General features: G+C 44.5%; 1 long non-coding RNA gene across 1 annotated transcript; it reads left to right on the top strand.

Moving 5' to 3' along the window:
- The first annotated feature begins 11,500 nt into the window (after positions 1–11,500).
- Positions 11,501–36,479, top strand: LOC122198686. Its single transcript, XR_006193098.1, has 3 exons — positions 11,501–11,645; positions 33,370–33,472; positions 36,426–36,479. It is a non-coding gene; the product is annotated as an uncharacterized LOC122198686 (long non-coding RNA).
- Positions 36,480–72,089: the final 35,610 nt, after the last annotated feature.

Below are 72,089 nucleotides of genomic sequence, written 5' to 3' on the forward strand. Positions count from 1 at the left end.
TGGTCGCCCTCGTTCCCTCTGTTCCTCGCGCACGAGCCACCACAGCACATGGCACCTGCTGGCCCCTCTGCCCGGAGCGTCTTCCTGCAGGCACCAGCCGGTCTCCCTCACTTCATCGGGCCTCTGCTCCAATATCCTATTTTCAGAGAAACCCTCCCGGACCACCCAGTCTCTCGCTCTCTGTCTGCCCTTCCCTACTCTGTTCCCCTTTGCAGCCCCTGTCATCCCTTGACGCTGTATTCCCACACTCCGTTGCTCTTTGTTTCCCGCCTGTGTCCCAGCCTAGAACCTTACTGCCATGATGATAGTTTCTGCTTCTTGTCACTATGTTCTCAGCACCCAGAACAGTGCCCGATTTGAGGCTGATGTCCGAAATTTATTGTCGATGCATGTATATATACAAAGTGCTTTTGTAAGGCAAAGAAAAATCGAAACTAGGGGGTGGGGATACATGCTTGTCCGTATTCCCCCATACCTCCTGGCCGCCCACAGGATGAAGCACGAAGCCTCAGAGAGGCAGGACCGGGACAGGAAGCAGGACCAATATCCTTGGCACAGAGAACAGAGCCAGGGATGTGTCCCGAGGGAACTGAAGAAATAAGGCGTAAAGACGCACGCAGCCATGGGAAAGGACTGGGGGCCCAGGGCGTCAGACGCAACACATTCTTCCAGTCAGCAGCGTGGGGCCCTGTGGTGGTCCAGCTGCTGTGCCCTGCACAGGGACACCGGAGGAAGAAGATGCAAGCCTTCTCAAGTAGACCACAGAATTGATGGGGTAGGGGGGATGGGTGGGCAGAAATAGGCAAGTAAAACCAGGTGTGACTGGTGCTAGAGGCCACACGGTACAGGTTAAGAAGAGGGATCTAGAGCCTGACTGAAGAAACCCAGATTCTGGCTCTGCCGCTTAACTAGCTGAGTGATGGTGAGCAAACTAGATACCCTCGCGCTCTGTTTCCCCATCTATATAATGGGGAGAATAATGACGCCTATTTCATATCTGTGTTGTATGCATACACACCCCTATACATACTACATATATATGCACACATATATACACACACATATAGGCCTTAGAGTGATGGTTCAGAGGAAGTACTATATAAATATTAGCTGTTATTATATTAAGAGACTTGCGTAGGGAGCTGGTGAGGTTATACAGTGAGGAAGGGGCAATGCTATCTGGGGTCAGAAGGAGGCAGAGAAAGCTCACAGAGCTGAAGGCGGGGGGAGGTCTTTGAGCCGAAGCCTGAGAGGTGAGTAAATTGGCTCCCAACGGAGGGCACCGTGTGAGAGGACTCGGGATGGGGGGCTTCCAGAGCACTTGCTCTTACGTGAAACATCAGTTCAGAGGAGACACGGGTATGACAGAATGTCACCGACCAGACCAGAGGGTCTGGACAGAAGCAGAGTGCAGGACTTGACATGGCCTCAGGCCCCCCCCCCCCCCCATTGCGGGGGTCCTGCCTGCCGCTGCCGGCCCATCCAGGGAAGTGGCCACAGGATGGCTCTATGTCTCCAGAATAAGCCAGGGCCATTTGCAGGCCGGTTGTGATTTTTTTTTTAAAGGAAGAAATACAATTTGCTGGTGCTGGAGAAGACATTAATTTTGTTATGTGGGCTGCATGAGTCATCCAGAAACAAAGCAAGAGATGTAAGTACAGTTTCCACAACCTTCTGTGTGTCATTTTGTGCCTGCCCAGGCCTGGTCATTACTTCGGGCAGCTCAGATCTCTCCCCTGGGAAGGTCCAATACTGGAGCCCTTTCTGCTGGAGAACTGGGTTCTAGACCTCCTGGGTTTACACCATACCTCAGTCCATTTTGCAAGCCCAAAAATGGGTGGGGGGAGGAAAAAAACACCCGCCTCCCTCTGCTCTGCAGTGGGATTTGGGAGACAGCTAGGTATGTGCCCCTTCCTTGGCTTTTTCTCATTTGACTTTGGGCATGTCCCAGGATTCCTCGAGTTGTCAGATTTCTCATCTGAAAGTGGGGTGCAGGAGCCCTAATCGGGGCCATTTTGGGGATGACATGTGACAATACCAGACAAATCCCTACGGGAGACGTGCTGGGTGAACCCTCATTCTGCCTCTTCAAGTAAGTGAGAGCAGGAAGACAGGGCTCTTCAGCTGTGCTTTCTTGAAGCCCCTAGGCCAGCTCCTTCCCCTTTTTGAACCCCAGTATGGGATCTGTAGGAAGTTCTTATCTGCCAGCACTTCCAGCCTAAAATTCTGTAACTGGGGCAAGAACAAACTTGCTTGAAGGGAACATAAAGGACATGTGTGTGTGTGTGTGTGTGTGTGTGTGTGTGTGTGTGTGTGCGCGCGCGCGCGCGCGCTCAGCCAGTTACAGAGTTGAACAGGGCCCCCCAGTGGGGGCCACATCAATCTGGGTTGTTGGTTCCAGTGGCCAGGCAGTACTATTTGCATTGACAGTGTGGTTATTTATTTGGGGTCGAGTCACAGGTAGAGGCTGGAGAGAACTCGAAGGGCCCTTCAAGCCATGAGGCTTCCCCAGCCCCTTGTGGGAAGAAGAGGGAGGACATTAGCTGTGTCTCTGAGCAGGACTCGCCTAGAAGGAACGCCCTACCCCCAGGAATAAAGTATCAACCTTCTTTCAGGCCCACGTCAAATTCGGCCTTCTCTAAGAGGTAGGCAGCCTGGCCTCTCAGGAAAAAACATGTGTTTTGAACTTAGGTTGTTGTCCTAGTTCTGCCTCTTACTGGCCATGTAACTTGGGGTAAGTGATTTCACCTTTCGGCCCCTCAGTTTCTCCAGCTGTAAAACGGGCACGGCAACAGTCCCATTCCTCACAGAGTTGTGTAGCTTAAATGAGATAAGGGAAGTACCTTGCACACATTAGATGCCCAACAAATGGCAACCGTAATAAGCCTCTCTAGGCCCCTTGCGGTTGCAAAGTCTGTTCTCCGTATTTATTTCCACAGTAGTTGCTCTGTGCCATTAGAGGCTCAAAACTATTCATGGATCTGCCTTCACCTCCTGGTGAGTTAGAAGCTTCTAGGGAATGAGTACTGCTTCACATCCACGTCTGATCTCCCAGAGTGCCTGGCACAGAGTAGCTGTTCAATTAAAGCATCCTGAATCAAATGGAAGACAAACTCGAAGAGAAGAAATAGCATTTCTTTCTTTGCCAGCCTCCCTCCTACTGGCCAGCCAGGTGCCTGAGAGCATGTGTGACGGCACAGGCCTGGCCCTTAGAACAGAATGTGCCAGGGGACCCAGGTCAGGGAACAAAACTAAGCAGTGGGGGAGAGGCAGGCCAGCTGCAACATGCCCAGGGGCCTATCTTCTGCCTCCGAGGCAGTAAATCACCAAGTGAAGCGTCCCACCCGCCAGACCCTGCTTAGGCCAGATCTGCTGTTCTGCTCGTCATTCGTAACGGAAGCCGCCAGCAGAACATCACAGTTAATTGCAAAGAAGGGTGAGTCACACCAAGCAGCCTGAAAGGAGAGGGTACTTGCTGTAAAAGGACAGAAAGATCAGCCAGAAGGCTGCTGAAGACCAGCTCTGGTGTCTGGGGAGCCACAGGGCTTTTGGGAAGGAAGGGAGTCGTGATCCTGCGTACTCTGCCCCCATTACGTGTCAGGGACTGCACATAGGTGATCTGTCTTATGGAGATTTTTAAAATACAAGAAGAAAGTGCAAACACTAAGTTGGATGTCTGTACCCAGGATTATTTAAACCTCAGGACGATGGGTCAAGCGAGAGACCTCAGCCTTATTTACAGATGTGAAAACAGACCTGTCGATTTTGTGCTTTGCCCACAGTCACAGTGGTAGGAACCCGAGCCCTCTGCCACCTGAGCCCATCTCGCTTTTCTGCAACGTGGTCTGGCTCTGTCTCCACGGACCTCTAGTATCCCCGAAACTCGTCTTGCAGCCCAGGTTCAACCACTTCCAGCAAGGAGATCTCGCCACCTGGAACGCAACCTAGTCCTAGTGAATACCTAGCGCTTAGGTAAGTGTGCGCATGCGTAGGCTCTAGGCCCTTTACAAACGGACTCCTAGCCCTGACAGGAGCCCCAGGAGGGAAGTACCAGGATTTCCTTCACTTTGCAGAGGAGGACAGAGAGGTTCAGAAACTTGCTAAGGTCATACGCCTGTTGATAGAGCGGAGACTTGACCCGGGTGGCTGCAACCCCTCCACCCCCACCCCTACTCCAGGGCACACCCCCAGCCCGCTTTGCCGCTGCGTTACTGTTTAAAAGATTTTCCTTACTCTGATGCAAGTCTGCTCCCCTAGAACGTCTACACGCGGGTTGTAAGTTTTGTCCTCTGGTGCAGGCCAGCCCCTCTTAGACGCAACGTTTTTTGAACCGCCCACTTCGCTCTGCCCCACCATCTGAACCTAATCTCGTTCCTGTTCTGATCTCCCTCCATTTTCTGCTGTCAATGCGCCTCGCTGGTGCTCACCAGAGCTTCTAGAACACCCCTGGGGCCTTGTCTTTTCTGAGCTTCCAGTTGTCCTCGAGGCTCTACACTGGGCGTCCTGACAGCTAATCAGAACAGTGATTCACAGCAGGAACTTGGTGTCCGCCCGGGGCCCAGAAGCAGAAAGGCAGTACAGTCAGCCTCCTGCCCCTGCTGTGGCCCAACACCCGCCCCAGTGGGAGTCCCCCAGAGTCCAAAGTTGTGACAGGCTTTGTGCAGCAACTCCAGGACAGGGTTGTAGTCATTGTCCTTTTAGGGTCCCCGGTGGGGTGGGGGGTGCTATAGAGGAACTACAAAGCCGACGGGGCTAAGTCAAGTGTTCTCTATGCCTACAAGCCTACCACCTCCCCGCCCCCCAGCCCGGAGGCAGAGGAAGCCCCAACAGGAGAGAGAGGGCCTCAATTTTCAGCTGGAGACCCTAGGCAGCTCCAGTTGGACCCATTGTCCCTGGGGGCAGCTCCAGTTGGACCCATTGTCCCTGGGAAGGGGGGGGGGTGTTGGTTATCAAAGGTTCCTGTAGGAGCTGCAATCTGCATTTCATTTTAGGGATTTATAGCTGCTTTGTTCTTTTCCCCTTTGTTTTCCCAGAGTTGCCTTTGGTGTAAATGTTTCTTTTAAAAATTTCTCAATAACGCCAAGGAGAGAAGGCGTCCTCCCCCAGCCCTGTTCTATCCTGATGACTCCTAAGCCGCAGAGACTAGGCAGCCACACCCTCCCCCACCCCAAGCAGAAGGTGAGCTAGAAAGAGCTGCAGGAGAGAAGGGAAGGGGAGGGATTACCAAGCCCCTTTTAAGAGCTAGGTGCTCCCTGTGCATCAGACTTTATTCTCCCCCACGCCCTGCAGGTAAACTTGATTTTTCTCATTTCATTTTTCTGATGAGGAAAGGCTGAGGCTTGGAGGGGTTGAATCACTTAGATGACCCCCAGCTGGCTAAGTGGCAGCATCAAGACTGGAGCTCAGGTTTCACCCCAAAGCCTCTCTCACCTCCACGGTGTGCCTGGGCTCAAAGGGGAGAGGCAGGACCACTCCAGCTCTTTGGCTCAGCGTTGACTCCCCCAGGACCCCTTCTTTTCTCATCCCTTAGAGAACCATGTGTTCTGTGTCTATGGGCTCATCTCCTCCCGGGCGGATATATGAGAAAGCATCCTCAGAAGACATGCCAGTGGGAGAAAGAAAACAAAATGTTGTTTCTGGAGGACCTGGCCCAACTAGTCAGATAGGCCCATTGGCCGGGCTCTTTTCTCAAGACCCCGGGGAAGGGCACACATGATGGGAAGCTGTCAGTGGGCATGAGTGTTAGACTGAACCAGGCACACATCTCCAGGTTCATGTGCAGGAGGGAGTACTGTCTGGGGAGCCCTCTACAGGTGGAGTTAAGTGTGGCCCATGCCCCTAGTCAGTCTGTGTGTGTCTGCTCAGCCAAGCCAATGGGGTCTGAGTGTGTGAGACTCACAGAATGACACCACCGTGAGATGACAGAACTGGGGGGGCCGCTGGGACTATGCCATCCAACCAACCTCCGTATGTAGCAACACATGAGGAAGTGAAGTCACACAGCTGGGCCACCCAACCTGCTCCAGATTCCAAGGGTCTCAGGAGCAGCCTATTCCTTTCCCAGGGGCGTCACAGCTTGAGTGTCAGCCACATCACCTGGTTCTCAATCAGACTATTCCAGAAGAGGCCAGGAATTCACATTTTAGCCGCCTCCCCCAGGCAATTCTAATGCACCTTAGAGTTGAGCCTGGTGGCTAGGCCAGGATTAAACAAACTTCAATTTTTGGGGTGTTTCACTAAGCTGGGCTAAGGGTTTGGACTTAACCTGACTTTATCTACCTTCCTCTGGCCTCACCCACAGGACGTGGAAGGCAGAGGAGGGTGGTCCTGCCTGTGGGTAAGTAGGCTGGATGAGGTACAAAAGGTTGAGAAGTAAGGGTCACCTTTAAAAGGGTCTATACACCCTAGCTCAACACAATCCCCACTAGCCACATCACTCCTTTAGGCCACCTGCCTGGAAATCTAAAGTGTGCCCCTTGGAATAGAGTGGCAAGGATCTTTCCGGACTGTCCACGGAACTGGGCTCTAGGTCCGGCTCTGATACTCACCGTGGAACCCCGAGGAACCAAGAGACATCCCCACATGGGCCTCGTTTTCTCAGGTGTAACGAGAGCTCACACTGATGGTCTCCTGCCCTTTCTTGCTCCCACCTTCCGGAGTCCTGGGACTCATCAGTGGTAGACCTGTCTTAATCGGCTGGCGTCCTCTCATACAGGACCTGGGATGTGGTCCTTAATCGAGGTTTATTATCAGAAGAAATTAATGTGGAGGTTTAAGCAGGAATTGTGGGAATTTGTTTTGGTTGGAGACTGACTCAGGGGCCATAGGCAGAAAAGATGTTCTCCTGGGGGACGTGTTACATGAACAGCTAATTTAAAAGCAGTGTCTCAGAACCTTGTCTTCTCCCAGACACGTGGCCCTGTGCAAGCATGTGCTGAACCAGCCTATGGCAAGGTCTCCCCATTGAGTGTGGGGACCATTCCAGAACTCAAGGCAGACCCTGGTGCATGCAGGATGCTGCTGGGTGCTCACGGGCTAACTCAAGACCACAGAATCTGTAGCTGGCTCCCCAGGTGAAGGAACTCCAGTGGGTTTTATTTAAGACCGAACCACCCCCCAGCTCTGCATCCCTAGCTCTGGGACCCACCAAAGGGGAATCACTAAACGGCTCAACGCTGCAATATGCTCTCCAACTATGCAGTAACATGGGGATTTACTTCCTCTGTATTCTTTTGGGTCTTCTCTGAATTCTCTGCCTTGAAAGTAGAGTTACCTTAGACTCAGAAAATAGTCCATATTTTAAAGAACTTGTTTTCAAATGAGGGAGACCCCACTCAGATAAAGACAGTGGCTTATAACCACCCAATCGTGAAATAGGTCAAGAAAACCACCGTCTTCCTCCTTTCTCACACAGCCATGCTCTACTCCAGCTACTGACTGAAAACTTGACACTGAGAAAATGTGTCAAAATGTGCGGAGAGCTCAGAGTAGGAGATCTTGCTCTCACCCCAGGGCCCAGCCCGTGGGTCAGGCCTATGTCGCAGCTGCACCAGCCGTATCTGGAAGGCAAAGGAAAGACCTCACTGTGCACTGAGTTGGGTGGCTCACATCTAGAGAACCTGGGAGTCAGTGATAGCACATTGCAATCCCCTGGAGCTCACACACACCTGTGAACCGAAATCCTTGGCAAAGCAGAGCTGCGAGGGATACTTGTACATGGCAAAGGAAGATTCTTGGGGCTGTGCCTGCATTAACCCACCAAGGCACCCATGTTGTGCTCTTCTCAAACTAGTAACAAGGCCCCAATATCCAGGACTCTTTGATGAGTTAAAACTCTTATGGTCACAGGGTCAGCCATACTAATAGCTAGCACATTGCACACTTCCACGCTGGTTGATAAATAGCCTACTGGCCCAGCTGCTCAGGACCCTGTCCATAGTTTGGCTGGAGTCCTGTGCACCCTAGCTCTTATGCTAAGGCTAAGGTCCGTTTTCATTGCTGGCATGGATGTCTGTCCTCAGAGTCCCGCTGGACACCACCTTAGCTTCCCCAGGTATCCAGAAGACCAACCTATGTGTTGCTTATTCTTGACCCCCGGGAAACCCCAGGCAGTTACCTCATGGGAGTTACTTTGGTATTCACCAAACTGTTGGCCCATGAGCCAGCCTGCTACAGCTCTCCTCTCTGTATCTCTCCTGGCAGAAATGGGCCCAACCCAGCTGACCCCTGAGTCTGCAGCTGGACATCACCAGCCAGTGTTCTCTGGAGTCCTCCTTAGATGGCAGCCCATTGCACAAAATGCAGCCTCTGAGAGACTCGGGTTCTGGGAGAACTCGGGTTCAGGAAGAGAAAGAGGGAGTTTCCATTCTTACGCTTATATACATGGGAGTTTTGCTAGTGTAAGGAATAGAGGTCCGTTCACACTAGCTCAAATAAAGAGGATTTATGTAGAAGATAAAAGGGACCTTCAAGGAAATCTAGGCACAGGTATCATATTAAGGTCTTGCCTCCATAATTCTCAAGCTTTATTAGGTGACTGTATTCAAGGCAACTCTGGTTTCTGAGAAGCAGTTGTCCAAGGACGTTCCCTCTACCTCGGGAGTTGCAAGCACCAGTACCTACATTTGCCAGGCAGGTAGCATGAGCCTGAGGCTGGCCAGATGGCGCATAGTAGGGCCTGGTGGAGGCTGGTAGATGGGAGAACACGTGGCTCCCATAGACAGGCAGCTGCACCCCGGCTCCAGCTTACTGTAGCTGTGCAAGCCCTGGGTTACAGAGTCTGGCTGTGTTTTTACGTGAACTCTCCCAAATTTTAAAGACTGGTAACAGATTCACAAAAATGTGGATCATGATGTGGTCCTACGCCATGAGTGTCTTCTTCCTGCCAATTGTGCACCTTTCCAACCGCTCTGCCATTGACCTGACTCATCCTTTACCAGCCGGTGAGTTCTTTTTTAGTTGCTACTCAGGATCCTACAAAAAGAAAGCTAACTGGCCTGGCTCAACCTTTTGGATCAGATCAGGCCACACCTTTAGGTCAAGTGCCTACTCCTGCCTCGTCCAACCAGCTGTGGCCAGCCAGCAAGAGGGTATCCGGGGACAAAATGTGGTCTCTCGGCCACGAGGGCTTATGGACAGACCAGTTCCCCTGTACACAGGCTGAAGTTGGGGGTGCCCCACAAACATGTCGAGGACACATGTGTTACCTCAGTCCTCAAACAGTCTGTATTTGTTGGGTTTCTCCAGAGAAAAAGAATACACACACACAGATACACACACACAGACAAATTTATCTTAAGGAACTGGCTCATGCAATTGTGGGGGCTAGCAAGTTCAAAATAGGGTGAGCCGGCAGGCTGGAAACTCAGGCAGAAGTTAATGCTGCGGTCCTTTTTTTTTTTTTTTTTTTTAATGCTTATTTTTGAGAGAGAAGGAGCGCACGGGAGAGAGGGGGACAGAGGATCCAAAGCAGACTCTGTGCTGACAGCAGAGAGCCGCATGTGGAGCTTGCACTCATGAACTCGTGAGGTCACGGCCTGAGCTGAGGTCAGCCGCTCAAGGGACTGAGCCACCCAGGAGCCCCACCGCTATGGTCTTAAGGCAGAATTTCTTCTTCTCCAGAAAACCACTGGTTTCTCCCCGTAAGGCCTTCCACTGATTGGATGAGTCACCTTCTTAACTTAAGGGTAACTGATCACAGGTGTTCACCACATCCACAAATTACCATCATGGCAACACGTGGAGTAGTGTTTGATTACACACGTGGGCGCTGTAAGCTCGCCACGTTAACACTAAAGACCAGTCACGGTCCCATAAGGGGGAGGCTTCTCCCAATTTACAGATGGAACAAGAGAGGCTTCGAGAAGTCAAGTAATATGCCCGTGGGCGGAGGAGTGGTGTGGGTCAGAGTCAAGTTCTGTCCTTGATTCTGTGTAGCTCCAAAGCCCACCCCTTAACTCCCGTAGCCTCTGCCTCTCGGGTCAGAAATCTGAACAAATCGGAGCCGGCTATGCAGACTTTCTACTTTGCAAGAAGGGCTTTGGGGGGAAGTATTTCAGCTTCCTTCTGAGGTAGCGTTTGCTTCTCCTTCTTGCCTTTCTTCCCATGGCTCCTCGGATTGCTCCTAGCCTCCACACCAAACTGGCCAAGTGGTTTCCTTGCCTACTAGTAAAATGATAAAGACAATTTAAACTGCTCTCTTCCTCTCTTGAAAGAGCTTTCTTCCCATCAGTTAGAAGTGGGAGGAAGAACGAACGAAAACAGGTCAGCATTTCTAGCTTTTTAAGCTGCTTTTCAGTAATAAGGGAGAGGCAAAGAAACCCTCAGGGATGGGCATGAATCGCGTGAAAGATATTTCTTCTGGGAGAAAAACCTCTGCTTCTCGTGGCGGGGCGGGGGGGGTGGGGGGGGAGGGGCGGGGCTCATTTATATATTTAATCAGCTTGTTGGAGTACCTTCTCCAGTAAGAGATTTTGAGTTGGAGTGGCCCTGAAGCTGGGGCCTACTGTTTGTTTAGTGGGTGCTGTGCTAATAATGGGGTGATAACAGAGACGACACTTGTACACGTGCATGTTTCAGGACTCAAAAGGCACGGACTCATGCAGTGTAGACATGCCCCCATTTCACTGCAGGGTTTCTCTCGTCCCGGGGTCCTGCGTTCCCAGCAGGCATGCCAAGAGAAATCTCTGGTGCCTTTGGGAGATGGGAGATGCTGCATTCTTGATTCATAAAAATTCCTAGAATGTAGGAGCCAGAAGGATCCTGCACCCAACTCTTTTATTTTATTTTATTTTTTTTACAGATGAGGAAACTGAGGCCCAGGGAGGTGAGTTGCCAACATGTACTGACTGGGAGCTGCACCGCAGGATAGACTGGTCTTCCCTTCCCGTAAAATTCTCCTGTCAGACCTGCTTTGGGCTGGCAGAGAAGAATTTGCACCCTGGGCCTCCAGGGGCAGGCAGCAAGCTCTATAAAAAGGACGATCTGTGTGTTTATTCTGCCTCCTGTTATCTTTGGCGTGGCTTTGCATGCCAATCCTTAACCCTTTACAGAGCCCTGGGCAGAGTCTCCACAGTAAATTAGGATAACAGCAAGGCAAACCCTCAGAAGAGCAGGAACTATGGAAAGTTCTTAAGAGAGTGTATAAAAGGAGGTGAACCAGTGGAGACTGAGGAGGAGTCAGAGGGAGAACTGGGGGGGGGGGGGGGAGGGACAAGAAAGCCATTTTTCAGGGCTCCCCCCCACCCCCCCCCCCCCAGCAGAACAGCATTTCTGACAGATTTTCCTTATTTGTCTCTGAAGGGGATTTCGGATCATTCAAGATGGACTCAAGCGGTTGCCAAGGCAACAGTTTTACAGTCGTCACTGCCATGGAAACCCTTTCTGTGGCATAATATAAATATTTTCCTTTAAGAATGAGACGGGGAGGTGAGTGGGTGACAAGTTATTTTCTAATGCTCACGGGCTGCGGCCAGAGCCTTCGGTGGATGGGAGGAAGGAGAGGACCAAATTAGCTCAGATTCTATATAATTCACAGAACAGCCTGGTGTTATTTGTTTGTTTTTAGATATAAGAGCCAAAGAGATGGAGGTGGGGGGAGCAAAAAATGTCGACAAAAATAGTCCATAGTCCTGAAGTGGAGAGAGGTAAGAATTTCCCCTTCTTTCTTCTTTTTCTCAGGGACAGTCTATAAGGCTAGATCCTCAACAGAAGTGGTGAAGACAATTTAAAGTTTCCAAAGCCTCCTCTTCCACCTCAAACCTTCTCCAACGTAGGATGAAGCCTTAGGGGACGGTACAGGAGGACCAGAGACTTCTAGAGAACAGTGGCTCAGGAAGTGACCCAAGAGAAGGGACATTCTTTGCCCTCCTGTGCTATTTCGGAAGTTAGAGCCACAGAAATGCCGCTTACATTTGCTACCTTGGGCATGTCCCCACACTCACAGGATATTGTGGCCACACGGTCACCACACTCCGGTTTCTCCGAAGAGTCACCTTGGTGGAGAAACGGGACCACATGCTCTCCGAGGTACCTTCCAATGCAAAATTCTAGGAGTCCCTGGTCCTGCCCTTGAGGATTTATGATTGTCGGGGTCATTAGTGCTGTATTCAAAGATGCTCTGATTTTATTATTCTGATTGCCCGTCATTTTAATTGAGTGGCAGAATGAGCCCTGAGAACAGCAGCTGTGGGCCGGCTGGAGCCACCCGTGCTGGTCCCTCTATCTTCCCTTCCTCCTAGAACACGAATGTCAAGGCCTCTGCCTGGCTCTCCTCCAGGTGGTTTCTGTTGTGGGAGATTTACTGGCTTTAGTGGTCAGAGAGCTTATAGTGAACAGGCTCACAGGGCACCATCAGGCTGCAGTGATGCTGGGGCTGAAAGCAGGAAGCACCATGACTCCTTAAAGCTTGCCGGCTGCAAGAGGAGAAGGATAGTAGTGGTTCTCTAGTCGGGAAGCATTTGGGGAGGGGCCTGGCCCTGCAGCTGACCTTGCAGCTGCCCTGCAAGATCAAAGGGCAAAGAGGAAGGATGGCTTTGCATGGACACTCGCGCTGCAGCAAGATGAAGAAATTAGCCTAAGAATGTTCAGAACTGCCATTCTCCTTATCTCCAGCTTCTGGGGGTTGTGCCTGGGAGTGTGCTCAGTTGTGTGGTGTTAGGATGGGGGTTTTCATCCCCTCAGCCCCGGGTTCCTATCTGCAGCAGGGGAGTAGCACAACTGATGGAGAAGACAATAACCAAATCTATGAAATGATTTCAGGTTTAGAAATGGGCCATGGGGGGCGCCTGGGTGGCTCAGTCGGTTGAGTGTCCAACTTCAGCTCAGGTCATGATCTCACGGTTTGTGGGTTCGAGCCCCGCATCAGGCTCTGTGCTGACAGCTCAGAGCCTGGAGCCCGCTTCGGATTCTGTGTCTCCCCTTCTCTCTGCCCCTCCCCTGCTCATGCTCTGTCTCTCTCTGTCTCAAAAATAAATAGAAACATTAAAAAAAAAAATTAGAAATGGGCCATGGATATTTAGCAATGCTTGGAGTGCCGAAGAACCCTCATGGCAAGAACGAGGGAACGTTAGAATGTATGTAAAAGAAAGACCACCTCTTTCATCGCGTAGTAAAACAAAGCACCATGTCTGCTCCAGGACAGGGCTGACTTTGTTTTAAAGAAATCATCAGGTAGACTCATGGATGATGGATCCTTGGCAAGATTTTTTTTTTCCTTGCTGTGAAAACAGCTTTTATTGCTGTTTTGGGTTTATATAACGAACACATGGTCTTTGAAATAATTTGAACAGCAGACAAAAGGATAAGAAAAAATTTAAAAATGACTTGAAATCCCACCACCCAGAGATGATCCCATTAACCATTTGTTGACAATATTTTGCATATACGTAAATGTTGTGCACACACACACACGTATCATCTGACATAAGTGAGACTATTTCATGCATGCTGTTTTTATTTTGGAGATTTTTTTTTAATGCAGTCTTTTGCTCTCTGACCTCCCTTCTTCCCTTCTGCCTTCCTCTTCTCCTACATCAACTTCCTTCCCATTGCAGGTAACCCTTGATAACCAGCTTGTATACCAGGCCCTAGGCTAGCCACCAGGGAAGGGGGGAAAATATGAAAAAATATACTCTACAAAACTCCCTAAGTCTTCTGATAGAGATCTAACTCCAACTCCTTCTTTTATCAACTGAGTTCCTGGTAAATTGTTGTTTTTATTTATTTTCCTTTTGTTTGGATTTTAACTGGTTTTTGTTGGCCACTGAAAAAAAAATCATCAAATATATGGTTATTATATCCCCATGGATTCTTCTATTTCTATCAGATAGATTCCAGTGGGAGGGAGGGAAGAGTATGCAGATTTTTTTATTTTAAAAGATAAAGCAGGGGTTCCTGGGTGGTTCCATCGATTGAGTGGCTGACTCTTGATTTGGGCTCATGACATGATCTCACAGTTGGCGAGTTCTAGCCCCACGTCGGGCTCTGTGCTGACAGTGCAGAGCCTGCTTGGGATTCTTTTTCTCCCTCTCTCTCGGCCCCTCCTCAACTTGTGCCTTCTCTCTCTCTCTCTCTCTCTCTCTCTCTCTCTCTCTCTCTCTGCCTTCCGCTGTGCACATGTGATTGTTCTCTCTCCCTCAAAAGAAATATATATTTTTTAAAAAGATAGAGCAAAGTTGATCTCCAAAAGGGTTACTATCCCATTCCTACTGACAATGAAAGATAGCATTTGTAGGGGGAGCCTCACCCCTAACCTTCTCATAAGTAGTAGCTGTTTTCCTTCTCTTCTACTTTCTACCATTCTGGCGGGGCTAAGGCGATATCTCATGATTTTTAAATATTGCATTTCTCTGATTTTTAGGGGTGCTGGGCATATGTTCACATGTCTACTGGCCACTTTGTGTTTCTGTAAATTGCTGTCTCACAGATTTTGCTGCTGCTTCTCTGTACTTCTCAAAACATTTTTTAATTTGAAATAACTTGAAACTCAGAAGAGCTAAGGATACCACTGGGGATGTCAGCCTTGATCACTTGGCTTAGGTGGGGTCTGCCAAGTTTCTCCCCCACAAGGTTACTATTTTCCCCCAAGTTAAGGGTTTCTTTTGACCTCAGCTGAGCCACAGTGCTCAGCTCTCAAGTCAAAGCTAAGTATGGTAACTGACACAGGAGAAGTCCCTGCCAGTTGTAGACAAAGACCAGTCATGGACAGGTAATGATGTTGTAAAGTCTGCTGGCTTCCCTACTTGCTGCTATAGTGAGAATAATTGAAGATGCCTTTTGAGTGCTTCCTACGTGCCACGAAGAGCCTCTGGTATCTTTTTGTTCATTGATTTCAAGTAAGTCTGTCCCAATCCTTAGCAGTGTTCTTTTTATCCATAATTAATTTTATAAATCAAAGTAACATGTGTTCGTAACTTCAAAGTCAGATGACATTAAAAGGTCCATATTGGAAACACCAGTCTCTTTGCCATTCTTTGTAACCCTCCCATCCTCCAGACCCGATCCCTGGAGGCAACTACCCACAACTGTCAGCTAGCTCTTCTAGAATTTGCCTCCAGTTCTCCCTTAATTCTTTATCTAACTTTAGCCACTTCCTATACTTCCTACTTTGGTAGGTAAGGATTTAGCTCTTCTATATGAACACTCCTTCCCGTTTCCTTCACTATCTCCCAAACATGTTTACACTGCAATGTTTTGGTAAATTTACACTCCATATTTCATTATTTTGGCTAAGCAAATATTTTTCACCGTTGCTCCAGGTAGCAAGTTAGATTATGTTTCCATTCTTGTATGGCCCTTGGTTTTTTTCTTAGCTTTTATAATTAATTTGTTTTGCATTTGTCTGTTTTACTACAATCTACTTTCCCCGTCAAATGTTCTGTCATCCTGAATTATCCAAGTCCGTCAAAGTTCTTCTAAAGTTCTTATGGTCTTATTTCGTGATGTGTTATCATTTCTTATGTGTCTTGTATTGCCTGTTTCCTCCAATTTCCTTTTGTTTTCTGAAGGTTTTGTCTCTCCCATGTTAGAAACATTCCTTATGTGTCCTATCTTGGGCTATCTATTCCTTTAAAAAAATTTTTTTTAAATGTTTATTCATTTTTGACAGAGAGTGCAAGCAGGGGAGGGGCAGAGAGAGAGGGAAACACAGAATCTGAAACAGGCTAAGGACTCTGAGCTGTCTGTCAGCACAGAACCTGACATGGGGCTCAAACTCACAAACCTTGAGATCATGACCTGAGTTGAAGTCGGTCACCCAACGCACTGAGCCACTCAGGTGCCCCTATCTATTCCTTTTAAGAGCAAAGCACTGTAAAGCCACTAGGAAGTTCCATGGTATGTGGATAGAGCCTGTTAACTGGTTGACTTTTCCTTAGGATTTTCAAACACTGAGCCAGATTTTTCACTAGGATAGTTGCAAATTTCAGTTTTGTGGCCGTGTGGAATGGGGAAGGACATGGGGTCCCAACACACTGTATGCAGACTTTCAAACAACAGCTCTTGTTTTCAAACCAGAGCCTAATCCTTCTTGTGAAGCAGGGCGTCCAAATCCTGAGCCTCTCAGCAGTCTGCAGGTTCTATCTAATGTCAGAATTTTCTATGACAGACTCTTAAGTTATAATTTGTTTTTTTTTTTTTCTGCTAAGTCAGAGGATGCTTTCAGTCCATCAAAACTTCATTTAGATGTCATGTCTACTGCTTCTTCTGTACGTCCTTATATCCATTTTTATTCCTTTACTATCATTTTGGCGACATTTGGGTAGGGCAAAGAAATGAACACCTGTGGCCAATCAGCTTTTTAAAACTGAAATTCATCACATGAGTTCTAAAAACATTGAGCCTCAAAAAAGAAAACAATCGGGTTTTGATTCCTTTCTCCCAGAAAGCTCCTTGCCACTTGCACAAACCTGTCTGTTTACTTCTCAAGGAGATAATTTCCCTAGACCAAAAGCTATGAGTGAGAAGACTTTAGCAACTCAAAGACATATACTGTTATACTGACAAATGGAGGGGATTGGGTGGGTGAGATGGGGAGAAAACGAGATGTTGGAAGGCACTGGATGTAAGGGAGCTAAGGAAGCAGTGAGAGATTACATAGACTAGAGGAGATGAGAGGAACAAAGAGGTCAGTACCAAAATCTCTCCTACTTTCTATTCTTACGATCACTGTCCTAATGTACTCTTATATTGTCTTATACTTGGACTGTCACAATAGTCTCCCAACAGGTGACTCTCCCTGCACTCTTGGCTCCCATAAATCCATTCTCCATATGATGTGTCACTCCCTTATTTAAAATCCTTTATTGGCTTCCATTGTCCTCAGGATGAGGTCCAGGTCACTCCCATGACAAACAAGGCCTTCTGTTAACCTGGCCCCTGTTTGCCTTTCCAGGCTTATCTTTCTCTACTTTTTGCCATGAACTCCTTAGAGCTTTTTCTTACCCGATTCTGCTCATGTTTTCTCTTCATCTTAGGATGCTCCTTGACTGGTTAATGCCTGTTCATTCTCTAAGATGCTCAGACATTGCTCACTTCCTTCGGGACATCTATTCCTGGGTTGCATGCTCCCCATTGGACACTCATAACAACCATTGCCTACATGTCCACGCTTGTGCACGCGTGCATGTGTGTGTGCATGCGTGTGTGCATGTATTAAAATGGTCATTTGTTTACTATGTGCTTCCAAGCCTGTGGGGGTTCTCGAGGGGAAAAACTGGATGTTGGTCTTTGAGTTTCCTCTCTCACTTAACAAAGTGCCTTGTGCATAATAAGCACAGTATTGAATGAATGAATGAGTGAATGAATTAATGCATTCTGGAAAGAGTCATCTAAGTGGGGTGCCTAAAAAAAAAAAACCTTTCAATCGGGGCTTGTCTATAGGTGGAGTTCAGCCCTAAGTTGTAAAGTCAAACATGAAGAAACTTGCTGAAGAAAATATTTCCATATCTTATTCCAAAATAAATTTCTGATGGGTCAAAGACTTAAAAAGAGAGAAAGAGCCATAAAAATACTAGAAGAAACCATGTGAGAATTTTGTATATTGGAATGGAGAATATTCTTCTAACCAGGAAATAATATCTAGAAAACTTAATTCTGATGGTTCATCTATATGCTTTTTTTAAATTGCTTCAGAAAAAAAAAATGCCATAAAGAGAACAGACTAACTGGGAAAACCATTTGCAGCATGCATAACAAAGGGCTAATTTCCTTATAATAGAGTTACTACAATGATAAAACTTATAATCCAATAGAAAAATAGGCAAAGATCATGAACACATAGTTTGCATAAAAGAAAATATAAAGGACATTTGAAAGATGCTCAACTTCACTTAAATAAGAAAAATATAGGGGCACCTGGGTGGCTCAGTGGGTTAAGCATCCAACTCCTTTTTAATTTTTAATTTTTAATTTTTTTAATGTTTATTTGTTTTGGAGAGAGAGACCGAGCATGAGTGGGGGAGGGGCAGAAAAAAGAGAGAGAGAGGTATACAGAATCCAAAGCAGGCTCCAGGCTCCAAGCTGTCAGCACGGAGCCTGATGTGGGGCTCAAACCCATGAACCATGAGATCATGACCTGAGCTGAGGTCAGAAGCTTAACTGACTGAGCCACCCAGGCGCCCCAAGCATCCAACTCTTGATTGTGGCCCAGGTCATGATCTCACAATTCCTGAGATCAAGCCCCATGTTGGGCTGACAGCATGGAACCTGCTTGGGATTCTCTCTCCCCCTTCTCTCTCTGTCCCTCCCTGACTTGCACCTGGGTGGCTCAGTTGGTTAAGCATCTGACTTTGACTCCGTCATGATCTCACAGTTTGTGAGTTCGAGCCCCACATCAGGCTCACTGCTGTCAGACTGTCAGCGAAGACCCCCTTTCAGGTCCTCTGTCCGTCCCCCTCTGCCACTCCCCTGCTTGCCCTATCTCAGAAATAAACATTAAGAAAAATATGGATGCAATATTTGATGATTCCATCTTCAGTTAGGTTGGCAAAGATCAAATTGGTTTGACAAAGACGTGGAGAAACAAGCATTTTTACACATCGTTGGAAGGGATGTAAATTTATATAACTTTTTAAGAGGACACTTTACCAATATCTATTAAAATTGAAAATGTACATAATTTTGATCTGGCCTTTGCACCAGTAGGTGCATTTTAGGTCTAGGAGTATGAAATTAGGTGCACCAGGATACCTATCACATTAATTAACAAATATTGAGTGCATGGGATGTACAAAGCACTGCGTTAGGTGCTAGAGATATAACAAGGAGCAAAAAAGATAAGGCTCCTGTTCTCGGGAAACTTGTAGTCTATTGGGGCACAGAGACATTGGTTAAACAGTTGGATTATCTAGATGAGTGCTATGAGGGTCGACAAGAATGGACCTAAAAGGAAACTGACAGGAGTCCAGGAAGGCTTCCTGTATAAGTTGCCACCGTGAGCTACATTCAGAGGGTTCAAGTTTGGTGGGAGACAAAGCAAACAACCACAGCACAAACTTTCAATTGTGGTTCGACATAACATAAGGGGCTTAAGTAACACACATTCTTATCCCCACCCTTTTCTACCTTTTGTAGCTTGTCAAAAATTAATGCAATTTAAAGAAGGAAGGAGGGGAGGAAGGAAGGGCACTTAACTTCTTTGAGCTGCAATGTCATCATCTGTGAAATAGGAATAATAACACCCTGGAGGGTTAGTGTGAAGGTTGAATAAAATAATGAGTGGGTCTCTACCAAGGAGGAGCAGTGCAGAAAGACTAGACCTGTTTATCCAAATCATTTGAGGCAGGATAATTAATTAAGAACTAAGAACTCATCCTGTCCTTAGATAAAACCACATTTAAGCCATCCCACGCAGGGGACAAGTTTTCTTTCTTCTAAGGTCTCAAGAAGAAAACATACAGACAGCATTTTTGATAAACCAAATCCAGGGTTTAAAAGTAAACAAATTCTCTCTGTGTTAGAATAATAGGATCTTAGACCTAAAAGCCTAGGAAATAATAGAACACAGGGAGCAAATCCAAGGACTTGCCTGACGTATACTCTTGGTGAATGGGGGCATTCTTTCTCCATTAGTTAGCCTAAATCCTTCTGCCCGACATTTTTTCTTTTGTTAATCCTGTCTAGTCACCATTCCTGTAATCGTCCGTATGCCTAGGCATCCGAGGAGACTGAGGGCTGGAATAAGATTAATATCATACACGCAGCCTGCCCTCAAGGCTCTAAGATTGCAGGTGCAAGATGCAGACATGGGGACAATTAGAACTAAAGAGCTTTCTTATGTGGCATGGGAAAAATCTTTGAACGTCTTTCTTTGTGGAATAGACACTATTTTTATATGTTTGATATACTACCTAGCTTCAAGTTAATTTTTAAAATCTGGCTTAATTTATCGTTGACATAATCTGCCTGACCCTTATAGACATTTACGTTTGGGCTCACAGCTAACAGCTTCTTACTGACAAGGCACAGGAAGATCTGCAATTTCCCTCTTCCTATCTGTGAGGAAGGGAGGGAGCAGGTATGACTAATAACCACCATTTCACAAAGCTCTGCTGAAGCCAGAGAAAAAGCGGGGGCGTTCCCAGCTCGACGCACTGGGAATAGCCCAGGGTTTGAACCCGTCCTCCTTGGCTTGAGTCCTGGCTCCACTACTTACTCTGGGATTTTAAGCAATTCTCTGAGCCTCAGTGTGCTCTTATGCAAATTGTGGATGGTACCGCCAATTTTGTTGGGCTGATGTGCAGACCAGACATACATATTAAAAGTGGAGCGGGGGAGGCATTTGGTGGGGAAGTGCACTGTCCCACAGCTCCTTGCTGGACTGGCAGCGGTGGTCAGCCCCAGGCCAAATCATCTTCTTTGCAGTATTTTGAAAGCTGTGGGGAAAGCTGCTTGTACCTTTGAGTGCTTGCGATGGTTTGGATTGCAAAGAGAGATTTAAAAACATCCTTAAAGTGTTTTTGGGAAAATCAGATTTAATTCATGCTAAAAGAATTAGTAGGAGACTCGCTCCTTCCCTGGCTCATTTTTCTCCTATTTAATGTTCTGGCACAGGGGCCCTGAGTGGGTTGCAGCCTCGGGGATTCTCTGTGCAATAGTTGCTGGTGTTTTTGCAGGGGCAAGGGGAACAATGCTGGGCTGTAGGCATCAGGTTTCAGGGCCGCAAAGTCCTTTCTATGTAGTTCTCAAACTTGAGTGCATATTAAGATTGTCTGGGGGCATGTGTTCAAGTTGCAGATTCTCAGGCCATACCCAGACCTACTGAGTTAGAAATTCCAGGGCTGGGGGCGGGGAGGGGAGGGGGTGGCACCAGGAATCTACATTTCAACACCCTCCCTGCTGAGTGCATCTGAAGCAAGCCCCCCCCCCCACCCTAGCAGTTGGAAAAACACTCCCCTCCCTCCCCTAGTCCCACCTGCTCCTTGCACCTTCTATAGAAGGCTTTTGACCTGCAGTCACACAGTCTCGGCTGGAACCGATTCTGGAGCCCGGGCCAGCACTGCGCTGCTGGAGAACTTGCCCCATACCCACACTTGCCCACTACTTCCCCATTTGTTCTTCACAGAGCTGCTCTTCCTTTTCTCATCTGAGGAGGCTTCAAATACTCAAAGCCAAGGTCCTCTCTGTAACTCCCCCCCCCCCCCCTCCCCCCCCAGGCCTCAGCAGCCTGTGGTTACAGACTCCCAGGAGTGACTGTAATCCAGTTGTGCTGGTTCTTGTCCCTTTATGGGGCATGTCCCCCACCAGCTCACAAATTGCCCTCCATTCCCACAAGCTCCTGCAAGTCTCTTTCCCTTCTTCCTGCCTGGCCCCACCAGTGCAAAGCGGGAAGCCCCTTGAGGTCAGGATACCCCGGAACTAGTACTGCTGGCCTCTGCGGTGAGGAGTCAGCACCGGTGCCCTACACTGGCAGTCCCAAGGATCACGGCAGCTGGGTCTTCCCAGAGAGCTTGGGGGTCCAGCACCTGGCTGATTTCCCTTCAGAACGTGGGGGCCCTTTGCCACGCAGTCACCTGAGCCCCGCACAGCCCAGTGGGGCTCTCCACATCTCCAGGTCTGTGAGAAGAATGGCTCCTGCAGCTTCTGCCTGCAACTCCCTTTGCAAGGGGCTGGGTCGGGTGCCTGTCTCTGGGGCTGAGCTAGGGTCCAGGTACTGATCCATTTCATTCTCCCCTGCCCCTCCCTTCTGAGGTGCAAGCTTCTCTGTGCATTCGATATAGGAAAACCCAAGCAAATTGACGTTTGGGGAGCATTTTACCACTCAGTTATGCATGTGCAGACGTGCTGAAGTCCAGCCTCGGATCCGCATCATTTATCTGACCCTCTCCCACAAGCAGGGTGTGTGACCTGTGTGGTCACACAGGTCGCACCTCACAAGGGGCTCTGTGTTTGGTTTAATGTCCTGCCGTCACTGACTCGAATTCTTAATCATTTTATCTTGGAACTCATGCTCCGTAAGTGAAGTCTGATGGGACAGTAGAGCAGAGTATGTGAGCGGAGGAGACACCCAGAGGGGGCACGGTCCCAAGTCGGCTGCCACAGGGGGCAGTGGGCAGCACGCATGCGGAGCAGTCGGCTGGGCAGCCTGGGGCAGAAGCTGGGCCAAGACCAGTGGTGATGACAGTACCAGCAGTGGCAGAAGCAGCAGCCACCAGGCTCAGGGAGGGAGGTGGGGCTGTGCAGGAGAGCAGCAGGGAGACGGCTGGTGGGAGGCTGGCTTGCCTGTCTGTCCCCAGGACCCATCCTGGCAACATCTGCACACACACATTCACTCTCTGGCCTGAACCCCAAGATAGGGGCTGCCAAAGCTAACCCAGTAAACTCTGTCAATAAGTTATTACAAGAAAAAGCATACACATTGCAAGAAAGTGTATCATGTAGCTCATAGCCCGCCCCCCCCCCCCTTACCAGAATTCTTCAAAGAGCCTGACTCTCTGGTTTTGAACTGCTACAACATTGCAAAGCAAATATGCACGGCCTTAGAGGAGAAATTAAATTTAAAGATTATGCATTGGATGGAAAAGAACACTATTTTCACATGAGGCCATAGATGAACCGATTTTCAATAAAGCAGACAGTTGTAAAATTAATTTTCCTTGTAATGGAAGAGACAGAGATAGCATGCATAAACAGATGCTCTGAGTTATATAAAATCATGAGGCCACTTTCAGTTTCTTGTATGACTTTCACAAGTTACAGGAAATGTCAGAGGAAACCTTAATACAGGGGCATCTGGCGGGCTCAGTCGGAAGAACGTGCAACTCTTGATCTTAGGGTCATGAATTCGAGCCCCACATTGGGTGTCAAGAGTCCATAGATAAATAAAACTTAAAAATAAAATAAAATAAAATGCCGTTGTATAAAATGCCTTCAAAGTTAGATTCAGACAACATGAAACTGATTTGTAGCAAAAAGTAAAATTCTTTAGAGAAATTGTTTCATGTGAATCATCAGCTCTAGGTGTACTAAAATATACTTTTCAAAGTAATTCATCAGAAAGCTATCCCAATGTTGACACAGCCTATAAAATACTTTTAATAGCTCAGTAGCAGCTGCATCATCAGGAAGATTATTCTCAAAATTAAAAAGATTAGTTGTCAGCTCCTACTCTCACATTTGCCAAGAGTAACTCATGTTGCCTTTAATTACACCGAATGGGAGTGAAATCGCTGCAAGTTTAAATGAATCTGCAGAGAAATCTTATGCTCGGTCAATACGTCACGTTAATAAAGTTATCTATTGTATTATATTAAATGGTGACATCAAAATGTTAGGCAAATTACGAATCTCGGTTATCACCCCCATGTTTTATGTCTTTGTAAGTAAAAACAATTTTATTTTATTTTTATTTATTTATTTATTTTGATGAGGAACAAGACATTTAATAGTTTTAAAGTATCTCCCTCCAAAATATTGTTACAAAGAACAATGAGTAACTTTACAGTGGGAGACACCACTTTAATCAAGTAACCAAAGCGATTATCATCAGTAATGGGACAAATCAAAATCTTATGCCACATGAGAGGATGGATCGAGAAGAACACAGCACAACTTCTGGGATATTCCTGCCAAAGATGTATAACCTGGATCTAATCAGGAGAAAATATCAGACAAGCTAAACTGAGGGTCATTCTGCAAAGTAACTAGCCTGGAATTTTCAAACGTGTTGAGGCTTGAAAGTTAAGGAAAGATTGAGCAGCTGTACCAGATTGAAGACTAAAGAAACAGGACAACTAAATGCAACGCATGATCCCGGACTGAATTCTTTCACTATAAAAGAGACATTATAGAGACAATTTGCAAAATGTGAATGGTTCTGTGCATTAGGTGATAGTAATGTTTCCCTGGGAAACTTCCTGATTTTTTCTGGTTCTGTTGTGGTTCTGCACAGGTGTGTTTGTAGGAAATACAGAGTATTCTGGGATGATGGACCATTGTGCTGGCCAATGTGCTCTCAAACTGTTCAGAAAAAGTTGTTTCTGCAACTCTCTGACTATTTCAAAACTTGATAAATTTTTTTTTTTTAATTTTTTAGTAAAAACAATTTTAAAAGGAAAAGCTTCACATTGTAGTATCTTTAACGACCCTTTTCTTTTCCTGCTCCAGGAACAAAGGGTGCTACCTTTTCCTTTTGCGCTGGGCACCGAGAATTACACAGTTCACCCTGTCCACAGCTCTTCCCTGCAGGGTGCATGGCCGGGTTCTCGGGTTTTCTCTGAAGTGCCTGGTGTGGAACCCTGCTCCCACTTTCCCGCTTGCTAGCCCTCTTTTGTGGAAGTCCTTCCTAAAGAACCGCTTACAGGCCCCCTGTGATGCTCCTGCCAGGGTGGAGAAGCAGCCAGCACGCTTCTGATGACACAGCGGGAAGTCCAGGCGCCCCCCAGCTTGCTGTCGAGCCGTGCCTTGCCCATTCTGTGTCATGCGACTGTGGTTTTGGACCCTAGTGAAGGCCTTTCCGTTTCTGATTAAATTCCAACTTTACCTAGTTTGTTGCGGTGAATTTAGACCCCAAATCTGCTCTCTGATGCTTTAGCTTTTCCTGACAGTTCTGCGGTATCTCAGATTTGATGGGCACGCCTCCTGTTTTTATCTTGGCCACTGATAAAAATGGACTGGAGCATGCTACCTAGTACCAGAGAGCACAGTATCTGCAATGACTTAACTAGGCTCAGGCCCTCTGCCGCTCTGCTCCCTTCTCTCCCTCTCTCACCCGTTTCCATTAAGCGAATGGACACGGTGCCTCTCTGAAGGCCTCTCTTTCATCCTCTTCCCCCACCCCCACCCTCCCACCGCCCCTCCTCCCCCACCGTTAGGCATTCCACTCAGGATGCCTGCACTGAGGAATAGCTCTGGGGGAAAATGGAGGTGGGCAGAGCTCTCTCTCTCTCCTCTTGCTTCCCTTGTTTTCAACCCTCCAAAGTCATAGGGCAGTGTGGAAGGCACCCCGGGTCTTGTCCAGGCTGGGATACGGTTTACCAAATTTGCGGCAGCAAGTCAAATGCTGAGGTCCTCAGGGTTTAATTTCCCTCCTGGGAGCGCTTCCTTCGGTCCAGTAATGTTGTGCAGAAGACATGGCTTTGGGAAGACCATCTTATCTCTCTTATTGGATCCCTGACAAGTTGGTTATGTATCTCACTCAGGTAACAAGAGTTACGGGAAGATAAGAGCTTGGGCTCTAGATAGGGAGTCAGGAGAGAGTAAGATTTAATTTCCTGTTCCTTTGCACATTATGATACCCCCTCTTCCAGGGAGAAACCGTTGCAGGTGAGCCCTTGCTTCCCGCCTGACTTCTGGCTTTGCCTTCAGACATGCAATCTTCTTACCTCAGAGTTAGAGTTGACCTTTCCCACACCTATAGGTCTGGGGTTCCTTGGCTAACATTGATGACCCCTCCAGTCTTCAATTTACCTCTAACTCTAGTTTCTGAACCTATGCCTGGCTGAAGTCTCAGATCGCATGAACCCCCAAGTTCACCGACCTCAGCACCACAGCTGTGCTTTAAAATTTGGCTTCCATGAATCCCCCGGTTCTTAGCTACTTGTCTGGTTCCTGGACCATGACCCTCCTCCAGGTGTAAACCTTGTCCCCGCTGCAACATACGCCTGTCCCCATTGTCCTGGTCCGTCTTGAACAGCCTCTGTCATCTTCGACGCTGATGTGACATAATAGTGGCTGTTCCTTCCTCTTAACTTTACTTATAAGCCACACGAGCTCCTCGTCTGTACTTGTCGCAGTCGTGGATTACTGGGACCGTCTCTTCGAGGATAGATCCTGCTAAGAATTCCAGGAAAGGTGCTCCCCTGAGTCAACTGGACATTACCCTTGCATGAGGGTATGAGCAACAGATTCTCCTTTCTTCTCTAGCCAAACCAAATCATTTCACTTTTACATTGTGTGTGTTGTGACCAGATGGGCTTTTTGTAAATCAGACTATATTGTAAGTGATCCAGAGCGACTCTATCAAAAGGAGTCCCGAGAAAAATCTTAGAAAATTTAAAGTTTCCCTTCAGTAATTTAGCTGCTTTACCAAAGCTGAATTTTCATGCATGGGTGTCCTTTAAGTGGCATGTGGGTTCTCTGCCACATGACTGCTCCGCCGGCTGCTCTTTGAGAATCTTTGCAGTGTGTTCATGATAAATGTGTCTCACCCAAGCTGTATGCTTCAGCTACTTCATTTACATATTTAAGGAAAGCCACTGTTTTGGATGCTATGTTTAAAAGTTGAAGGTCCTTGGGGCATCTGGGTGGTTCAGTCGGTTAAGCATCTGACTCTTGATTTTGGCTCAGGTCATGATCTCACAGTTCATGAGATTGAGCCCTGCGTCGGGCTCTGCACTGACAGCATGGAGACTGCTTGAGATTCTCTCTCTCTTCCTCTCTCTTTGCCTCTACCCCATTCACGTGGGCTCTCTCTCTCTCTCTCTCAAAATAAATAAATAAACTTAAAAAAAAAAAAGAAACGTTGAAGGTCCCTCTGGAAATATAGCTTTAAAAATGTTTAAATTAACTATAATTTCAGATGGAGATTTTGCTGTTGTTGTTGAGCACCAGGAAAACAGACGTTATGAGTTACAGGTGAAATCTGACCAGAGAAAATGCAGTGGCTGCTCTGCTTTCTGTAATGTCCCCCTTGGGGTTGGTTCTACGGACTCTTTGAGGAACAATCCTGAGTCTTGAGTAGGCATGGGGGCCGCCTATTGGATGGGTCACATCTTTGCTCAGGTCCATGCTCTGTGGTCTGTAGCTGCGGGCAGGTTGAACACTGGGAGCGGGGACCTGGCTCTTGTCAAGCTGTGTGCTCTCAGTCCTGAGCTCTTCTGGGGCCTCAGACTTAGAAGGGCCCTGGAGGGAGCCCTATGGCGAAGCTTAGAAACCAACAGGGACTTACAGACTGTGCCTCTGGCCGAAAAGTCTCATTTTCCCAGCAACTTTGTATTCTACTCAAATAACACCACCTCTCAGAGGCTGGCCCTTTTCCTTCCTTCTCCTTCAACTCAGAGGTTCCTCAGAGTCCAAAGATAAACATTCAGGGCAAGCAGGCATGGAGGTGAGGGGAGCTAGGAGGCCCCTGCTTTTGCACAGAAACTTCGTGCAGGCGTATTTATTTTGAAGAGTCCCAGGAAGGAGCAGAAGGAGGGCTGAACAGCTGGCTCCTCTTCCGTATCCTCCCGGTTCTGCATTTTCCTCCTGTCTGAGGGACCATCAGAGTCACAGGGGTTGGGCTCCTAATATAAACACTGAGAGCTTCCATATCTATAAGAGTTTTCAAGAAAGCACATCTGAGTCCTCCCAGATATATCCTTTTCCAAATGGGATGGCAGACTTCTTCTCTACCTCTGCCCTCAACATGTGGACGTGTGCATGCACACACACACACACACACACACACACACACCTCTTTTTTTCCTTCCAGTGCAGGACCATGACCACTTGAAGGAGAAGACTCGTCTACACTTGTATCAAGAGGCCTCAGTGGTACTGTTCTCCTTCCAAGGGGCCTAAGCGGGAAGTGTGAGGTTCTGGAGAAATCCAAGTCAGGAGCTGCTTCCCAATGGGGCAGGATATATCCAGGTTTTATACGTACTAGCTGTGTGATCTTGAACAAATTATTAATGTAAAATGGGAAAAATAATGACAATAGCTGCATGTATTGGCCTCTTCTTACTATGTGTTAATACCCTGGCTAAACAGCTTTCCCCCATTATCTCATTTAATCTTCACAACAGTCTGGTGAAGAAGACACTGTTTTGATCTTTTGCTTTTTAATGGTGGAAAAGTCAGGAAATAAAAATATATTATCAGGGACAAAAATATATCAATTAATGTTTCCACATATGATCTCACTACACATAAGAGAAAAGAATAAGTTATTTTCATGGTCAGCAGGGTAGGCCCTCATTCATCCATCCATTCATCCATCCATCCATTCATCTACCAACCCACCCACCTAGGACCCCACAAGCCCCTTGTTACTGTTCTGCAATGTTCACCCTACGAATTAATGCTACTAAACTCTAGTGTCTTAGGTTAATGAACAAGATTGAGTGATCCAAATATAAACTTGATATTTGCCCAATGGCCAGGGCTGGACTGGCTGGCTCCCTCAGAAATTTCACCTAGTGGCTCAGGGCAGCAGCAATTTGCCACAGGTAGGGAAAGTCATCCCTCCTGCCCTCACACCCAGAAGAGCCTCCTAAGTCCTGGCTTCTGTATGTACGATGAGTGGATTTAAAAATTCTTCTTGTCTTCTCTTCATCTTTCCCTAAATCCCTGGTGGGAATAGAATTGTGGTAGGTTTTAGATAACAGCCTCACAGCCTTAATTTTATTTACCTCACAAGCTTGACTCTGGAGACGCCAGCTGTATGGTTGTGGAAAATAGCATAGAAATTATGAACTTTTCAGCCAAGGGTTCTACTACCCTCATAACAGGGCCACAGGGCTGAATGTAACAACACTGTCCTCAGGACTTTGGGGAGAAAAACTCATACAAGCCTCACACAAGAGACTCCAAGAGAAAACTGAGCTTGAAACCAAATCTCCCAGGGAACTTTTCTCCACTGGCTTTGCATCCCTCTCCATGCTCCCAAACCAGTCATGGGCAGTGAATCAGCTCAGGAGCAAACACCTCCTATGGTGGCTGTGGGCGACATGCCTGTTCTGCTATTGATCAGACTTTCTGTTCTCTGCTCTGGGGATGGCAGGTCTGGAGCAGGAGAAACAACTAGAGACAAAAAAAAAAGATTAAAATAAAATAAACTAAATACAAGTAAAGGAGAGAGGGTAAAAATAGAAATAAGTGAAGCTTTGTTTCCCGGGCAGGTCGAAGCGCGTAGGTACAAAGATTAATGAGCCTATTATGATCAGAGGCTAGAGAGACTTGAGCTTGAGATGCTCTGATAAGGATTGGGCAGGGAAGGGTTAATCACCAAGGCAGGGAAAGTGGGCCAGGTGCTAGGGGGAGTTGGGGGCATAGGGAGAGCAGCCAGGGTGGTGGGCCCAGGGATCCAGAGAATCTGGAGGACCTGGTAGAGAGGTGACAGGTGTCCCAGCAAGTGGGAAAAAGGGTAGAAGCCCCAACAGGTACTCTCAGAAGAGGGGGCAGGATAGGACAGTTGGGGGACACGCAAGAGACCAAGGCAGGTCCAAGACTAGGGAAACAAGGTAGATTCCTGGAGCAAGAGAAGGCACAGGGGATAATCAACAGTGAAGGCAGGGTCAGATTTATGAGAAGTCAGAGTGGGGTGTGGATGCCAGGCCATCACAACTGCCCCAGAGTTCCTCAACCCAACTTTCCAAACGGAGGTGCCTGGCTGGAGCCTAGGGCCAGGGCTGAGCTCGTGGTGGGGAGAGGGCAGGGGTTAGCCAGCTGAGATGGGGGCTTCAAGCCTGTCACCTTGAAGGCTCTGAAGACTTTGGGTGCAAAGTGCTATTGCTTGGAGTATGTTACACATTGAAAGCACCTCGGGAGCTTTTAAATATACTGACACCCAGGCAATCTCTCTCCGCAACCCTAACCCATCCCCACACCAATCAAATGAGAATCTATGGTCCTCCAGCGATTCCCGTGTTAGCCAAGTTGAAAACCACCAACGTACGTGCAAGATGACTCTGTCAGTGTCTACGAAATGGGTACCGTACAACATAGCAACCACAACCAGAGTGTAGTATTAGGCATGTGAAATGAGATCAGTTTGAATTCACATCTGCTGTAAGCCTTAAACACACTGGATTTTGATGACAGCCTGAAAAAAAAAGTGTGAAATATCGCATCAGTAATGAGATATTGTTGAAATGATAGTTTTGGACCTATTGGGTTACATAAAATGTATTATTAGAATTAATTTCACCTGCTTGTTCTCCCCTGCCCTAACGTTGCTCCTAGAAAGTATGTCTGCCTACGAGGTTTGCATGCTACACACCTATTTCTTTTGAGCAGGGGTGCTCTGGGACTTCTCAGTTCCGATTCACCAACCACACGACTGAAATTGCTTTTCCAGTATGGCGGCTGCTGATGGTACTCGACTTTGGAAAAAAGGCCTCCCACACCGTTTGCAATTATGTATTTATTTGTTTGTTTACATGTTTAGTGTCTGATTTCCTCAGTGGGCCATCTGTTTTGTTTACCTAGTTCAGCACTTAGCTGGGTATCTGGGACATAGTAACAGTTGAATGAATATTTGTTAAGTTAATGAATGGGGAAGGAAGGAAGGAAAGGATGAAGGAACACACAGATGAATAAAGTAGGTCTCTTTTCTACTGCTGTGTTCCCTGGGACACACAGGCTCATCAGCAAGTCTCCAGCTTGGGCTGGTACTACAGAAGAGAGGGCTGTTTTGCATAGAAGGGAAGGGCTGTTGCAGAGGTGACGGGAAAGTGTTTTGGAGCCAGGTTTGGCCAATGCAACTCACCAGCCTCTTGGACTCTGATTTCTTCCATCTGTAAAATGGAGGTAAGATTATCTCCCAGGGTTATTGTGTTCTGAAGGGCTTAACAGTGACTGTAAAGCAGTCATTGGTTTAAGAAGGAAAAAAAGAGGATTAGTCCCTGGGACGCAATCTGTTCTCCCCAGGGGGTTGCAGGAGCTCCTGGCCTCCTGGGGGCAGACTGCTGGATACACCTAGTTCTTCAAAGCCCGACACCCACTGTGACTTTGGGCAGTTTATGAGGATGGAAAAAACGAAAACTTCTGGTGGCTTTACCTTGTATAAAAAGGTGTTTGCTTTGGCTCATAGCCCAGCCTTGGCCACTGGCTACTCTCCTACTGCGGCTCCTTTCCAACATCATGAGTCTAGCACTCTCCTCAGGCAGTAATTTTGGAAGAGGCCTCAGATTCAGATCAGAATCTTTGGAGACGGGCAGAGAGTCTTTTGCCCCCATATCATGCTTGGCACAAAAAGCATTGCCCCCTCCCCTTGCTCACCCATGACCCGTGACCCATGACATGACCCATGGTAACAAAGAAGGGAGGCTAGGACACAGGAGGCTCAACCTGTTTGTCCACAGTGTTCTCCGTCTGGCCAGACAGCACACCAAGAACTGCCCTATTTATCAGGCTCACAATTGAAAAGGGAGTATGGGCTGGCTGTCAAAAAAAGAGAAAGCCATTTATTCCCTTCTCTGGGGGCTATTTGTAATTAAAATTCAAGCTCAATTTATCCAGATAAGGAGAATGCTCTCGGCATGCACCTGTTTTGGTAATTTATGGTCTCTTCAAGATGGGTAGAAGCACGTATCTGTCTGCCAAGGCTGAAGCAGTGGTGATCAGTAAAAGGCCTCCATGAACCTTCATTCCCAGATTTGGAATACTCCACAACCATAGAGACATGCATTTGACAGGTCAGGTTTTAAAGTTGTAAAGCCTACAGAATTATTCATGCTGTCAATGCCCACATTGTCTGCAGTGAACACAGGGAATGAAATATCAAAATGGGATTCGAAATAATAAACGGTCAAGATTTGTGCCGAAACTAGATGCAAGAGGCCAGATGTATCACTTACGGCTCTTAGGTTGATGAGGTCAACGACACACAAATTCCCAAGACTTCATTTCATGAAATATTAACAAGCTTCTTCCTCAGCTGCTTCAGAACATTCCTGAGCCAGATAACATTGTGTTATATGGCAAGGCATTCACACGGGCGTCAAGGACACATTCACGGGCTCAAGAAACTCTACCACCTACCTGGAGGTCCTACAGACAGGACCATGATGTAAAGCCTCGTGACTAGTCAAGTTCAGTCAGCAAAAACCATTGCTTACATCTCTTTGGAAAGGACTCTAACAAATTCTCTTGTCTATGAATGCACTGTCTAGTGTCTGGACCTTTGTCTAAGATCCATAACTCCTGTTGGATGAAGACATGGAATGCAACTCTGAAGTATTGATCTTTATTTTTCTCACAGATACAGGTATCAACTCGCTTTCCACTGGAGTCCAGAACCCTCTGGATTACCCACGAAAAGTTCTTGGCGGTGACCTGAAACCACATGGACAGCTGGCTAACCTACTCTAACCATGACGTGCTGACTAGCAATTCATCCTCATGTTCCAGACTTATCCAACAACCACCGCAGGCAATTCTAAGTGAATTCCTTCCTACAACTCTCAGTCAGCCTCCAGAAAAGCTCCACTGAGCTGGCACCTAGCCTCCTTGACTTCATTTCTCTCTTTCCTTCTTGATTCTAATTTGTCACCCATAAGCTCAGACCTACATTTGCTTCATACATTGAGGTTTGGCCTGGGCCACCTCTAAACTGGGCCCCAAATATGCAAAATTTTAAAGACACAATCACTGTATTGATTCTGTATCAGTCTGGATGGGTTTGATTATACCGTGATAACAAGCAACAGTCACAGCTTAGTGGCTGAAAACCACAAATTTTACTTCTTGCTCGCCCTCTATGTCCACGTGACTCTTCACATCACCCTCCCCACCCCCACCCCCATCTGTAGTAGTTGGGACCATTAGGTGTGGGGGCAAGCACTCCTACTCGTGTCAAGAGCATGAAAAAATCCGGGAGTCTTGAGTCAGGTTCCTTGAGAGACAGCTTGCAGCAGGTGTTGGTTTGCAGGAAGTTTGTACGCAGGGTGATCGTTTCTGAGAACACCTGTAGGGGGGTGAGGAAGCAGGAGTGAGCACAAGGTGGGGTTGCAGTGTGGTGAAGTTGCAACAGAGGCCTCAGCCAATTCTATAGGGATGGTCCTCTGGAATTGACCCAGACTGAGGCAATGGAGCCCCGGCCTGCTCCCGAGACCATTCCCTTTAGGGGAGGGCAATTCCTAGAGGAGCTCAGATGTGAGCAGTCAACAGCCAACACTCATGGCAGCTGAGGGAATGGGAGCCTTGACCCTAAATGGAGGCTTCTGGGTGAGGCACCAGACTATCTGCCTTAGTGCACTGCTTGGACTTTGGTAGGAAGTTCTCTATCTGGGAACAGCTCTGCGAGAATTCTGTCTGGTCCCCTTTGCCGCTTTCCAGAGGAAGATTAGAGAAGGATGATCTATAACTCAAGTGGGTGCAGTTGGTCTCAAGGGCACAGTTACCCATTTTATATTCTTCTCACTGTTGACTTTGCTAGGATGACCCAAACCATCATCCCTGAGCTTCTGGTCAGTATGCTGTTCTCTGGCCATGCCTGCTGCACTTGTCAAGTTATCATTAGATGAGGCAGGAGAGTACCAAGAAAAGCCCCAGGATATCATCTGGTGTCACAGTGTTACAGCAGCCCTAACTCCTCCTGATAGTCAAGGCCAATTACCCTGCACGTACGAGGACTCCTTTTCTCACCTCCTTCTTTTGGTACAAGAAGCTTACAGTAACTAGGCAGCAGCTGAGGCTTAAAGTTTAATGAGGCATTTACTATGTTTCCAGATACAAATGTTTCCTTCGGGGAATCAAGACCTGTAGACTTACAGAGTCGAATGTTGCAGTAGTGAGAAGCATTACATGCCCAGGCAAGACACTGGAAATGAAGGTATGCAAAGCCTTTTCTACTTTTACCCCTTGGTTCCTGGACTTATGTATTCTACTATTTGGGGATACCAAATTATATAATAGTCTTTGATTGGGGGTGTTAACTACATCCTAGAGGATAGCACCCCATTTTCACAGAGTTTAGTGCTTCCTCCACGGTAGATGCTCTCTGCTGGGCATTAACCTGCAGTGCAAAGATCATCACTCTGCATGTCCACTCCCATAGGCCCACCACCGTGCTCTTCTCAGGCTCCAGTCCTGTAATCTTTCTCTTTTCAGGCCCCCTAGCCAACCGGCCTAGTCATTTTCCACAGCCCTGAGTTATATACCTACTCCTATTCCATACAAAGTAAACAACCATGTGTTCCGTCTAATGAGAGGATTCCTTTAACATTGTCATTCAGGACTGCCCCATGGCCACAACAGTCCATCTTTGGCTAGCATCTCCAAACCAAGCCAATACATCCAATCTCAGCCTCTTTCTGCCTCCACTGGCTTGGCTGATGGAAGGCATCCCCCATGTGGCAATACGTTTTATCTACGGGAGAGAACTTGGTACAGCAGTGGTGGATGACATGGGCATCTGGGCCATCTACCAATGCAGCTTACACTCCCCTCTGGCCCTGCTCGTGCCCAATCCCAGATGAACCACTTCCATTACATACAGATTACTGCTGAGTCTGCCAACCCAATGACTTGGTAGGTTGGATGCCAACCAGCTCATGATGGGAAGCTTTGGTCACATGGTCACTTGTCAGATGCTCCGTCTCTATCAGGACCAGTAGCATGCCAGAAGCTATGTTTCAAATGGTATATAGATGTTCTTTGCAGATGGCATGGCCTTGCTCCAGAACCCTCTGGGTCTGCATTGTGATTCTCCTATTGGGGCATTGCCATAAGCTCCACATGGTGTTTTATTTTCCCACCACAGGTAACTCTAATATCAATAGAGTCTGCTCAATCATTTGGTCTAAGCCATATGGGTTTTGCATTGCATCCTAGTTTTGCTGTGACTCAAAGTTTTGCTGGGACAGCTTTCTGTGTTACCTGGTAAATGAGTCAGAGCCTTATCACTAAGTGGCTTTCAGATCCTGAAGAGGCCTACCAAGCATTGGGCTTCTTTCTTAGTGGTGAGAGGTGAGGGATACATTAATCTGTCCTTTATTTCCAAGAGATGTCCCCACATACCCCCAAACCAATAGATCCCTAAAGAGTTCACTGACTTGACAGGGATGTTATGTTCTTCTTGGACATTATATCAGGTGGTACCTGATATTGATGTGTCTTATTTCTGGTCCTATTAACTTTGACCACTTGGTTAAGGTGTCTATGAGGCTTCTCCTCTGTGGAATTTTATTCCCCCACCTCTGCCACCCCCTAGGAATCAGTAAGGATCTGATGAAGAGATACTTTGATACTATACAAATATTCTGTTTATCATCATACTTTCACCCACTTTAGCATCCATTGATGATTCTTGCCTGCGATAATTATTGCTACGTTATTTGCCAATTGATTTTCTATCTTCATCCTCCCTTTTATACAATTATTGATTGGAAACCTTCTATAAAGAGAAGTCCCTTCTCCCCCATTTCTTTATTACTTAATCAGTTATTTTATCTGTATCACCATGAACCAATAGATACTAACCTTTTCTACAGGTTAAGTCCATCACTATCATTATCCACCTTATTGCTCCCGTTTTCCTAGATTCGGCCATTGGGACTTCTTTCAAGTTAAACACTTCCTTAAAATAAACACTTTTTATTGCAGTTGGTACAGTCCATTATCTCTTTCTGCTGCAATTCCTTCTCCCTCATACTCCCCCTTATCCCAGGCAGTGTTGTGGCCCATGGGCGTTTTGGGTATGTGGGCCAGGGGGGACGTTGAGTTGGGGGCTTATTTAATTTAGTTATCTCCTCTGTTGGGATATAATTGTGTGGTTTCAAATGACTATCGCTTCCATGTATAGTTGAGTTGTTATTGGGTGTCTGGTATAGGAATGTCTTCCAAGAATATTTCTACTGTCCAAAATGTGTAGGACCAGATGTTTCGTTTCAGTATGAATGTGGCCTACAGTGCCCAGCTTTGGAATTCTGTAGATAATGGCTGGCCTGCAATTACAAATCTGTTCAACCTTGCAACATGGACACAGCAACCTTTAAAAGGCTCTAAAAACTATTTTTGAAGACTCAGAAGAGAAACTTGAATACAAATAAGAAGGAAGGTGCCTACTTAAAAGTTCATAAAGCTGTCTGTGCCATTTTAATTCAATTTGCAAGGGCACTTTTGGAACATTTCATTAAAAGAAACAAGATAGTATAGATTCCCAGTTGGGGCACATAGGAAAGGTACATTCTTTCGTCATCTTTACATTCACAGAACTGAGAGAAATTTCAGGAAAAAAGTTAATAGAAAAAGAAAAGCAATAAAATAGAAATTATTCTGATTCAAGGATAGAACTATCATTAATCATATCAAAAGCAGTAACTCAATAGGAGAGATAACTTCCAAACAGAATAATAATGAACAGACTTTTGTCTCGTTTAATAATCCAGTTAATGATGAAGAGTGAATCATATGAATACATTAGAGAAAGATTTACACTTCTTGCTGATAAATTCACACCAGTGAAAATAGCCTACAATGCAAGATACCCATCTACAGTGAGGACGTGAATGACTAATAAGTAAATCAATGAGTGACTTTCTATTTAAAGAGTTTTTAAGATTAGTCACTGCTGAAGAAAACTTGATATGCTCTCGGGTCATGTCATCACATCGGAAAGAAATGCTGTTGGAGGTTTTCCCCAAATCGACAACCATCCTAAAGGTAACATGTGGCACTTCCGATAATGAGTTGTAACGCTGAGAGAAACTTTCTGAAACAGCCAATAAGAAAAAAATTTTGATCGAACACATTAGAGGTAAGTCTGACTTGTCTTCCTCTGGCAGAACTGTCATCAAATTGTTGCCATGCGAAGAAGCAATCTAAAGAATATGTGGCCCCAAAAAAGGTAGGAAAAAATACTTTAGTCATGTGCCAGGCAATTACAAAACATTGTATCGTGTTTCTGGATTTTGTGATGTTTATGGTGTCGGTTAGCATTTGCAAGATTTGAAATTGGTTGTGATTTCTTTTCTCATTTTGCATAAATGGTAATTTTCAAATCTCAGTTCGTGTCATAATTTGGTATCCTTTTTCTTAAAGAAGGACCTCAAACTGCACAACTTTCAAGCCTCACAAAATCTGTATTTGTCTCTTCCCTGAGTTTGGAAAAAGGGCGGGTTTCGAAAAGCATGCCCCGTGCCTCAGAGGGGGCTTTCCCGACCTGGGGACCAGAGGCCAGACTTTCCCTCAAAAGCACCTCAAAAGCAGGAAGTGGGGGGAAAGCCTTGTTTTAGCCATTGCTGCCAGGCTCCCAGGAGAGAGAATCCGAGGGAAAGTAGCTCTCCAATCTCCCACCGTGCTGTCAGACAACTTCAACCCCCATTCATTAGGTGTGAAATGGTTGCTGTGAGTGTTTCTGTGTGTTTATCCAACAGGTCTGCAAGAAGTGTGAAGCTCTGTTTGCTGGGAGTTTTATTCTTCAAACAGAAAGTGGTTGGGAGGGGCAGGGCGATGACAGGAAATTGTATGAGGCGGTAGGGTTTATTAACATCAATATTTCTCACCATGATAAATGAGTGTCCTGGGGGCTCGGAGGATCTGACAGTTTTCCTTTTCTGCTGATGAAGGCCTGATAGGACCTCAGCCTTCACAGCCTGGATGGATTTGCTGCAATCACAAATGAGTGGTAGCCTCAAGCCCGTGGTCCTTATCAATCACACGGTTGGGCATGGGATTAGACAAAAATACCCTCGTGACATTTCCATCTTTCTGTGACTCTGAGCATTAACTTTTCTAGGGCATGCAAAATGCTCAGCCCAGGTCCTGACACACAGCAGACGTTGAATAAATGGTAGCCAGGATTTTTGTTTCTATCTGAGCTTTAAGGCAGCTCTGATGTGAGCTAGACCCAGTAGGAAAGGACTGAGTTGTGACTGGGAGAATGACTCCTGAAACCAGGCTGCTGGCTTTAAGTCTTGCTCTTCCCTTTAATAGCTGTGGGACCTTGGCATGTTGTAACCACCATGGTTTCCTCATCTGTGAAAAGGGGACAGTGATGATGAGCTGTTGGGAGGATTAAGTGAGTTAGCACACATAAAACCCATACAACAAACGCAACACACACTAAGTGCTATGTTAGTGCTAATTATTGTTATTAGTGTTACTGCTATCGTCATTATCTAGAGGTTCAGGACTGGTGTCCCTCATTTCCCGAGGCCTCTTAGTATCCAGTCCCTCTTGGGTTGGTCCCCAAAAGAATGTGGCCTAATTCTAGACTATGTCTCTTTTCTTTCCTTTCTGTTTTAAAAATGTTTATTTATTTTGAGAGAGAGAGAGAGAGAGAGAGAGAGAGAGAGAGAGAGAGAATGTGTGGGAGAGGCAAAGAGAAAGAGAGAATTCCAAGCACTGTCAGAATCCCAATCTACACTGTCAGTGCAGAGACCTATGTGAAACTCACAAACCGTGAGATCATGACCTGAGCTGAAAGCAAGAATTGGATGTTTAACCGACTGAGCCACCCAGGCGCCCCAAGACTGTCTCTTTTCCTGGGCCCCTTCTCCTTGTTCCTGTAGCCAGTGGAAGAGGACATGGGGGCAGCGTAATCTCTGACTCCAGGTATCTGAAGGGCAGTCACACGGAAGAGGAGAGGATTCGCTTTGGCTTCACAGGGCACGCCTTGACAGCGTTGGAAGCTATTGAAGCCAAAACCAGCTCATTGAAGGCAGCACTTAATAAGACCCAGAGTAGTCAAGCCATGCACTGGGCTGCCCTGGAAGAAGCAAGTGCTGTCAGTGGGTGTGCTCAGCTGAGCCTGGATCACCTTTCATCATGGTTGCTATGGAAAAGACTGAGCACCCTGTATTAGTTATCTATGGTTATGGAACAAAATACCACCCAACTTGGTGACTTAAACAACAAGGTTTTACTATCTTGAAATGTTCACAGGTTAAGAATTCAGAGGCGATTTAGCTAGGCTGTTCTGGCTCAAGGTCTTTCGAGGGGCCACAGTGTAAATGATGGCTAGGGCCACAGCCATGTTGTCTTGACTGGGACTGGAGGATCTTTTTCCAAGATGGCGCACTCACATAGCTGTGGGGAAGAGGCCTCAGTTCCTCACAATGGGGACTCCTCCACAGGGCTGCTCATGATATGGCAGCTGGCTTCCCATAGAGCCATGACACAAAAGAGAGGGCAAAACAGGAGTGCAATGTCTTTTATGACCTTCCCTTGGAAGTCATATTCTATCATTTCTGCTATATTCTATTGATTAAAAGTGTATAGGCCACACTCAAGAGAGGAATTAGGCTGCTTTGAAGGGAGGAGATTCAAAGAACTTGTGGTCATATTTTAAAACCACAAGCCCCTTAAGTGCTGAGTCACTGTGATTGATTTATGCATTCTTAAGCCAAAGTTTGTTTGTTTTTTTAAGTTTTTATTTATTTTTGACAGAGAGAGAGAGACCCACAGAATCTGAAGCAGGCTCGGGCTCTGAGCTGTCGGCACAGAGCCTGATGCAGGGCTTGAACCCACCAGCCATGAGATCATGACCTGAGCTGAAGTAGGATGCCCAACCGACTGAGCCACCCAGGCGCCCCCAGAGTTTTTTAATTAGCAGTGATGCTAAGTTTCTTTGCTATGGTTACTCAGAAACACAGAATTACCACCTGTTTCTTCCCCAGTGGGTAGCTTCAGCAGCTTTCTTTTTAATTTATTTTATTTTTTAGAACTTTAGAATAGAAATGTCTTTTTTTTTATTTATTTATTTTTGAGAGGGAGGAGAGGCAGAGAGTTTGAGAGAAGAGAGAATCCCAAGCAGGCTCTGCACTGTCAGCACAGAGCTTGTCGCAGGGCTCGAACCCATGAACCATGAGATTATGACCTGAGCCAAAATCAAGAATCGGACAGGACACTTAACCGACTGAGCTACCCAGGCACCCCTCAGCAGCTCTTTCTAGTCCAGAACAATACAGCCTCTCCAGTCACTGTCTCTACAGCTTGGTGGTGCCAGCCTAAACTACTCCCTAGCTTCACTCACTCTCATAACATCAGAAGGGCCCCTTCTCTTCTGGAGGCCAAGGCTCTGGCCAGCTGGGTGACAGTGGAAGGCGGGGAAATGGAATCCTGCTGCCCTGGCCCCTGGGACCCTCCTGGGACCCTCCTGGGACCCTCCTGGTACCAGTACCCTTCTGTCAGACAGATTTCCTGAAGGAAGAGAGCAGATGGAAGATATAGGAGGGAGCTGGAGCTTAAGAAATGACCTACCTAATGAGCAAGTATATTGTGGAGTGCTTGCGATCTTGAGCACCTTGATGACGGATCCATATATACGCTTATAACATGTGCCCCTCCTTCACTGTAGTGTCACATGCCTTGAAAATACTGGGCGGTTTCTAGATTGATAAGGTGGGTGGCTGAGTGGTCATTAGGTGGAAATCCTGGGCTATCAGGTTTAAAGGTGTGTTTAAAGGTTGGTTTTGTTGAAGACTCAAGTTCTTGTGGCCCATAGCTCAGAACAGTCCCAGGGAGGACATGTGTGTATAGTGCAGTCATACCCGTTTACCATACAGTTTTCTATCTCTGTTTGGGGAAAGGGCATGTTGCTGATATCCTCAGGAGGGGTCAGTAGGTAAAGGAGAGAGAAGTAATAACAGATAGGGTTTCCTTAAATGACATTAGTGGAGTGTGTGTGTGTGTGTGTGTTTGAGGGCAGGGGACTTAGGTAATGTATTCCCTAGCAAAAGTGCCAGGTCTTCCCATACAGTGTCCTTACAATTAATGCTCATAACAACTATATGGATTGGGGATTATCATTCTCGATTTACAACAAACTCTGGAGATAAGCTTAAAGGAAACAAACTACATTGCAGGTAATTATTAAGTCAATAAACAGAAACAGCTCCCTGTTTACAAGCATCTAATTTACACTCTGCCCATCCTGATAGCAAATTCCTCATTCTTACTGCTGTGAGGGTTGTACGGGGACAAAAATGTGGGAGCTTTCAAAGGACTGGAAGGTGGCAGCACAATGCAGGCCAATTGACCCCCAAGATGCCTTGATTTCCTCCTAGTCTGGCACTAAGAGTGTGACCTAAAGCACATGGATGTCCCTCTCTGTGTGGTTGGTTCCTCACCTGTAAAAGGTGGGTGTATGTGTAAAGGGGAAGGGGTGTTGGCTGAGTACAGGAGTCACATGGCGAGGTTATGAACGCACAAAGTGCCCACCCATCTGGGTCTGCCCTTTGAATCAGAATCTCCTGGGGGGAAGCACCTGCTCTGTTAAACCAAGTCTCCAGTGGTCACAGTCACACAGCCCTTGGCACAAGCCAGTGTTTGGGAACCACAGACCTGATGGTCTCTAAAGTCCCTCCAAGTTCTAGCATTTAATTCCATTTTAGGACAGAGAAGGAAGAAGTCGTGAGAAGCTTAACAGTTGGGGGAGCGCTGTTCCAGTAAAGAATACTCTGCTCACCATCACACTCTGGCATACCGCCTAAACTCTTCACTTCATTTGCTCTTAACGTCTTGTGTGTACTATTTGGAGACATATTTGAATGGAACATCCACCTCTTTTAAAAATCAAATAATCCAGCCAACTTGACAGGGTTTCTCATTGGTCAAATCTGAGTTAATTTGGGCATCAAAATAAATAATGGTATCAATATATTACAACCTATTGCGTAGAGTAGGAATTTGAGTCCATGTTTATATACATAAACAAACAAACAGGGGAGAAGGAAGAGCTCTCCCTTCTACCAGGAGACCAACTAATAGGTATGAAGAAATGATAAAATCTGAAAATCCTCACTTGGCAACCATCATAGTAATCATGGATTCAGGCAAGGGTCATCAATGGTTTCTAAAAGAAATAGATGAAAGTTCAGGACCAGGATATATATAGGGCCTCATAGTATATTCCCACAAAATGCTTACCGGTTTCTAACAAAACACTTTTTCACTTTACATAGAAATTGTCTTAACCAGTGGTAAACGTTAACAGCACCATTAATGGGACAAGTGGACACAGCATGACAGCTGGTGGGATGCACTGAGAGCACAGCATCACTTCAGTGGGGTTCCTGTAACCCCAAACTAGTGCATAACCTGAATCTGATGGTGAGAAAACATCAGACACACCCAAGTGGAGGAACTTTCTGCAAAAGAATTGGCCTGTGCTCTTCAAAACTGTCGAGGTTGTACAATGCAAGTGAAGACTGGGGAAATGCTCCAGATTAAAGCAGATTAAGGAGGCATAACAGTTGAATGCAATGTGGAATCAAGTGTCACATCTGGACCAGAAAGAAAAGGTATAAAGGAAAGAGATGCTGTTGGTGGTGGTGGTGTTGTCTTTCGATAAAAATTATTATTGGGATAATTAGTAAAAGCTGAGTTGGGTCTGTAGGTTAGAGAGTGGATTGTATCGATGTCAATGTATTAATTTTGGTGTGTATGTTATGGCTGTAGGAGAATGTCCTTGTTGTTAGGAGGTATACACTGAAGAATTTGGGGGAAGGCTTACAACTTACTCCTGAATAGTTGAGAAAAACAAATGTGTGTGTGTGTGTGTGTGTGTGTGTGTGTGTGTGTGTGTGTGTGGAGACAGAGAGAGAAAGAATAAAACAAATGTATTTCAAAAAAGTATATAGGAAATCTTTTATTTTTTTCTTGTAACTTTTATGTGCATATAAAATTATTTTTTAAAAAAATATTAGAAAAACGTTTAAAAATCAAATATCCTTAGGTGGGTAATGGGGTCATCAGTCATTTACATCTTGGTGTAACGTCACCCAATCGTATTGTTTTCCTTCTTTTTTTTTTTTTTTAACGTTTATTTATTTTTGAGACAGAGAGAGACAGAGCATGAATGGGGGAGGGTCAGAGAGAGAGGGAGACACAGAATCAGAAGCAGGCTCCAGGCTCTGAACCATCAGCCCAGAGCCCAACGCGGGGCTCGAACTCACGGACCGTGAGATCGTGACCTGAGCTGAAGTCGGATGTTTAACCAACTGAGCCACCCAGGCGCCCCATCGTATTGTTTTCCTTCTAATGTAGGTTTGATAACAGCTTCTCTGGGGAAATGGAAGTTGGTGGGGTCTTGGGAGAAGATAGGCTGTGTGAGAACTTGAAATACATTGGGGAAGAGAATAGTCAGCAAAATAGAGGTACTTCCAGGGGGAACTTAAAACCAATAAAAACACAAAGAACTGAGGGACAAGGACCCACGGAGGTACAAGAGGAGTTCAGATAATGAGGTACGAGGGGGCACTAGCCCAAAATTAATTAAATCAGAACCACAGGAGGGGAGGGCTGGGCTGGGCACCAGTGAGTCTTAAAAAGGTAACTCTGATGTGCAGCCGGGGTGGAGCACCTCTGAGCTGCACTGGGGGTGAGGAGGGCACATGGCCATCTCAGCAGCTCTCATCTGGCCTTCCCACTTCTAGCCTCTGCCACTCTGACCCGGTCTTCCCGGGCTGGGTCTTCATCAGGCTGATCTTTCTAAAGCATGTTGGTACATGGGCACATGCTGGAAAGATTTCTCTCATCAGAAGCCTTTCCTGGATTTCTAATGTCCTGACCCTGACATACAGGCTTCCTGTTATCTAGCCCCAACCAGCCTTTCCTACTCCATGACCTTGATGCATAATCCAACACCATTCTCTTCTTTAAAGTTAAACCATCCATTCTTTTATTTTAGTTGTTTTTAGTGAAGCTGTATTGTTCTCAGCTCCCCAGGACTCTATAGGACCTGTCTCCTGCCTCCCTACCAGCATCTGCCTTGCTCCCTTCCCTGATCAGTTCCTCCCTCTGGCTTCTACTCTGAGACCATTGAAATCCTCTCATTCTTCAAGACTCCTGTCCAGGAGCACCTGGGTGGCTCAATTGGTTGAGTGTCTGACTCTTAATTTCAGCTCAGGTCATGATCTCAGGGTCGTGGGATCGAGCTGCAAGTTGGACTTTGTGCCGACAGCATGGAGCCTGCTTGGGATTCTCTCTCCCTCTCTCTCTCTGCACTCTTCAGCTCAGGTTCTCTCTCTCTCTCTCTCTCCCTCTGTCCCACTCCCCTCACTTTTCTCTCTCTCTCTCTCTCAAAATAAATAAATAAACTAAAAATAAATACATTCATGTCCAATATCACTTCCTTCATGAAGTCTCCCAGATCACTCCAGTTGGACTTACCAGCCTTCCCTGGAACTTTCTGGACCTCGATCATACCACAAAATTATGGCCTGCTTTGTTTTATTGCTATTCACTAGAAGACTGTTTCATCATTACATCATACAGTTACCCATAGGTGAGGGTAGGCCCAGAATGATTGGACAAGCCAGGGCTTTGGAAGTCACCAAACTTTGGTTTGCCCTTGGGATGGGCTTACACACATGTCCACAAGTTCGTTCTTTCCCTTTCTTTCTTTCTTTCTTTCTTTCTTTCTTTCTTTCTTTCTTTCTTTCTTTCTTTCTTTCTTTCTTCTTTCAGTGTTTATTTTTGAGAGAGAGAGACAGAGTGTGAGCAGGGGAGGCGCAGAGAGAAAGAGGGAGACACAGAATCTGAAGCAGGCTCCAGGCTCTGAGATGTCAGCACAGAGCCCGATGTGGGGCTTGAACTCGTGAGCCGTGAGATCACGACCTGAGCCGAAGTCGGATGCTCAACTGACTGAGCCACCGAGGCACCCCCACAAGTTCTTTGATATTCTTTCCTTCAAGAGGCACAGCTTCATTCCCCTCCCTTTGAGTGTGGGCTGGACTTAGTGACTTGCTTGTAACAAATAGAATAAGGCAGAAATAACAGTGTGACTTTGAAACTAGGTCATAAAAAGCACTGAAACTTACTCCTTACTGCCTCTCATTCCTCTCTCTCTTTGAGGACTGGATCTAGGTGAATCAGCCACCATGTCATGAGGTTACTCAGGCTGCTTATGGAGGGAGAGGCCCATGAATTATGATCTCTGGCTAACAGCCAGGGAAGAGCTGTCAACATACCTGAATGAGCCACCTTTGGCCTCAGTCAAGCCTTCACTCCTGCAAGCTTGGGATCCTGTGAGCCAGGTACCAGGCCAGTTTTCTGGGGAAGGCTATATAAATATAAATATTGGCCTCCTAAGTTCCATTAAATAAGCATCATTCTCAAATATGACATTGGTTGCATAACTGGGACCAATTATATTCTGGTTAAAAACCAAAAAGGACAGAGGTGCCTGGGTGGCTCAGTCGGTTAAGTGTCCGACTTCAGCTCAGGTCATGATCTCACGGTTCGTGGGTTCGAGCCCCATGTCGGGCTCTGTGCTGACAGCTCAGAGCCTGGAGCCTGCTTTGGATTCTGTGTCTCCCTCTCTCTCTGCCCCTCCGCTGCTCGCGCTGTCTCTCTCTGTCTCTCAAAAATAAATAAATGTAAAAAAAAAATTAAAAAAAAACCAAAAAGGACAGATTTTTACTAAACCTATGCAAATAATTATATTGCCATGAAAAATATGGCGACTTGGTTAAGAGTTTCTGATTTTAGGGCTGGATCAATGAGAATCAGATGTAATTTTAAAATATTTTGATATTTAAAAGCATTTCATCACTATGAGTTACAGAAAATTTAGAAGGAAACAAGTATTTGCTTTTATATTTGGAAAATCAAACATTAAAACATCAACAATATTCTACAAGTAACCATATTCAAACAAGTAACCATAATCACATTTTTTTCATCAGTTCATTCAGTCCTATGTAATGAATCCCTCTTCTATTGGGTCTTGAGTTAGCAGTCTCACGTGCTTTTTAATGGAAAGAGTTCTGGAAATCCGGACCCAACCCACTGGTATGACCTGAAAATTGTCCAGGGGATGCATTAGAAGCCTATACGTAAGAGCCTGTTCTTTGAAGTGCTAATACTTTGTAGTACCTCATATAGTCCTTTTCCATGGGGCTCTGAGATTGTCTTTCTTTGTTGAAGATGCAGGAATAATATTAATGATAATAATAAACTGACAAGGAAACTTGATTGCTTTTTTGGCATGCAAAACAAGATAAAACCATTCCAAAGCAAGTTTTAGACAACTTGTTTCTAAGAATAATGATAAAACCTAGTTTCAGAGAAGTCAGAGAGTATCTGATTATATAAATGGATAAAATATAATTTTATAGAGGAAAAACCTGGAGACATAACAAAATACTCTTGAGACATAATATACATTGTATACTAAGATTATGCCAAGCATATACAAGAATATACCAAGAATATAAAGAGGTTCAGTGAATTTGGCATGGGTCTAGACATCCATATTTTTATAAACTCTGTAGGTAAGTCTGATGTGCGTCCCCAGTTGAAAATTGGTAGAATAAAAGATACTAACTTCAAATAAAAAAAGACTGTGACAATGCTAACATTTTAAATGTTAAATGATGGAAATGATGGCTAACATTCTATAGCTGTCGTCTAACACTGCCAGGATTCCGACAGATATAAGAAAACCAAACAGGGGTGCCTGGGTGGCTCAGTTGGTTAAGCATCCAATTCTGGATTTTGGTTCAGGTCATGATCTCACAGTTTGTGGGATAGAGCCCTGTCTTGGGCTCTGCATTGACAGTGTACAGCCTGCTTGGGATTCTCTCTCTCCCTCTCTCTCTCTGTTCCTCCCCCACACTCACACTCTCTGTGTCTCAAAATAAATAAATAAACTTTAAAAAAAGAAAAGAAAACCAGAGTCTAGGCAATGTTTCCTCTGAAGTTAAGAGATATGAAAAGTGAGGACACTGACAAATATCTAGGGACTTCCATGAATTCTATGATGTCTGAGATCCTTGTATTAATAATATTTTACTTATCCAAATTGAAAGTCAACTACCTCTTCTGATTTGACAACTTTTCCCATGAAACTACAATAGTAATATATCCAGAAAAAAACTAATTATTTCTAGCATCTTTCTTTTTTTTTTTAATTTTTTTTTTAATGTTTTATTTATTTTTGAGACACGGAGAGACAGAGCATGAACAGGGGAGGGTCAGAGAGAGGGAGACAGAATCTGAAACAGGCTCCAGGCTCTGAGCTGTCAGCACAGAGCCCAACGCGGGGCTCGAACTCACGGACCGCGAGATCATGACCTGAGCGAAGTCGGCTGCCCAACCGACTGAGCCACCCAGGCGCCCCGCATCTTTCTTTTTATAAGATGAAAGAACAAATCTTTGTGCTTTTTCCAAGGATCCTCCGGGAAATCTCAAAATAGATTTTGGTATAAAAGATATCTTGAAACAATCTTTTTTTCCCTCCTGTATTTCTGTATTTGGATTTGATTGGAGACGAAAAAATCAAAAAGCTGTTAGAGGAGATTTGGACGTTTGATTAAGAAGGGATGGTGGGTACCTGATAATATTTAGTTACGTATTTAATCAAAATAGCCATAAATTAAAAAAAAATAGGTGTTAACATGATTGTAAAGAATATGTAAGTTCTTTCACAACTGAGATTCTTTTCCTAAACAGAGATATAAAAGATTAACGTAAAGATTTTTGCCATGTAGGCAGATTACACAGAAAGTTAAGAATAATCCTTCATATTGTTGGTAAAGGTATTAATCAGTAAATCAAGAAGGCAAACCCATTAAAGTAGACCAAACTTTACTTAAATTTTAACATATTCCTTAGCTTCTTTTAAGATTCAAGTATTATAAATCAGGGAAAGTAAAATTCACTTACCAAATTTTGTTCTTTATCATCCTCCTTCATATTCTGGAACATTTTGACACATTAGGCTGGGCCTCAGGATTCCAAGAGGTCAAAAGTAATTTCATAGTAATTACACTAAGGTGTTATTTCTTGTAACATGTAATGTGTTCCTCATCAGTATCTTCAAATGGAAAGTATTTCAAAATTTTCTCAGTTCTAATTTCTTTTTTTAATTTTTTTTTTTTTTTGAGAGAGAGAGAGAAAGAGAGAGTGGGGGGAGGGCAGAGAGAGAAAGAGGGAAATCTCAAGCAGGCTCTGCACTGTCAGCACAGAGCCCGATGTGGGGCTCAAACTCACCATCCGTAAGATCATGACCTGAGACGAAATCAAGAGTTGGACACTCAACTGACTTAAGACACCAAGGTGCTTCTCTCAGTTTTAATTTCTAATACAATATTGATAGTGATCACCCACATAAAACCTCTCTGGGGGTCCTCTATTATTTCTAAGAGTGTAAGGGGGTTCCTGAAACCCAAAGTTTGAAAGACGTGAACCAACTGCCATAACATGGCACTGTCTCCTCTGTAGGTAGAATACGTGGGTCCAGAAACTAAGAGATAGATTTAGGCATTGCCCTGCTCACCATCATTCCTAGCGACCCCCTTGTGGACTTCATGTTTCCCATTCCCATAACTCTGAGCTTTATGGGTTTAGAGATTCAGTTTTCAGAGAGAAAACGATTCCACCAAGGGACTCAGTGAATTTTCCAGTAAACTTTTACCTATGACTGTCAGGGGCCAAGTTTTGACCCCTGGTGCAGAGACAGCAGCAGAGAAGGAAAGGAGTCACCATCCTGGCAGGAAATTGACTCAATCATAAGGAAGATTATAAGGGGCTGCTGTTACTCCATGGGGGCAGGAAGAAAATATTCAGCATCCAATTTTGGTAATAAATGGAAGTGCAGCAATCATGACTGTAAGTCTCAGACCCCTCATAGGGTTTAATCACCAGATCAGTCAAACCACCTGGACCTACAGAGCTGCTGGTTGTGAATGAGGGGAACCTGAAACAGTCGTCAAAGGAGACGAATGTCAGTTGCAACCTCTACATGAGCTGCATCAGTGGGGCTGTTGTTCCTATTTCCTTTCTGTTGCATGTTTCCTCAAGTAAAATGACCAATCAGAATCCTGGAGGAACTGTTCCCAGACATCGCTCAAACCCAAACCAAGTGGTGCACAGTGGCATGTCATAAATGCTGTGGTCCTCCCCCAGATACCTCTTTAGGATTGATGTACTTGATCTCCCAATTGGTGATGGCCTAACAACTGGAGACTCCAGCAGCATCCTTCTCCAAGAACTGCCCTCAGCTGAAGAGAGCTGTCCAACCCAGGATCATGCCCTGCCACAGAGGCAGCCTGGTCATGAGGGGCACAAACACCAGCCATCCTCCCTCAAGGTGAGACAACTTTAAAGGGCCACCCAGCTTCAGAGAGTCCCCCTATGATGGCATGAGGCCTTGGTGGCGATGACAAAACACTTCAGCTTCTCCCTCTACCTGTGTCTATGTCTTAACACCCCACAGGTATTGATCCTGAGGATCCCACCTGGTAAACTTTCCACACTCAAGTCCTTGTCCTGGAATTTGGTTCCTAAGGACCTGATTGGAGGCACGGTCTATACAATGTCCTGTTCCATTTCAGTCCTACACATTTTTCAAAATTATACATTTGACCTAGAATTTACATAGATCAATACATCCTAAAATGAGGATCTAAGGAAGCATGAGGCAAAATCAAAAACATTTACGTGTTCAGGTAAATCTGGAAAATCTTAGCTAACTAAAATAAATTTATTTAAAACATTTTTTAAATGTTTTTATTATTAATGAGAGAGGGAGAGAGAGACAAAGTGTGAGTGGGGTAGGGGCATAGAGGGGGGGGAGACACAGAATCTGAAGCAGGCTCCAGGCTCCGAGCTGTCAGCACAGAGCCTGATGTGGGGCTCAAACTCACGAACCGCGAGATCATGACCTGAGCCAAAGTTGGATGTTCGACCGCTTGAGCCACCTCAGCGCCCCTAAAATAAATTTCTTTAAGATGAAACTTCTCAGGGCTTCAAATATTCTTCTTGGAGAGTACATGTCCAAGAGGAGGTCTTGTGGTATACAAATTCTTCCCAAAATTTTTTGACCATGGATTTAAAAGTTTTTATTTATTTACTCATTTTTGCTGTGTATCTATTATAGTTTCTATAGGGCACAGTTTGGGAAATACTAGTTCACATTTCTAGAAACTTAATTAGTAGCCATTTTGTTTGGCACCTTTAAAAGTTAAAATGGCACTGGGGATGCTTTTTTTACAAGTCACTTACAAAAACTGGCATGAAACTTGGATCTAATGTCTGCATTTCCTTTCAATAAATTGCTCAATAACAGAGATACTGAAAATCAATTCACTGAACCACAAACTGCCTCAAAGTTGGAGTCATGATTTTGAAAAGTTAGCACCACGACTTTAGCTGTAAGGGTTTATTAAAATGTTCATTGAAGGGCATCTGGGTGCCTCAGTCAGTTAAGCATCTTATTCTTGATTTCTGCTCAGGTCACAATCTCAGGGTCATGAGATAGAGCCCTGGGTTGAGCTCCGTGCTCTGCACTGAGTGTGGAGCCTGCTTGGGATTCTCTCTCTCTTCTGCTGTCTCTGTGCCCCTACCCAGCACATGTAGGCATAGTCCTTCACCCTCTTTCTTTCTCCCTTTCTCAAAATAAACAAACATTTTAAAAAAATGTTCCCAGGGCTCCTGGGTGGCTCAGTCAGTTAAGTGGCCGACTTCGGCTCACGTCATGATCCCAGAGTTCGTAGGTTCTAGCCTTGTGTTGGGCTCTGTGCTGACAGTATGGAGCTTGCTTGGGATTCTTTTCTGGTTCTCCCCCACTCAAGCTCTCTCTCTCTCTCAAGACAAATAAATACACTTAAAAAAATTTTTTTTAATAAAAATAAAAAAATGTTCTCTGAGAATATTATACGGAACTAGTTGAGGGGGTTCACTCATGAATCCATGACACCTTGATGCATGCCTGGCTGACTTTGGCAAAAAAAAAAAAAAGACTTGCATAGGCTGCCGTCCGCATCAGTTGCTGTGGTTCTTGCCAAGTGAATCGAGTGGCACAATCCAGATGACCTCACCGCACATGAGGGGTGCAGGGGTCAACTGAATATAAGGAAGGCTAAATGCTGTGGGGCGGGTTGGCATGAATCACTTTTCAGTAGAGGCACTTCATCTGGATGGTGGCCATCTGACTCAGTCAAATTTTCTATTTTAGGAAGTATAAATGCCAGGGCAGATCTCTCCAGCTAAGGTTGTAGCCCAAACAACACTGGGCTTTTGTTCTGCTTCCCCATTCTCATTCTGAGCAGCACCGGGATCCAGATGCCCAGGCTGCCAGGGAGATGGCTTCCCTTGTTGCTTCACCAGTCCCCATACCAACGGGAATCTTTGCAGTCGCATAAAAACCTGACGGTTACAGAAACTAGTATTGAGAGTGGAGTTGCAAGATGCCCTCAGTGCCATGGACCTGATTAAAATGCCACCGGGCAGAGGAAAGTAAGAATACCCACATCTTAGGGAGGAAGGCTAGCAGGTCTGTGACGTACAGCAGTGAAGAGGTTGATTACGCTCTCACATTTTGGTCTCAGGGTGCAGGTGAGGTGCCCACTAAAGATGAAGCTCCGAGGCAATGACAGATGTCATTTCACGGGCTGGGGAGAAGTTTGTAGGCAAGGACAGGTAGGTTGTTTCTAATGGCTCAGAGTAACCTCATTTGGGAAAGGAATTGACTCTGGCTCCGGACTGTACTGCTCTAGGCAGATAAAGAAGCTGACCCCACTCAGGAAGAACCATTTCCTTGTGATTTGTCTTCTTGCTGTAAAATGAGATCAGAAGCTGATTCGATTCAGGGGCGCCTGGGTGGCTCAGTCGGCTCAGGTCATGATCTCGCCGCTCGTGAGTTTGAGCCCCATATCCGGGACACTGCTCTCAGTGCAGAGCCTACTTCGGATCCTCTGTCCCCCTCTCTCTCTCCCCCTCCCCCGCTCTCTCTCTCCCTCAAAAGTAAGTGAAGATTAAAAGAAAAAAAAAGAAACTGATTAGATTCAGAACTTGAGAAGCTGGATTCCTAGACACAACAAGTGTCTGTGTCAGTGTTGTGGCCCTCATTCTCAAAAACAGGAATTGTGAAAAACAGAGGGATATCTGGGAAGTCTTGGGTGCCTGAAGAATTAGATTATTCCCAACATAGGTGGGGTTACTTCAGATAATTTGCCACCATTACTCCCGTTTCCACTGGATGTAACAGTCCTCCCCAGCAGGAGGCGTACCTTGTGACCATAACGTAAGTTCAGATTCATCCTCAATGCTTTGTAAATCCCACCATGGAAGAGAAAAATTAATTCCGAATTCAGGTCAGGCCAGAGATAGTGCACACTAGATCCCAGGAGAAACACGCGGAGCTGGGCATTAAGATTAAGGCAGAGCGACTACTAGTAGGATTGAACTGATTTTAAAGGTCTAACACTGCCAGCAAATGTTGACCTTGATGCTTGTTTGCCCGGCCAGAGTCTTTGTTTATGTGGGTTATATCTATTAATATTTCCCACATTAGAAATTATTATAAATATGGTTTCAACCTGAGGACCCCAGTAACACGTCTCAGGGACCTCGAGGGATCTGCAGACCATATTTTGAGAACCACTCAGCTAAGGGCATTTGGGGGGTTTCCTGAGATACCCCTGAGGATTCAGAAATTTTGTGCATTCATTTTTATGATAAACTATGTATGCAAACCCATAGAGGACCACAGTTGAAACAGAGCCATTGTATGTTGGGGCCCACATTGATATTGTGTCCAGTTACGTTGGGATCTCCTTTTGAAGTAGGGTACACAGGTAGCTGTGACTGCAAAGTGCACAGAAGCCCGGGGAGCCTGAACTAAAGGGAGAACTTGGGCCATGGCAATCAACACCATATTCACGGCAGAGGGGATTTACCGTGTGAATCTTAATTTATGAGCAAGCGTATTTGAAGGTAGTCAAAGAAAGAAATTTTCATTTCCAAGTCCAAAATCTAATGGAATTAGCTGCCCACTTCGGATATCAATAATGCTATAATGCAGCCCCCTTACCTAGATATAACCAGACAGCTAATGGAGTTAGCAAGGAGCACCTCATTAAAACTGGTGCTCAAGGGCAAGGCTTTGGTTAAATGTGAGTCCCAATTAAAAAAAAAAAATGTGAGTCCCAATTCTCCTAACTAAGAAGTAAAGTTTGTTCTTAATATGATTTTGCATGGGGCATTCCCTGTATTATTAAATTTAAAGTACAGAAACATAATAAGCAAAAAACTGACAGCAAGATAATAACTTTTGACTGTTAAACTCAGCATTGGCAACCTAGCTTCCATAACACATTATCACATTAAATTAATGTTGCTGGGTTTATTTTTATTGACTGCAGTTTTGCAAAAGCCTATTTGAGCTTTCTAGTTGAATAAGTACTATAGGCATAAGGAGTTTATGCCCTTTTACTTGTACATTTCTATGTGAGATTATAATAAAAATGATGCTGGGAGTCCATGAGAACTTTTCACCCTCTAGAATGGGTGCACACATTACTCAGGTGAGGAGTGGAGAGAATGAGCAGGTTGCTAGAGAAAGGCATAGTGGCTGGTAGCTATTTTGTGGGTCAGACTTCTCCCGGACAGCACAGCACAGCAAATACTGGGTAGATGGGATTGGGAAGGGCCCCTACAGGATGTGAAATGCATCTCTCAGTTGACTGTGAACTTCTGGGCAGCTGGAGCTAGGTGGGCTGGGGAGTGGGGGTTGGGGTGGGTGGGAAGGAACCTGTTACCAGCAGAGGCCAAGTGGGGTGGTACTCCAGGGGCTTGAGAGCAGTGACCAGTGAAGGTGTGCTGACTCCTCTCTTTGCAGGTGGATGACTTAGGGCGGACAGGCCCAGCCCTGACATTTGTGAGAGCTAGGGGCAAGTGTTCAAATGGTGGCTTCCATTTTCATAAGCCGACACTTAAAAGTTATAAATCACAAACAGTTAAACAACTTTCCACACTCCCTTCTTGACAAATATATCTTCATAATGATTAGACAGAAAATATATGGGGGTGCCTGGGTGGCTCAGTCAGTTAAACATCTGACTCTTGATCTCAGGGTTGTGAGTTCAAGCTCTGCGTTGGGCACCTACTTAAAAAAAATGAGTAAAGCTGAAGGTTTCTATGTTGACAAAACATCAAAGATGACTGGACATAATTATTATTGCATATTCTGGGAGTTCTGTTCATGGACCTGTGGTGTTTGGATAAGGAATAGATAAGATATTTATAAACTGTAAATTATTATTTTTAAAATAAAATTTATTTTTTGCCTTTATTCTAGCAAACTCACTAATTATGTAGTTATACTGAACACTTTCATGTAATTTCTATTCTAGGGATAGTAGGGTTTAAAACTGCATTTTCCAGGAAGAGAGTCACCAGCTAAATGTGGCTATTTAAATTTAAATTGATTAAAATTATATAAAATTAAAAATTAAGTTCCTTGGTTGTACCAGTCACGTTTCAGGTACTCAGTAGCCACATGGGACTAGTGGTTAAACAGCATGGATATAGAACATTCCATCATTGCATAAAGTTCTATTAGACTACACTGATCTAAATGATTAAAACATAAAATATAATCATACAAGGGCTCCTGGGTGGCCCAGTCAGTTAAGCGTCCAACTTGATTTTGGCTCAGGTCATGATCTCATGGTTTGTGAGTTTGAGCCCCACTTCGGGCTCTTTGCTTACAGCATGGAACCTGCTTGGGATTCTCTCTCTTTCTCTCTCTGTCCTCCCTTGCTCACATGTGCTCTCTCTCAAAAATAAATAAACATTTAAAAATAAATAAATAAAATGTAATCATACTGAAATTATTCAAAAATGGAGTATGTTTAATAAAATTATAAAGTAAATGTAAAAGATAAAAAGCTAAAATTACTCTCCATAAGTTTTTAATGTTATATTTTCTAAATTATTCAAAATTATTTAAACTAAAAGACAACATACAAATAATAATAAACAGAATATCAGGGTTTTAATAAAATACATTTTCATTATTTAATAAAATTTTTAAATAAAGTTGAAATATAACTTATTGAATTTAAAATTTTTAATTAAGTAGTGTTAAATTGTTATACAAATAAAACTACTTGCAATTCTAATGTTCAATGTCCATTTTGTTGCCAATGTAAAGAATCATTATCAATCTTCATACATATTATGTAAGAGACATACGCACACACAGTGATATGATAATACTGTAAAATGTTCCTCAGGCATCTTGTGCAATTGTTTTGAAGAGACTGCTAACTTGTGGGAAACTTTGAAACTATGAATTGGAACACAAAAAGCATAAAGAAATAGATACTGCGTTATGCAAGGTGCTCCAGAGAAAAATTGTCACAAGGTGTCCTTTCCTCTTATATGAAGCTTGTACCATGCAAATGTTTTGCACATTTCAAATCAGTGTCCATCATAGTGATAGCAGCAACCCACCTACATAGTTTCCCAACGTTTGAACAAAGTTGCTTTTTGTTTCAAGAACATAGGGCAAGAGAAGTAAAGACAAGCTTCCCTGTGTTGGTCCTTAAGGTTGTGGGTTACACTGGCCGTGCTGGTAACAGAGGCTCTCACTATTTCTTTATGCTTGTGATATATGGGGCCCACTAACCCAGGGGACCAGGGTAGAAGCCGTTTTCCCCAGGGCCAATGGCCAGGAAACTGGAATGTAGGGTTGGGGTTTTTCCTCTCACAGTATGCTATTAACCACTTTCAGTGGTTTTCCTTCTGGTTCACCACCCTCAGTGCCTGTTGGTCTGGAAAGCTTAGCACCTAAAGAATGGAAATTGGTTGGAATATCTAGAGTTTCAAAGCTTATTGATTCGACTGTTTAAAACAGTACTTACATAAGACTTACAGCCAGGCACTGTACTTTATATGTACTCACTTACCTAATTCTCATAATAATTTATAATAATTCTATTATTATCCTAATTTTATGTATGAGGAAACTGAGGCACCAAAAGATTAAGTACCTTGTCCAGGATCAATCAGCTAGTTTGTGGAGAAGCCAGGATTCAAACCCAAGCAGTCCTGCTTCAGAGTTCATGATCTTAACCGCATTGTCAATTTGCTCCTCTTTCTGCATGGATTATATCTTTCGCATTTTAAAAGCTATTTAATTTTTGATAGGTAATATATTCCTAGACTTTTAAGAAAGCAAAATGATATTAAAAGATCTGCATTGGGTGCTGGGACAACCATATATGCAAGTGCCCACATGCAAAAGAATGGACTTGGACCCCCTACTTCATACTATGTACAAAAATTAACCCAAAATGGATTAATGAACATAAAACTCTAAAACTCTTAGAAATAAACAGAGTCAAATCTTCATGCCCTTGGAATTGGCAATAGATTCTTAGATACGACACAAAAGCATGGGCCACAAAAGAAAAAGAGACAAATCGAACTTCATCAAAATTAAAAACTTTTATGCATCGAAAAGTATTCTCAAGAAAGTGAAGAGTTCCAGTTTCTGGTGCAGCATGTAAGAAGCTTGGAGGTCACCACTCTGTCTTACCGAGTAAAAACCTGAATAAACTGAAAAATTAACAACTCTTCATATAGGCAAAAGAGAAGTGACGTCACAGGGCAAACGTACAAAGAATCACAACTTACCAGGGCAGGAGCCTACAAACAGAAAACTTTATGGAGACCCTTGTGGAAGTAGGAAAACTAGAACTGAGATTGAAAAATTGCTGGAGGCTCAATGTGGACCATTCTGAGGGTCAAAAACTCCAGAGGAACCTTAGTCATGCAGGGGGGTCCCCACCGTTTTGTAAGTTTTACCTCCAGGAGATTGACCACGTCCTCACAGTGAATATCAGAGGAAAAATTCCCACATGCTTCTGGCAGGAGGAAGGGAAAGGAACCATTTTACAATACACAAGTGCATTCTGTTCTTAATAAGATTCTGTTTTTAAGAAGATGCTCACTAATCTCTTCCTGGCATCAAACGAGACTACATTTCCTCCTTTGCAGGTAGGTGGGACCATGTGAGTAATCTGGCTGATCAAATGGGGTGGATGCGATGAATACCAATTTCAGGCCTGGCCCTAAAGCTCCAGTGGGATCCTCCTTGTTCTGGCTCTCCCTGGTCACGTGACTAGAAGTGAAGGCTTCCGAGCTAATAGAGCCACATTATGGAAGCCGCCTGGATCTCTGAGTCACCACCTGGAGGACAATTGCTCTGGAAAGCCTTTTGCTTCACAGTGGACTGTGACATGCGCAAGAATTAAACCTTAATTGTGTAATGTCACTGAGACTTTGGGCCTATTTATTACAGCATAACAATTAACTTCCCTTACAGGGCTGGCCTTATGGTTGTTTATGGTGTATCTATCTTGTGGGTCAGATTCCTGTGACTAGAAGGGAGTCTAGCTCATAATAGGTGCTCCTATGATAGTGATTACTACTTCTACCGGCTTCCATGAGAGCTATGTCCTTTTCCCCAACCTGCTGCTGCTGCCTTCCTAAGAGCCTGCCATGTCCCAGTATTACAGGTATTCTGACTATTTAAACCTTTTTTACATCACTTAGGAACATAAATCTCAAAATGAAAAGAATGGAGGTATGACCTAAGATATAGATGATTTTTACACAGCCTCAAATGAACAGATAAATGTATGACAGTACAAGTTGGGAAGTGCCTGTAGTCACTTAGAAATTTCTCTTTAATAGCCTGTAACCTCTTTTTCCCCTCTACAGCAAGTTTTGCTGTAAGCAGTTCAAAATATTTTTGCTGCGAGGCATCCAGCCTTGACATAAAGGAAAACTATTGCCCTCGGCTGTTATAATTAAGACATCTGATTTCTAAATAGGATGACCATAAATCCCAACTTTCCTGGGACAGTTCCAGTTTATTTATGCCTGTAGTCCCAGGACCCTATCCCGTTAGTACACCCCCTCACTCTCCAGAATGTCCTGCTTTGGATGATAAGTTATATGGCTACCCTGTTTCTAAATTAAAAATGTGTATTATTGCATGGAATATTATTTTCCTTAAATTATTTACTTTAAGTTGATGAACTGCTCTTGACTTACCTTTTGAACCATCTGTCTTACTCTATAGCATGTTTTCCCCTTTGACTAAAGATAGAATCATCAGAGGAAGAGAAGTTTAAAGGAGCAGAAGCTCAAGGATAAATAGGCACTAATGAAAGTAAAGAGTAGATGGGTAGGTATTCTCACTCCACGACACACATATCTCTAGAAGCTTCCATCTCTGTATTTATTGGTAGCTTATCTAAACCTATAGTGTAAATAGGATGAAGATTCTGTATTTGAATGGTTGGCATATTTTTCTTAATTCTCTTTTCCCCTAGTTTTTATTGAGAAATGTATGTTTCTGACATACACTACTATGTAAGTTTAAAGTGGTCTTATTTACATATATCGTGGTCATGATTATGATGTGGTCATGATTTACATGATTACAATATATGTGAGATGATTGTGAAATGATTATCACAATAGGTTCAGCTAACCATCATCTCAAATAGGTCCAAAAAAAAAAAAAGAGAGAAAAAAATTTTCTCCTTGTGATGAGAACTCTTAGGATTTATCCTCTAAACTTTCCTGTACATTGTACAGTGTTAGCTGTAGTTATCATGTTGTACATTCCATCCCTAGGACTTATATAAAGTACCGATTAGTATAAGACACAAGTATATTAGTATATATACTTGTAAGTGTATATATATAAGATATATAATATATAAGTCTATATCTTATAAGTTTGTACCTGTTGACCATTTTTCTCCTACTTTCCCTCTCCCCACCCTCTGTCCCTTGTATCACATGTCTGATCTGTTTTTCTATGAATTGTTTGTTTGTTTGGTTTTGATTCCACATGTAAGTGAGGTCAGACAGTATTTGTCTTTCTATCTGGCTTATTTCACTTAGCATAATGCCCTCAAGGTCCATTCATGTTGTCACAAATGATAGGCATCCTCGTTTTTGAAGACTGAACAATATTATCTCATATATATATGAGAGGTATCTCACAACTTCTTTATCCATTTATCTATTGAAGGGCACTTAGGTTGTCTCCATATCTTGGCTATCATAAATAATGCTGCTAATGACCATGTGGTTGGGAGGGGGCGGATATCTTTTCAAGTTATTGTTTCAAGGATGTGAGGGCGATCTGGCTGCGACATCTGTCACCCCAATGATCGCCAGGGTTGATTCAGCTGATCTGGCTGGCTAGGCGGGTGTCCCCTTCCTCACTGCTCCATGTGCGTCCCTCGTGAAGCTGCGGGCTCGGTCGAAGAGAACAACCTTCCCCGATAGAGGAAGATCGTTCTTGGTCAAGGGTATACGAGTAGCTGCGCTCCCCTGCTAGAACCTCCAAAGAAGCTCTCAAGTTAGTGTTTCAATTCCTTTGGACATATTTCCCAAAATGGATTGCTGGGTCATATAGTAAATCTATTTTTAATTTTTTGAGCCTTCTCCATATTGTTTTTCCTTGTGGCTGTACTGATTTACAGTCTATGCTAGCATTTGTTATCTTGTCTTTTTGATGATGGTCTAACAGGTGTGAGGTGATGTCTCATTGTGGTTTAATTTGCATTTCCCTAATGACTAGTGATGTTGAGCATCTTTTTCACATACCTGTTGGCCTTTTGTAGATCTTCTTTGGAAAAATGTCTATTCAGGTTCCTTTACCCATTTTTAAATTGAATTATTTGGGTTTGTTTTTGTTTTGCTACTGAGTTATATGAATTCTTTATATATTTTGGATATTACCCCCTTATCAGATATGTGGTTTGCAAACAGTTTTTCCCATTCCATAGGCTGTGTTTTCTCTTTGCTGGTCATTTCTTTTGCTATACAGAGTTTTTAGTTTGATGGGGTCCCACTTGTTTCTTTTTGATTCTGTTGCTTGTGCTTTAGGTGTCATATCCAAAAAATCATTACCACGACCCATGTCTAGGATTTTATTCCTACCTTTTCTTTTAGGAGTTTCATGGCTTCAGGTCTTACATTTAAGTTTTTAATCCATTTCTACTTAATTTTGTTAGTGGTGTAAGATAGGTGTCTATTTTCATTCTTTTATATGTGTATATCCAATTATCCCAGCACCATTTATGCAAGAGCCTATCCTTTCTCCACCGGGTGTTCTTGGCTCCTTTGTCAAATATTAGTTGTCCATATATGCTTTGGTTTATTTCTGCGCTCTCAATTATGTTCTGTTGGTCTATGTGTCTGTTTTTTATGCCAGTACCACACTGTTTCGAACACTATAGCTTTATAGTATTGCTTGAAATCAGGGAGTGTGATGCCTCCCGCTTCATTCTTCTTTTTTAGAATTTCTTTGGATATTTAGAGTCTTCTGTGGTTCCATATACATTTTAGGAGTGTTTTTTTCTACTTCTGTGAAAAAATGCCATTGGAATTTTGATAGGGATTGCATTGAATCTATAGATGGCTTTTGGTAGTGTTGGTATTTTAACAATATTAATTCTTCCAATCCATAGACACAGGATACCTTTCCATTTATTTGTGTCTTTGATTTCTTTCATCACTGTCTTGCAGTTTTCAGAGTAGAGCTCTTTCAACTCCTTGGTTAAATTTATTCCTAACTATTTTTATTGTTTTTGATGCTGTTGATTATTTCTTTTTCAGAAAATTCGTTGTTAGGATATAGAAACATACTGGTTTTTGCATGTTAATTTTATATCCTGCAACTTTACTGAAGCCATTGATTAGATCTAATGGTGTTTGGGTTGAGGTTTTAGGGTTTTCTGTGTACAAAATCATGTCATCTGAAAACAGAGACCATTTTACTTCTTCCCTTCCAATTCTGATAACTTTTATTTCTTTTTCTTGCCTGATTGTTCTAGCTAGCTAGTACTGCCTGTACTATGTTGAATAGGAGTGGCAAGAGTGGGCACCTTTTTCTTGTTCCTGTTCTTAGAGGAAAAGCTTTCAACCTTTCATCACTGGGTATGATATTAGCTGTGGGCTTGTCAGGAAACATATGCTCTTGTGTTTTCAACTGAGTGTTTGCTGGGGGGAGCCTAGAATCCCATTTCTGTCTCCATGGAGATTACTGACAAGTTCTCTCCTAAGTGAGAAGTTAGGCTAAGCTAAACCTCCTTTGCCATAGGCTGAGGAACTCTCAGGGCTGGGAATAAGGCTGCATGAAAGGAGGGCCAGTGGCAGCCAGAGGCTTACTCTTAGGAACAAGTCCTTTTGCCTTCACAGGAACGGAGAGAGGTTCAGGCAGGACCACAGTAAAACTCCAAATCTAGGGTTTTATTGACTTTGTCTGCAAAACCTTTCATTTTAGGTAGGTAGAAACAATATAACAACTGCATTCAACAGACATTTATTGAAGACTCCATAAGTTTCTAGTGAGCTAAGCTTTGTTTAGGGTATGAAGGTGATCTTTGTCCCCAGGTGGCTTTTATTATATCGGAAATTGGAAACTCAGATGCTTACAAGGGTCAGACAAAGTAGCATGAATAAGTGAAGAAGACTTGATGTAAGAAAGACTATGATGGGGGGCGCCTGGGTGGCTCAGTTGGTTGAGCGTCCGACTTCGGCTCAGGTCACAATCTCGCAGTCCGTGAGTTCGAGCCCCGCGTCGGGCTCTGGGCTGATGGCTCAGAGCCTGGAGCCTGCTTCCGATTCTGTGTCTCCCTCTCTCTCTGCCCCTCCCCCGTTCATGCTCTGTCTCTCTCTGTCTCAAAAATAAATAAAAACGTTAAAAAAAAATTTTAAAAAGAAAGATTATGATGGCAACTGCCATTCAGCCCAAGTCCAAGAAGAGATGGTAGGAAATTATGGGGACTGTGAGCACCTGGAAAGACCGTGTCCTTTTCAGAAGGGACAGCCGCCACTCAGATCCAGCAGGTTATTGCCAGGAGGACCCAGTGCTGCCAGATTTTATGATTTTCTAAGATAATCCAGAAATACAGGTTTTTATTCCAAATGTGCCTATTTTTAAATATTAGTAAGTGGGTGTTTTTTTTTTTTTTTTCTTTTTAAATTATTTGCCTTTATAACACTGTGAGCCAAACAAACCATCTCTGCAGGTTGGATACAGTCCTTGGGCCTCGAGTGTGTGCTTGGGTCCTAGATTTGTAGTTGATACTAGGGCAAAGATTGCAAAGGACAAATGGGGTCTGGGCATATCCAAACACTCGAGAAGCAATTGTTTACCTGCAAGCCAAGAGCCAGAAGAAGGCTTAGAGTTCATCAAGTCTATTCTTTATTTTATAGGAAAAGGCACTGAAGTCTAAGCATGGAGAGTAGGCACTAAGGCCCAGCCCAAGGTGAGATTTTGTCAGCCTGATCAGAGTCACCATGTACAGTCAGAAGACACATCAGACAATGAAGGCATTCCAATGGCCGTCCACCTGGTGAGGCCTCAGCAGTCCCATGCCCCAGTGCCCTGGGATTCAGTGTCTGTGTCTGGGCTGCTGGTAGGGGGATGCCTGGCTGTGGGGCCCTTGTTCATCCCTGAGCCCACTAGGGATGTTTTGCAGGCCAGTACGGAGGGATTTAGTTTAAATGTGAGGAAGTACATTTTGATCAATGACAGGGCCAGATCATAGAAAAGGTTGTGAATACCTCCCTCTGGAAAGTTTTTGGCAAGTTGCCATTCAGTAGTGATTTGAATTTGGGAGCTAGGAAGTTCATCGAGTTCATCCCTCTGCCTCCAAGGAGTGTTGCCTTTGCTCTACATTCTCTGGGAGTTTCCTAAGGCAAGGGAGGGCCACTTCTGCCACCAGGCCACTATTCTGTCTTCTTATGGCTGTATCTAAGGGAAGAGCACACTACTTTTTCACCTTGGTAACAGGGAACTTTTAAAAATCACATTAGGGTTTATTTTTGAGAGAGAGAGAGAGCACAAGTGAGCAAGGGACACAGAGAGAGAGAGAATCCCAAGAGGGGCAGAGGGAGAGAGAGAGAGAGAGAAAGAGAGAGGGAGGGAGGGAGGGAGAGAGAGAGAAAGCAGCCGGGCTCACCTGAAGCGGAGCTCATGCTCACAAACCATGAGATCGTGACCTGAGCCGAAGTCAGATGCTTAATGATTGAGTCACCCGGGCTCCCACATTAAGATTTTTTTAATGCCCCTTGTAGAAAATATAAAATAAGAAAAACATAAAGAACCAAAAAATTAATATAATTGAACTACCCAGAAAAAATCTGATATCATATTTGTATTTTTATATACATATATAATCATATATGTACATATGGTTATATTATATGCGTAATACATGAAGATATAATACTTGTATACATATATCTCATAATTTAAAAAATTGAGATTTACATGCTCTTTGGTAACCTGTGTGTTACTTTATTGTGAACGCTTTTACATGTTTTTAATTATTCTTTTATGATTTTTTATAGCTTTACAATATTCCATGAGATGGAGTACCATAACTCATTTTGATGGCACTTCTGAGGGGACAAAAACTGCGTAACAAGGAAGTTTCTCACATAGTTCAATGCAAGGGTCTTGAATCTTTTCCTGAAAAAAGAACTGCTTTTGATTTAATCCCAAAGCCTGGTAATGATGACATATAGCCTCTTACATGGAGAAGGGAGAACCGGGGAAAGATCTAAGCCACAGCAGCTTTCTGGGACACCCACCGAGTAATTTTCAAAATCAGCCGGCCAGTTTATTGGGACACTCGGCCTCAAACCCTCACACAGAATGGGAAAAGGTTCGTAAAGTTAGCGTGGCATCCGCCTGGGGGGTCAGGCTGGTATTACCACACGCGGGGCACTGGCCCGCTTCTGTTCACACAAAAATAGGAATATTCCTGGCGTGAAGAGGTGGTGAGGAGGTCACTGGCCCCGAGCTCAGCAGAGTCCCATGTTCCTCCCCCTGCACAAGGGCCCCTTCCTGATGGAACTACTGCAGCCACAAAGCCTGGTCTGCCAAAGCTTCCCTCCTTGTGTAGGCAGAACGGTTGTCTGAACTTGAACCCGGAGGGTTTCTTCTGCAGACTGCCAGGGTCCTCCTGGCCGCTGGCCCAAGGAGTAAACAGGGCCTTCTCCAGATGCAGCTGGGTCCTTCCCAGAAAGAGCTCACAGGAAACCCTGTGCAGAAAGTTTGTCCTCAAGGCACGAAGCACAGTAAACTCAAGAGACCCTCTCAGTCCAGATCAAGTAAGTATAGGCAGGATTCCCGGCCTGCAGTTTTCCTGCAAAAGGCCACTTATCTTCATTCTTTCCCTGTTCCACCCCCTTCTTTGGCAGCAGAAGCTATTTTTAAATCGCCCTGGCAACGAGAGGACACAGGCAGGGCCTCGCGTGATGCTGTAGTAACCACAGACTGATGGGGAAGGTGGTACAAGAGCCTGTTTCTTTCTCCTCCTGCCAGAAGTGATGCCCTGAGAGTCTACCAAGTTCCCTGCCCCACCTCTGCCTCCGTTCCTAGCTTAGCCCTCGTCAATTTCTTCTGCGAAAACTTCTCAGACTTTAGCTCTTGGGATGATTGTGATCGGTGTTCAGAAACTTGACCTAGAACTGTACCCTCTGGTGCTGGCGTGAGCTGGAATGAGTGCTAGCGGTGGCCAGCTATGGGCGTGGCCCGACCCGTGCGGTAAATAAAGGCACAGGTCTGCAGAGAACGCAGAATCGATAATGAAGCCAATTTAAAGCTGCTCTGCTTTTTACTATCGACATGGGCCAGCAATTTTTTTTGTCAGTGATAAATACTCCTCGATGGTCCCCCTCCCTTTCAACCCCTGCTGCTGTGCTGCCTTTCCTGCCCCGGTGCTCCCCCTCTACTCATGTCCCGTGATGACCCAGCTCATGGCGCCACTGCCTGGGAAACCAAGGCATTGCTCGGCTCACATTCCAAGTCCTGCTCTGGATTGAACGTTCTTGTGCCCCCAAACTTCATATGTTGAAGGCCTAATCCTCAAAGTGATGGCATTTGGAGGCGTGGCTTTGGGGGGGAAATAATATGTTTAGATGAGGTAATGTATTATGATGAGATTAGTGCCCTGATAAGAAACCAGAGCTTGCTCACCCTTATGCTCGCTCTCTCTCTCTCTCTCTCTCTCTCCCCCAAAATCCATGTGAGGACTCAGCCGAAAGACACCTAAACCAGTAAGATGATTCTCAAAAGAACCCAATCAAGCTGCAGCCTGATCTCAGACTGCCAGCCTCCAGAACTGTGAGAAGTAAATGTTTGTCACGGAAGCCACCTGCCTATGTTATTTTTGTTATAACACCCCAACTTGATTAAGACAAATCCCTCACGCTTGGCTATGAGAAACACAGACTTCCTGGCTGCATGAACAGCCACAAGTAGGTCCCCGAAATGTGAAGTGCCCACTGGCTCAGCGACCTTTCCTGCCAAGCTCAGGGAAAATGAATGACAGCGAGCTGAACACACAAAAGGCCCTCTCCCACCCCCCATGACGGTGACCCAAAGCCTGCTGGTAGAGGTTCGCTCCCCTGGACCTTGAATGGGATGTGAACTTCCTAATTCCTCTGTGAAAGGGATTACCATTTAAGCAAAGAGCACTTGTCCCTCAGAGGGCTTCGAGGGATCACAGGAGAGAAAACAGTGGTATAAGTGGAGATGGAAGAAAAGATCACAAAAAATAAGCCATTTGCTTGAAAGTTTGCGGGGGAGGACGGGGCTCACTCCTGCATTTTTCAGTTCTGAGAACCAATTTGTAACTACAATAAATATATATGGAGTGAAATCTTTTTACGTGGCCAAATTTCATACCCGACTCCAAAGGGACATTTTTTAAGTGCAGGGAGCTCTGAGAGCACTCATGTGTGTGCTGAATTGGGGCCTTTGGTAGCATTTACTCTTTAAAGGAATTCTATGTTCTTTCTGCATTTTTTTACTACCCCATCTGGCACTGTTCCCTTAACCTCCCTTATATGTCCCTCAGTTGAGCTAAATTCCCTCTTGCTTTGCTAAGCACACCATTCACATCGAGGTGCGTAAGAAACAGGCGTTCAGGACCTTGGCAGTCTGAAAATACACTTGTGGTTTGGATTAATTTTCTCTTTCTATTTTTAATCCTCTTGCATATTTACATAGGACTTCCCTTCTCTGGGGCTCCTATTGCTTCTCAACAATGATTTGTTCTTCTTCCCAGCATCTCCTAGAGGCAGCAAATGGGTACTGCTGTAGCATTCAGGACCAAGGAGAATCCTCCTTCGGACAGCCTGCCCAAGAGCCCTCAGGACGAAGAACCCCTCGCTCATCCTCTCCAGGCAACCCTGGGGGTAGTAGCCTATTCTTCTGTCTCTACCCATTTCCCTTGTCATCCTGTACTAGGTTACTTTTTAATAACTTCCTGTTTAGGTAATCAGTATCACTTATGACCATCATCTGAGGACAGACAGGACAAGTGAAATCTGTAACAGCCGGTAGGGAATGGGTGTTGTAGTGCTAGAGCAAAGCCCTTTGGAGCCAAGTGGTCACCCTTTAGATGCTGCAGGGGGCAGAAGTCTGGGTCCCAGTGGAGGAGCCAGGACGAATGGGGTAGCTGGTAGCACCCAAGACAGTTCAGGCAGTAGTTCTATGCCTAAGGAGTGCAGAAATATTTTCAACACTTCCAACAACTGGGACTTTGCTTGTGTATGTTGGCTGAATATCAGCCGTACCAAAGAATAAAGCCTGGAATTCTTAGTAGATATACCTTGAGGGAGAACAAAGGTAATTTAATCAGTTGGTTTGCTGTTTTATGCGGGTTGTGAGCAAATTAGAAGGAATCTGATGGAAATTACCCCTTCAAAGAGGATCACGACAGCCTTTCTCGCTCTCTGCAGTTGGCCCGAAAGTCATGTCGATCCTCCTGTGTCTCCTTTAGTTGAGCTCAGATTGGATCTGCTTCCCCTGTCTTTCTCTTTCCTGGGAACACAAGTAACCAACTGAGGGTTAGAAGTAGACGTGGAACGGATAGTGCGGGAAGACTACATACATGCCCTGAGCACATGTCAAGGACGGAGAGGCACTGGAGAAACGTACTTTGCTTTCGGAAACTTCATTTTTGGAGAAGGAGACAGCTCTCAGGACAGCTGCGTGTCCAGGTGTCACTTTACAGAAAACCAGCTGAGCGGAGCCACAGAGACATGGCCGCCACAGACTGTTCTGCCCCCTCCTTGGCAACCACTCCCACAACATACCAAGCGCGGCCCACCCACCCATCCCGCCAGCCCTTCTGGGACCCTTTCTTAAAGGGATTCCAAAGAAGGATCCTTTTGAGGACTTAACTCATTCAGTGAATCTAATCACACTAATCACAACGACCTTGCAATAGCTTAAATATGCCTTGGGTGCCTTCGTTGTTTCAAGTGGTTGTACCACCAGAGTGTCTGCATCTGGCGTCTTCTCTTTATGTAGCTTCATCATTCTCTCACAGGGTTTTTAAAAGTGAAATTTCAGGGCGCCTGGGTGGCTCAGTCAGCTAAGCGTTAGACTCTTGATTTTGTCTCAGATCGTGATCTCACGGTTTGAGGGACTGAGCCCTGCCTTGGGCTTTGCGCCAACAGTGAGGAGCGTACATGGGATTCTCTCGCCCTCTCTCTGCCCTTCCCTCATGCACATGTGTGTGCGCGCTCTTCCTCAAAAATAAACATTTTTTTTTAAACGATGAAATCCCACAAGAATGATATTCTTTCAGAACCTGAGTGAGACCACAATAATTCACTTGGGTGCTCATTATAACTATATAAATATTTCAGTGGGGTCAAGGGAATGATTAACACAGGAGTGTCCAGCTAATGAGCAGGACATTTAAGATTTCCTTTCTCTGGATAGACAGCCAAAACCACCACTGCAAGGGTAGGGTATCATCTTGGGAGCTGACTGCTCACTGTTAGGAGATTGGCATGGGAAAAGTAAATCTGCAAGAAGTCGTTTCCTCCAAATGTAAATTTTAGACTTGACAGACTGTAGCTGCTTTGATAGTATGAGATTCCTCAGAACTCCACATAAAAGTCAGTACTTTTTATGATCTGGTAGAATGTGAAAGAAAATTTGTTTGGCTCTTGGCTTCCTGAGACCAAGATGACAAACAGCACTCCCAGGATTTCATCTCAAAAGTTTTTGAGTCCTTTAAATCAGTGGATGATTGAGCCCAAAACTTATTAGCTAATACCTCAAATTGTTGAAATTTTCATTCTTAATCTCTTCTTGGGGTAATGAGATTCATAGCATTAGGATCTATTGTGTATGTACTTTGAAGCTTCCTTGGTCTTCCTCTACATTCTGGCATTTTGCAAAAAGTACCAGTGCATTCTCTTTAGAATGTTAATGCTGCTTCTTCTTCTTCTTCTTCTTCTTCTTCTTCTTCTTCTTCTTTGGAGAGAGAGAGAGAGAGAGAGAGTGTGTGTTTAAGGGAGAGGGACTGAGAGGGAGAGAGAGAGAATCCCAAGCTCCATGCTGTCAGTCCTGAGCTTGAGGCAGGGTGTGAACTCACCAACAGTGAAATCATGACCTGAGTTGAAATCAAGACACGGACGCTTAACCAAGTGAGCCACCCAGGTGCCCCAGAATGTTAATACGTCTCTATCATATACTATGTGACACCTTTTTATGTCTAGATTGAGTCTCCTTTTTTTCTTTTTTTTTTTTAACTTTTATTCATTTTTTGAGAGACAGAGACAGAGTGTGAGCGGGGGAGGGGCAGAGAGAGAGGGAGACACAGAAACCAAAGCAGGATCCAGGCTCTGAACTGAGAGCACAGAGCCCGACACGGGGCTTGAACTCACGGACCACGAGGCCATGACCTGAGCCAAAGTCGGACACTCAACCAACTGAGCCACCCAGGCATCCCTGGTTTTTTTGTTTTGTTTTTTTTCAATTAGGCCTCCTGTGGCAGCATTTCCATCCTCTACATAATCCTTCAGCTCATTTATATCTTCTTTAATATCCAGCAGCTAGGATTTGCAGTTTCTAGCCTGGAGACCCCCATGGTTTTGTAATGGCAGGATAATGTTTCTTAACCACACTCCTTTCAGAGCTAATCCACACCCCATCAGGGTTAAGGGATGTTACCAGCCTGTCGCATCCTTTTTGACTGTACAAACTTTTAGAGTCTAAACATCACTAATTTGTGGGACTACAAAAGTCACTGTCCTTGGTGTTAACTTGTCCCTTGGTTGCCCATCACTTTATAAATATAATTTTACTTACCTAAAACATCCAGCTTTGTAAGTTTACCCGATTTGTTCCATTTGGATCAGCCCTCACAAATCAGAGATGTTTAATATCACTTTCATTCTTTTCCACGTGACACATAAAAATGTTAACTAAGGCTAATCCCTGACTTGGATACCTGTTCTTTCTAATTCATCATCCAGAGAAGTGTCCTTTTTACATATCTTTCACGTCCTATGTCTTAGGCATGTCCTTGGACATAATCGGGGGAACCTGAGTTATCACTGATATGGAAAAATCCTGTAATAAACTTTTCACAGAATCTTATTACAAGGTTATTGAAAATCTCAATAATGTCTACTAATTCATTTTCTCACTATTGCTCTTTACCCCTCTAAAAAAATACGGTGTAGAAGTCTGTCTTAATTTTTTGAGAAATATCCATGTATTCCTTTACTACCCCTATATTGTATTTGCCTCTGGGTTCAGTATTTACCTATTTATTTATGTATAAAGTTTATTTATTTATGTTGAGAGAGAGCATGCATGCAGGAGGAGCAGAGAGAGGGGGAGAGGGAGAGGGAGAATCCCAAGCAGACTCTGCACTGTCAGCGTAAAGCCTGATACAGGGCTTGATCTCAGGAACTGTGAGATCATGACCTAAGTTGAAATCAAGTCAGACGCCTAGCTGACCGAGCCACTCAGGCAAGTAATTAATCTTTTAGTCTAGCACTAGCCAACTTACCTGACATGACAATAACCTTCAACGTTTCAGTGCTGCAAAACCAAGTTTGCAAATTCTTGCATTTTTTTTTTTTTTTCCTAAAAGGAACACACAGAGAACCTGGTCCAAGTAGCTCATTCTAAGGATGTGGAAACTGAGGCCCAGAAAGCTGAAGCGGCTTGATTAAAGTTGCAGAATGAGCTGTCACTAAGATCAGGTTTCTCACTAGCTCTCCAGCACTTCGATCTGCCCATTTGGATTTCAGGGGCCTGTCGTTTACAAGGAAGCATTGTAGCATTCCGACTTGGCATTTCTGCCATGTCCCCCACAGGCCAGTTGTCCAGAGAGATGGGTCAGGTATTCGGTCATGTCCAAAGTTAGCCTGTCATACAGCTTCTTCCTGATATTCTAGTAGGCCCTAGAATGGTGACATGACTTGGATTCTACGTTTGGACAGATGATACATAGCAGTTTCTTTATGCATCGAATCATAGTTCTTTATTGACATGTGTTTCTCCTACATTAGATAATAAACACCTTAAGGGCAGTGGTTATTCATGGTGAGTATCTTGGATTACAGGTATTTGGCAAACACTCGAATGACTGAATAATTAAGGGACTTACTGAGGACACAGAGGTAAACAAATTGTAATTATGTGTGTCCTTAACTGTCCCGTAGCCTATTAGGTATAGGCCCCTCAGAAGTGGTATTGGCAATCAGACAGCCAAATGTGAGAAAATTGATCCATGCCTGGCATCATATATGGGGGGGAAAACCCTCCAAATAGATCATAGACCTAAATATAAAGCCTAAAACTATAGCTACCAGAAAAAAAACCTTTGTGGCCCTAGGCTACATGAAGATTTCTTAAGTATGACAGCAAAAGTAGCATAAGAGAAAACGATGATTAAATTGGACCTTATCAAAATTAAAATATCTGCTCTTCAAAAGATTGAGAGAAAAAGGCAAGCCACAGGATGGGAGAAAAATATCTGCAAAGTACATTTCTGATAAAGTCCTTGACTCTAGGATATATAAAGAACTCTCCAAACAATAATTAGAAAGCAAACAACCCAATTTTTTAACTGTCAGAAGATTTAGCAGACTGTTCAGCAAAGAAGAATGTGGATAGGAGATAAGGACACGAAAACATGCCCAGCATCATTAGGTATGAGGGAAATACAAATGACATGCCACAAGCCTGGTATATATAGAATGGTCTGTTAGAATGAATAAAAACAAAACAAAACAAAACAAAACACCACCAACAACACATTCTTCTACATCCCAGGTTAGATTGCAAAATGGTACAGCCACTTTTGGAAAACATTTGGGTCTTTTATTTACTTATTTAAAAAAAAATTTTTAACGTTTGTTCATTTCTGAGAGACAGAGAGAGACAGGGCATGAGTGGGGGAGGGGCAGAGAGAGAGCGAGACATAGAATCCGAAGCATGCACCAGGCTCTGAGCTATCAGCACAGAGCCCGACTCAGGGCTAGAACTCACAAACCATGAGATCAGGACCTGAGCTGAAGTCGGACGCTCAACCGACTGAGCCACTCAGGCGCCCCCATTTGAGTTTTTTAAATAAAGCTAAATGTATACCAACCATATGCTCCAGCAATCCCAATCCTGGTAAAAAAAGAGGGAGACAGAAAGCCTATGTTCACACAATAACCTGTACTGCAACAGGTAGCTTTATTCATAATTGCCCCAAACCGGAAACAATATTCTGCCAAGTGTTCTTCAACCAGTGATTCGATAAACAAACTGGTTCATGCACTCAAGGCAGTACTGATCAGCAACACCAAAGGGCTGATACATGCAACCAAGTGGATGGATCTCAAATGGATTCTGTAAGTGAAAGCATCCAGACTCAAACGGCTAATACTAAGTGATACAGGACACTAAGGAAAAGGTAAAACAATAGAAAACTGATCAGCGGTGGCTGACAAGGGCTGAGAATGGAGGGAGAGGCAGATTACAAAAAGGCACAAAAGCATGTTGGGGGTGACAGAAATGGTTTGTAGGCTGAACCGTGAAGGTAGTTACATGCTGGATGCATGTGTTAAAATTCCCGAGGAACTTTCCCCCCAAAAGGTGAATTTTACTCTACATTGTATCATCATAAACTTGACTTCAAAAACAGCATTTGGAGGTCTTCCTTTGTTCCCGGCTTCCTAGATTTTGGGAAGTTACTTAAGTGTTACTAAAGTGTTACTTAAGTGTTACTAAAATAGGAACAGGAGAACCGGATGGATGTCCCTCCATATACCGCTGACTACCTATTTCAGACTTTGGCAAGACTCTTCGCCAGGCTCATAGTTATTCAAATATCTGTTAAATAATCACTACAGAAACTGTTTATGGTTTGAATAAGGCCAGGTAGTCCACACTTTACCAGAAATACAAATTCTTGTAAAACGTGTCTATTTTTGGTGGCACAAGACCCTAAAATGATTTATACCACCCATTATCCTTAGCTTACAAAGACAAACCTTTAAAGCTACTGATACAGGTTGTAAACAAAAAATGTAGCAAAGATACAGATATCCCTTATATGTCTGATAAGCTTTTTGAATATAGAATGAATGTATGTTGATAAATGGGTAGGAACAATAATGTAAGAACATTAAAAATGTTTATGTCAAAGTGATGAAATTATAGATGATATTTTAAATTTATAAAAACGATAAACATACATGAAAGAAAACTGTATAGTGCAACAGTCTCTCTTTTGGTGTCTTTTGTTACTTTTAATTTCTAAAAGTATAAATGTTTTGAAATCTATTTCCAAAAATAATACACATTGTCCGTGGAGAATATTTTAAAATACTGTAAAACTTGTGTGGGCACCCACATA

This window comes from Panthera leo, chromosome C2 (genome assembly GCF_018350215.1).
Source record: "Panthera leo isolate Ple1 chromosome C2, P.leo_Ple1_pat1.1, whole genome shotgun sequence".
Classification (NCBI taxonomy): Eukaryota; Metazoa; Chordata; class Mammalia; order Carnivora; family Felidae; genus Panthera; species Panthera leo.